Below are 72089 nucleotides of genomic sequence, written 5' to 3' on the forward strand. Positions count from 1 at the left end.
TTTTGCCACATTTCAGGCTTCAAACATAAAGATATAAAACTGTATTTTTTTGTGAAGAATCAACAACAAGTGGGACACAATCATGAAGTGGAACGACATTTATTGGATATTTCAAACTTTTTTAACAAATCAAAAACTGAAAAATTGGGCGTGCAAAATTATTCAGCCCCCTTAAGTTAATACTTTGTAGCGCCACCTTTTGCTGCGATTACAGCTGTAAGTCGCTTGGGGTATGTCTCTATCAGTTTTGCACATCGAGAGACTGACATTTTTTCCCATTCCTCCTTGCAAAACAGCTCGAGCTCAGTGAGGTTTGATGGAGAGCATTTTTTGAACAGCAGTTTTCAGTTCTTTCCACAGATTCTCGATTGGATTCAGGTCTGGACTTTGACTTGGCCATTCTAACACCTGGATATGTTTATTTTTGAACCATTCCATTGTAGATTTTGCTTTATGTTTTGGATCATTGTCTTGTTGGAAGACAAATCTCCGTCCCAGTCTCAGGTCTTTTGCAGACTCCATCAGGTTTTCTTCCAGAATGGTCCTGTATTTGGCTCCATCCATCTTCCCATCAATTTTAACCATCTTCCCTGTCCCTGCTGAAGAAAAGCAGGCCCAAACCATGATGCTGCCACCACCATGTTTGACAGTGGGGATGGTGTGTTCAGCTGTGTTGCTTTTACGCCAAACATAACGTTTTGCATTGTTGCCAAAAAGTTCAATTTTGGTTTCATCTGACCAGAGCACCTTCTTCCACATGTTTGGTGTGTCTCCCAGGTGGCTTGTGGCAAACTTTAAACAACACTTTTTATGGATATCTTTAAGAAATGGCTTTCTTCTTGCCACTCTTCCATAAAGGCCAGATTTGTGCAATATACGACTGATTGTTGTCCTATGGACAGAGTCTCCCACCTCAGCTGTAGATCTCTGCAGTTCATCCAGAGTGATCATGGGCCTCTTGGCTGCATCTCTGATCAGTCTTCTCCTTGTATGAGCTGAAAGTTTAGAGGGACGGCCAGGTCTTGGTAGATTTGCAGTGGTCTGATACTCCTTCCATTTCAATATTATCGCTTGCACAGTGCTCCTTGAGATGTTTAAAGCTTGGGAAATCTTTTTGTATCCAAATCCGGCTTTAAACTTCTTCACAACAGTATCTCGGACCTGCCTGGTGTGTTCCTTGTTCTTCATGATGCTCTCTGCGCTTTTAACGGACCTCTGAGACTATCACAGTGCAGGTGCATTTATACGGAGACTTGATTACACACAGGTGGATTGTATTTATCATCATTAGTCATTTAGGTCAACATTGGATCATTCAGAGATCCTCACTGAACTTCTGGAAAGAGTTTGCTGCACTGAAAGTAAAGGGGCTGAATAATTTTGCATGCCCAATTTTTCAGTTTTTGATTTGTTAAAAAAGTTTGAAATATCCAATAAATGTCATTCCACTTCATGATTGTGTCCCACTTGTTGTTGATTCTTCACAAAAAAATACAGTTTTATATCTTTATGTTTGAAGCCTGAAATGTGGCAAAAGGTCGCAAAGTTCAAGGGGGCCGAATACTTTCGCAAGGCACTGTATATACCACAGCTGTTAGCCAATCAGCATTCAGGGCCCGAACCACCCAGTTTATAATTATTTATTTGTGCTGCCAACCTGGACAGGAAACACACCTCCTAAACCTAGTAAATGTTCTATTAGATATATATATATATATATATACATTTTCGGTTTTATTGGTGACTCACTCTTTGATAGTATGCACATCTCTCTCATGGTGTGGCTTTAAAATATTTATTTTATTATTCTGGAGAAAAAAATCTAGCCAGAACATTACTGTTTTCAGCATCTGAATATATTTTACCAGGTTCAGTACTGGCAGCACTGTATTTTGTCATTCACCGGAGCCAAAATGATGTCTACTGCGTCATAATTAAGAACGATTAATTCATTTTTCCTTACGTTTCTTCAATGGTGTTGTTGCAGGGGAGGAACGAAAAGACGCATCCTTTCACTCCTATTTTGTTGAAAAAGGCGTAGACCACAAGTTTAATGACGTCTTACATACCCAATAAAATATCACAATGGGTGTGGCCAACATTGAACGATAGTCCCCTTCTGCAATCAAAACTGTACTTTCCAGATCACGTTGTGGTACCTAAAACATTTTTTTGCGGCGTATTCGCCCTTTGTGACAATGTCGGCAGATTATGAAGAGAGGTAAAGAGCCCAGCTATTTTTTTTTATTATAACCAGTAATACTTTGATATGATAACACTGTCAGTCCAGCAATTCCGTGATTCCCCCCCCCCCCCCCCCCCCCCCGTTATAAAATGCAGCATGCAATTTTATCTAGCTTTGCGTTAGCGATTTCCTTGTGCTGTCGTTTTAGTGCAACGTTAGCAACTGTAAACTAGCTTCTGGTAGTCTGGTTGGAGTTGCTAGCCATGTCTCTAACGCCAAGCCGTTTGCACATTTTATCACGTTATAACGTGTTAACTAGCTAGTTAGCGAATATTGTGCCATGAATTGTACACACTGATTTGCTGGTCAGCTCGCGAATTGACTGACTTTGAAGGCGAACTGCTAATCAGTTCACTAAAATAGTTAGCTAACGTTAGCTATAATTTGGCAGGCGAACACCAGACAGAGGTTGCGGGGAAATGGTGGCCTGTCTCACCACCAGCGAGCCCCGCAATCGTGCACAAATTATGTTCTGCCCCAGTGAGTGTCTTTAGTCATGTTTAGCTACATTAGCTAACGGACGTTGTCTAACAATCCCAGAACTCGAGATAATTTGCGAGATAATTTTGTGTCTAGCGTTAGCTGGCTAACGTTAACGTTACATTTCTTAGCTACCCCAAATGTTAACGTTATGTGTACGAGCTTGTACAAAATGGAAGGATTTGCTATCGGATAGGGCATTTGATTGACCGTTGCTAGTATTTTGTCTAATTCCAGCTAAATTAGTATGGTTATCCCTGCTGAATGTGTAGTAGTGCCGTTTTGCTAGCTAGCTACTAGTAGTAGGCTAGGCGTTTAATCACGGGGTTTTAATTTCCACTGACGTTAGCGCATAGCCAGCGAACCCCCACCAATTTTGTTATCCACAATGACCACTCGTGCTGTTCTCTTCAAAACCTCTTAACACAATAAACTGTATTTGTATTGGCGTGTTTAAATCGTCTGCATTGGGAAGACGTGATCAAATGTATCAGAAAACACGTTTCCATCCACCGTTTTTATGTGAGTAAAGTCATAAAAAGTGTGATGGAAACAGGAAGTGTTGGTACAATGTTATAAATGTCAACAGACGACCAATATTTTTGTGTCTACAAAATGTATCATGTGACGAATTGCGGTGGAAACGTTTCTTTTCACAATTGTTGTTAGAATAACCATGTGTAGGTACATTTCAGGGGTTATGGTTCTGTCACTGTGTACGGTTACATGCACACCGTGAGATTATTGTGGATAGTCAGATTAATATAATATTTCGATTAAAACGTTTACATGCTTTGCAAGAACGATTTCCCTAATAATCCTATTTACATGGACACGTCTTTTCAGATTTTCATGATGGATGCTGGTGCAAATAAACGTTCTACAACAGTGACCATGCTATTTTTGGGAAGCATATTTGATTGAGTTTAGACATAAAGTTTGTATGTGAAACTACTTCTAACATGCTGTCTAGATGGGGCGTGCGTGCGTGCGCATGTTGAGTTTGTCCACACCAGACGCGATCAGGACACACAGGTTGAAATATCAAAACGAACTCCGAACAAACTATATTAATTTGGAGACAGGTCGAAAAGCATTAAACATTCATGGCAATTTAGCTAGTTTGCTGTTGCTAGCTCATTTGTCCTGGGATATAAACATTGGCATGTTATTTTACCTGAAATGCACCAGGTCCTCTACTCCGACAAGTAATCCACAGATAAAAGGGTAAACCAAGTTAGTTTCTAGTAATCTCTCCTCCTTCAGTCTTCTTTGGACTTCATATGGCGGTTGGCAACGAACTTTAATGTGCATTACCACCCAACTGGACTTGAGTGTGGACCTCAGTAAATATTTCAATCACCCATGTGGTTACATGCTCCTAAAAACCAATAAGGAGATGAGAGGGGCAGGATTTGCAGCGCATGAAGCATCACAAATAGAACCAAGTTTCTATTGTAGTGCCTGGCAACGCGGATGCTCGTTGATGCGCGGAGCAATTTAGAAGCAATGATTGAATAACATGTATGTGTACATTTATTTTGCAACACTCGCGCACATAACGTGAGCTGTGTGGTCTTACATCATACATTGGGTGTTTCTCAAAATGCATGTTACTGTGCTACAAGCATGCAAATTGGAGCACTGGAGGGTTGGAGAATGAGTCCAAATCAAAATGGGTGAAACGGAGCATGGAGGGCAGTTCTCTAATGCATACTCCGTTTGTCCCTAATTTGAAGTTTGCATCGTTGCACGCTTCATCGGAAAGTATGCAAAGAATTATGACACAACCGCGTAAAAAACAAGGCAAAATTTCTTGATATCGGTGGTGCCATTATTTGAGCTGAAAGCGAGATAAAATATACTCTGACTAAGGAATGAAACGTTGCCTATTCACATCTCATATGATGCCGGTGGGGCTTACCCCAATTAGTCGAATGGTCATCGATTGGTAGTTTGGCTGTTGGTCGACTGAGATTGTTTTAGTTGAGCTGTAACAAATATATGTATCTATGTATATGTATGTACAGTGGGGAAAAAAGTATTTAGTCAGCCACCATTGTGCAAGTTCTCTCACTTAAAAAGATGAGATAGGCCTGTAATTTTCATCATAGGTACACTTCAACTATGATAGACAAAATGAGAAAAAAAATCCAGAAAATCACATTGTAGGATTTTTTATGAATTTATTTGCAAATTATGGTGGAAAATAAGTATTTGGTCAATAACAAAACTTTATCTCAATAATTTGTTATATACCCTTTGTTGGCAATGACAGAGGTCAAACGTATTGCAGATTCAGTCTTCCCAGCCTGGTACAGGCCTCTCTCATCTTTTTAAGTGGGAGAACTTGCACAATTGGTGGCTGACTAAATACTTTTTTGCCCCACTGTATATATACATATACATATATGTATGTGTGTGTGTATATATATATATATATATATATATATATATATATATATATATATATACAGTGCCTTGCGAAAGTATTCGGCCCCCTTGAACTTTGCGACCTTTTGCCACATTTCAGGCTTCAAACATAAAGATATAAAACTGTATTTTTTTGTGAAGAATCAACAACAAGTGGGACACAATCATGAAGTGGAACGACATTTATTGGATATTTCAAACTTTTTTAACAAATCAAAAACTGAAATATTGGGCGTGCAAAATTATTCAGCCCCTTTACTTTCAGTGCAGCAAACTCTCTCCAGAAGTTCAGTGATGATCTCTGAATGATCCAATGTTGACCTAAATGACTAATGATGATAATACAATCCAGCTGTGTGTAATCAAGTCTCCGTATAAATGCACCTGCACTGTGATAGTCTCAGAGGTCCGTTAAAAGCGCAGAGAGCATCATGAAGAACAAGGAACACACCAGGCAGGTCCGAGATACTGTTGTGAAGAAGTTTAAAGCCGGATTTGGATACAAAAATATTTCCCAAGCTTTAAACATCCCAAGGAGCACTGTGCAAGCGATAATATTGAAATGGAAGGAGTATCAGACCACTGCAAATCTACTAAGACCTGGCCGTCCCTCTAAACTTTCAGCTCATACAAGAAGAAGACTGATCAGAGATGCAGCCAAGAGGCCCATGATCACTCTGGATGAACTGCAGAGATCTACAGCTGAGGTGGGAGACTCTGTCCATAGGACAACAATCAGTCGTATATTGCACAAATCTGGCCTTTATGGAAGAGTGGCAAGAAGAAAGCCATTTCTTAAAGATATCCATAAAAAGTGTTGTTTAAAGTTTGCCACAAGCTACCTGGGAGACACACCAAACATGTGGAAGAAGGTGCTCTGGTCAGATGAAACCAAAATTGAACTTTTTGGCAACAATGCAAAACGTTATGTTTGGCGTAAAAGCAACACAGCTGAACACACCATCCCCACTGTCAAACATGGTGGTGGCAACATCATGGTTTGGGCCTGCTTTTCTTCAGCAGGGACAGGGAAGATGGTTAAAATTGATGGGAAGATGGATGGAGCCAAATACAGGACCATTCTGGAAGAAAACCTGATGGAGTCTGCAAAAGACCTGAGACTGGGACGGAGATTTGTCTTCCAACAAGACAATGATCCAAAACATAAAGCAAAATCTACAATGGAATGGTTCAAAAATAAACATATCCAGGTGTTAGAATGGCCAAGTCAAAGTCCAGACCTGAATCCAATCGAGAATCTGTGGAAAGAACTGAAAACTGCTGTTCACAAATGCTCTCCATCCAACCTCACTGAGCTCGAGCTGTTTTGCAAGGAGGAATGGGAAAAAATGTCAGTCTCTCGATGTGCAAAACTGATAGACATACCCCAAGCGACTTACAGCTGTAATCGCAGCAAAAGGTGGCGCTACAAAGTATTAACTTAAGGGGGCTGAATAATTTTGCACGCCCAATTTTTCAGTTTTTGATTTGTTAAAAAAGTTTGAAATATCCAATAAATGTCGTTCCACTTCACGATTGTGTCCCACTTGTTGTTGATTCTTCACAAAAAAATACAGTTTTATATCTTTATGTTTGAAGCCTGAAATGTGGCAAAAGGTCGCAAAGTTCAAGGGGGCCGAATACTTTCGCAAGGCACTGTATATGACTTTTTATATGAATTTTTCCCTCATCAATCTACACATACCCCATAATGACAAAATTAAAACAGGTTAAGAAATTGTAGCCAATTTATTTAAAAAAACTGATATCAAATTTTACATAAGTATTCAGAACCTTTACTCAGTACTTTGTTGAACCACCTTTGGCATCGATTACAGCCTCGAGTCTTCTTGGGCATGATGCTACAAGCTTGGCACACCTGTATTTGGGAAGTTTCTCCCATTCTTCTCTGCAGATCCTCTCAAGCTCTGTCAGGTTGAATGGGGAGGGTTGCTGCACAGCTATTTTCAGGTCTCTCCAGAGATGTTTGATCGTGTTGAAGTCCGGGCTGGGCCACTCAAGGATATTCAGAGACTTGTCCCGAAGCCATTCCCGCATTGCCTTGGCTGTGTGCTTAATGTTGTTGGTGAACCTTTGCTCCAGTCTGAGGTCCTGTCTCTGTACTTCGCTCTGTTCGTTGTTCCCTTGATCCTGACTAGTCTCCCAGTCCCTGCCGCTCAAAAACATCCCCACAGCATGATGCTGCCATCACCATAGTGATGGTGCCAGGTTTCCTCCAGATGTGACACTTGGCTTTCAGGCCAACGAGTACAATCTTGGTTTCTTCAGACCAGAGAATCCTTAACTTTTTTCATATTTTGTTACGTTACAGCCTTATTCAAAAATGAATTACATAATATTTCCTCATCAATTTATACACAATACCTCAAAATGACAAAGTGAAAACAGGTTTTTAGATTTTTTTGCACATTTTTAATTAAATAAAAATTAAATAAAAATTGAAATACTTTATTTAAGTACCTATGCTATGATACTCAAAATTGAGGCCGGTGCATCCTGTTTCCATTGATCATTCTCTTTTCTTTTTTTTTTTACCCCTTTTTCTCCCCAATTTCGTGGTATCCAATTGTTGTAGTAGCTACTATCTTGTCTCATCGCTACAACTCCCGTATGGGCTCGGGAGAGACGAAGGTTGAAAGTCATGCGTCCTCCGATACACAACCCAACCAGCCGCACTGCTTCTTAACACAGCGCGCATCCAACCCGGAAGCCAGCCGCACCAATGTGTCGGAGGCTACACCGTGCACCTGGCAACCTTGGCTAGCGTGCACTGCGCCCGGCCCGCCACAGGAGTCGCTGGTGCACGATGAGACATGGACATCCCTACCGACCAAGCCCTCCCTAACCCGGACGACGCTAGGCCAATTGTGCGTCACCCCACAGACCTCCCGGTCGCGGCCGTTTACGACAGAGCCTGGGCGCGAACCCAGGGACTCTGATGGCACAGTACAGTCACGGAGAGATCTGTATATTGGCCTTTCGGGCCAACGGAGCTCTTAAAGGGACATTGGTGTCTTAGAAGGACAGTGGCATACTTTGTATTGTGTTCACCCATAACATTTTAAATTCATTCAAGGTTTATAAAAAATATGCCCACTCAATATAACATTAGGTTAGAAAAACAATAATCCAAACCCCATGTCTCTACCATTTATGGTTAAAAAGTTAGAATATTTACAATGAGAATACTTTACAATTGTTTTGCGAATAATAATAATAATAATAATAAGGATGTTTCCAATGAGGTAAATGCAGATAGACAAGCCTCCTTTTCAAGCCTGCCGGTAGGCCTATGTATTTATAGCCCTTATTTTGCGTCATCACGCAACGCCTTGTATCTGATGGAAACACACTTCTGGTGGGGAAATACAAAAAAAAGGTAATGCACATTTTCTGAGGTTCTATCTGGACCTCGACACATTTCTCATAAATAATTGTTAAATTAAATACTGATGAAGCAACCCTTTTTTTCAATGTAGACATACAGCACAGCTTGGAAGGTCCCAGACAGTGCCCCATACTTGTCCAATCGCGTGCGTTACTTAAATCACTTCACGAAACTCAGCCAATCAAAGCAAATGTTTACAATGACTCTTCACAGTGGAGACTGATGTTAGGAGACTGATGTTGTCATAGAGAGAGACCGCAAGAGAAGCAAAGGCGGAAGCGAGAGGAGAAATTATAGAATGGCGTACGCAAAAGTCAGGAAAGTCGATACAGAAAATGGAGCTTTCAAAGAGGAGTGGACAGACAAATATGCCTTTATCCTTCCCGCAGCGAGTGTCCAACCACTCTGCCTGATATGTTCAGCGACTGTGATTCTAATAAAAAGTGCCAACGTGAAGCGCCACTATGAGACAAAGCACGATCTTTTGAGCAAAAATATCCACAGCAGTCTGAGTTGAGGGTACGCAAAATAAACAAACTCAAAGCCCAGTATGATCGGTCCACCAGAGTCCTCTCCCATGCATTCACTGCCCAACAACGTGCAAGTGAATGTTAACTAAAAATAGCTTGGATTTTGGGTCAACACCAAAATCCGTTTTAATGATGGGGGAGTGGCGACGGAGTGCACGAATGCTGTTGCTGAAACTTTACGAGCTGTGTGAAAAAATCAAGAAAATCCCAATGTCGTGTACAACAACAGCAAGAAAGAGTGAAATACAAGCAGAGGATGTATTAACACAGCATGATGAAGCTATTCGGAGTGCACCACGCAGAGCATTAGCTGTTGATGAATCTACTGATGTGAGTGATAAGGCCCAGCTTCTGGTGTATGTTAGATTTTACCACACAGAGAAGACAAAATTCTGCGAAGACCTGTTAGGTGTAACACCACTCGAGACACATACAAGAGGAAAGGACATATCCATGGCCATAAAGGACATGCAGAGAAAGAGGGGAATAGATCTAAAACAAGTATTCTCTATCACCTCAGATGGGGCCCCTACCATGATAGGAAGAGAGAGGGGAGCTGTGGCACGGCCGAAAGAGGAAAACCCTGACCTCGCAGCAATCTGTCGGAAGAGTATGCTGAAGTGATGAATACAATGATGAAATTAACATTAACTAACATTAACTTCCTCAGGGCATCCCCATCTCATCAGCATCGCCTGCTGAGAGAATTCATGAAAGAAGTTGAGGCAAATGCAAAGACCTACTGCTGCACAACAACGTAAGATGGCTCAGTAAAGGCAGGGTGTTGAAACGCTTTTGGTCCATTCGAAAGGAAATAACAGCTTTCCTAGTACAGCTCAAGAGTCAGAAGGCAACACAGTTTTCACTTTTTTTGCAAGACGAGCAAAATGGATATGGTTGCTTTTTTGGTAAACACCACGTCACACTTTAATGAGCTCAACAGGGCTAGAACAATTAAGTTTGTGATTTGATGACATCTGTCCTCTCCTTCCAGAAGGAACTGAAATTGTTCAATGAAGATCTTCAAGAAGACTGTGCACACTTCTCAAAAGTGCAGAAACAGATTCAGGGTGAGAGAGATGCTTCTCCTCATGTTGACTTCATAGATAAAGCTGATTGGAAACTTCAGCAATCGCTTTGACAGCTTCAGCCTTAGATAGCATTTCCTTCTAATTGAGAATCCATTCATCATCACAGATGTCAGGGGATTTTCAAAGGAGGTGACACAGACCTTCAAGTGGGCACATGTTGGATCTCTACAGATGGAACTGATTGATCTGCAAGCAAATGTTGCACTAAGAGAGCACTTTCAACTAACTGATCATGACGCTTTCTGGCTGCAGGCTGTGTCTGAGACTGTTCTCCCTGGTCTAACCAAAGTAGCACTACACACCTTGACCATGTTTGGCACCACATACAGTTGTGAGTCTTCTATCTCCACTATGAACATCATTAACAATAAGTACCGTTCTAGACTCACCAATGAGCACCTACATACAGTATGTGCATGACAATGGCAACTGACTCCATTCCAGCCAAGGTTCAAATGACTGGCAGGGCAAGCAAAAGCCTATTTCTCTCACTAAAGAAGAGAGGTGGGAGAGAGTTGTAAAGATACATATTAAACCTGTGGCTTCTTATTTGTTCAAAAATCAAAGCACTGTTTTCAGAAACAGGCACTTTAAAAAAAAAAATGTTGTGAAGATGCGGCCTTGTTTTGCTTGAAGTGAAAACATTTGTGATAGGCCTACTTTTATTTATGATTACGCTGCATATTTGTTTTACCTGTTTAAAGTGTCTACATTGAAAATGTGCAATAAATATTGTTGAATTGTTATTGAAATGTAGTACTTTGTTTATTAGCTATACATATACAAGAACTACATATGCCCCCAAAACATAGCGCACGTTAGACATTTTAATGGTTTGGACCTGTTGTGAATCACTGGACCTCTTTGAATTCTGATTGTGCACGCACCACTGCTTTATGTAATGACAAGATCCGTCTTATCTGTGCCCTAACAATGGGAGTCGTTGGGGGAAAGTCAGGCGGAAGGAGGTGAGATCAGGCATGAACATTCTAGCCAATGAGAGGGCAGATAACGCTTGTGCACAACAGACAACTACGATATAAAATATTTTTTCTCAAAGTTGCGGAGATGCCATGTGCGTCCACTTATATCAGTACGTTCATAACAAACTAAACATTACGAAACGTATATTAGATCAAATAAGCCTCACTTAGCAAATTAGTAATAAAAAATATTGTTGACCATATCTGACACTCATAGACCTCCATAAAAAATAAAATCCCCAATTGGTCTGCGTATCGCTGTATTTTCACATTGACAGATTGATGGGAGTGGAGCTTCTTGCTTCATCTCGTCCTCAGAATGTATCACGCAAGTTAGGTGTGTGCCCCAGCTTTTGCATTGCTGTTTGTCAGCAACGATATGCAAGTTTATTGAACATGGCTGCCTCAATGCAATCATTGTAATGAGCCAATCACATTCTGGCAGACCCCTTATAGATTTTTGGTCAGAAATGTTTTTTTTCCCCCAATATATCATTATATTTAGCAAATGTATGCAAAATGACATGTATCCTAAAGTATCAACATTTAACGTTTTCCTACAGAGACCTCTCCAACAGAGACAATGGCCCAGAGGGCATGGAGCCAGATGGCATCATTGAGGTAAGTGTTTGTGTGTGTGTGTGTGTGTCAAGCTACACTTTGTTAAATGTTGGATAAAGGACATGTTGCATTGTTAAATATCGAATGGCATGTTGTCTAATGGAATGGAAGAAAAGATGCATGAATCTCACACTTGTTTTTTTTTGTCTCCGCTGGCAAAAAAAACAGTACTGGGGTTTGTGTATAAGAAGTACAGTACTGGGGTGCTATTTATACTGACCGTGCTCTACAATCATTTTTTTCTCTCCACAGAGTAACTGGAATGAGATCGTGGACAGCTTCGATGAGATGGCCCTGCGTGAGACTCTCCTGAGAGGAATCTATGCCTATGGTTTTGAGAAACCGTCTGCCATTCAGCAGAGGGCCATCCTCCCTTGTATCAAGGGTAAGTACAAGCTTCCTAAAGTATAAACTCACACACACAGGATATAACCTCTGCATGTTGTTTATTTTGTTCACGTTTCAGTCAGACCTTTTTCAAGATGGGTATAAGCTAAGGTTCCAAAATGCCTATTAATGTGTTGATTCTTGAACATTGCTTCTTGCTTCAAGATGATCTAGCCTAAATTGTCGCTGACTGAAGTTGCATGAGCATCTATACTTACTTACTTAAAAATTGTATTTAAAAAAACATTTAACCTTTATTTAATTACTTAATCGTCTTAATTCCTGTGTCGAACATAAGGTTTTCTTGAGAGATCATACTATACTGGCTTTTATTTATTCCAGAGTATCCTACTGGTGAGGTTTGGAGACCTTCTCAATCTTGCCTTTCATTTTTTATTATTTTCATGCAAGTTAATGATTAAGCGGACACATTTCCTAAGCTTCAAAACAGAGTGACCCAAATGCCTTTAAAGCGTATCCTTGGTCTTAGCAACTAGGAACCAAATGGGATGAAACGGGTAGGGACCTACCTGAATTTGTCCAATAAGAAACACTTGTTTTTGTTTTCTGTTACAAAATGTTTTGCTACAGTGTGAACAAATTAATTTTAATTTCCCACCAGGTTATGATGTCATTGCGCAGGCCCAGTCAGGCACAGGGAAGACTGCCACGTTCGCCATCTCCATCCTCCAGCAGATTGATATCGAGCTGAAGGGCACCCAGGCCTTGGTCCTCGCTCCCACCCGAGAGCTGGCTCAGCAGGCAGGTTGCACAAACATTAAATTGGCCTAAAAACAGTTAACTGTGAATGCAACTCCTGCACCCTTTACACAGTCGCACCGATGCTGTACCATGGTGCCTCTGGTATTTTAATATGACATGGTCCTTTCCAGTACGGTTCTAGCAACTATGGTGGACCAGACCAGCACGGTAAAGCGTGGCTCGGCTCTGCTCCATAGTGTGACTCAAACCATGTACTATATTGTACCATCTCTGTCTCTGGGAATGAAAGTGTCTTTGAGTGGCACTGAGTGTTATATCTGACAAGGGGAAACGGACAATGCCATATTCATCCCAGCCGACTCGGTGCTGGTTCATGCTAAGAGCACAAACTCATAACTGAGTTGCAAAAATCTGATTCCTTATGAAGATTGTTGCTTGCCAAATTAATACAAATTTGTATGAAAAAGCTAAAAGTATCTTGACCATGGAATTACCTCGACTAAGAACATATGGAATAGAATTGTAATGTGGGTCTTCGTGAGTATTGTGTGCATGTAAATGTAGTAAAATGTGTGCCAGAGGGGGAGCTTTCTCTTGCCACTGTGCTTCTGCTTGCTCTCTGGGGTCTTGGCTGTGTTACTCTAAAAGCACTTTGTGACAACTGCGGATTTGAAAAAGGGTTTTAATAAATTGTATTGACTCCCTCTCCTCTTCAATAGATCCAGAAGGTGATCCTGGCCCTCGGTGACTACATGGGAGCCTCCTGCCATGCCTGTATTGGCGGCACAAACGTCCGTAACGAGGTGACAAAGCTCCAGGCTGAGGCTCCGAACATAGTGGTTGGAACGCCAGGACGCGTGTTTGACATGTTGAACCGCAAGTTCCTCTGTGAGTAATGTCCTCAGGGTCTTTGTTTACTTTTGTGTTATTCTGCATTAATTATCTTTTTTTTGTAACCAGATTTGTATAGATATCTTCTTGCGACTAGGGGGCGATATTTACATTTTTGGATGAAAAACGTTCCCGTTTTAAACAAGATATTTTGTCACGAAAAGATGCTCGACTATGCATATAATTGACAGCTTTGGATAGAAAACACTCTGACGTTTCCAAAACTGCAAAGATATTGTCTGTGAGTGCAACAGAACTGATGTTACAGGCAAAACCCAGATAAAAATCCAATCAGGAAGTGCCGCATTTTTTGAAACCGCCTCATGCCAATGACTCCTTATATGGCTGTGAATGAGCTACGAATTAGCTTACGTTTTCTGCGTATTCCCCAGGTGTCTACAGCATTGTGACGTCTTTTTACGCATTTCCGTTGAAGAATAGCCGTAAGGGACCATATTTTCATGAATAGGAAAAGTTTCTAGGGGTATTTATGTCCGCTGCGTTATGCTAATTCGTTTGAGGCTATGATTACACTCCCGGATCCGGGATTGCTAGTCGCAAAAGGATAACAATAGATTGGAATTGGATTTGTTTCCCAAAGAACAGAATCAGAACAGCAAACGAAAGTGATTTATACTGTTCCGGAACAGAACGGTTATTTTAAAAGCATGGGTACTGGTTAACCCTGTAGGTCTAAGCCCTTAGATCGCAATATCTACTATGCTAACATATGAAATTGTTTTAAGATAATCATAAAATTTATAATTTAGCCATTTGATTTGGAATTTTAGGACCTCTGTACGTATAGAAAATATATATTTCATGAAACATTGAATTTAGACTTTACTGCTATAACCCATAGAAACACTTTGAATAACACCATTCATAAATGGCAAAACACAAAGTAAAAAAATAAATAATAAAAACACGGTTTTGAAGTGTTTTTTTAACCTTTTGGCACATTTTACCCCCTAATGCACTTTTTGCAATTTTTACAGCCCGGTACTGGCGTAGAGCAGAACAACCGACACCTTCTTGTTTGTGAGAGTCCCCTTTTGATATTGGTGGCATATTAGTTTGTAGCTCCAACGGTTCAGTCTGGACAGTCAGTTTTTTGAGAAGACCTCTTCGAAATGAGGACATCCGCGACAGAGTTCAGACAACTGCCGTAAAGCTTGTGGATATCATTGACCCAAACAACAGAGACTGTCGTGTTCGTGGGAATCTCCACTTTCGTTATTGGGGACATATTAGGTTTTACAGTTGTGAAGCACGGGTGCATCAATTGACTCCAGTTTTTTTTAAATAATGTTATTTTACGTTCTCAAGCATTTTTTTCAGTCCCCCAAAAAAACGCAACAAAGTGCCTATGCAAAGCCCACACTTTGCCACTCAGAAATGTATTCCCGTGTCTGCCTGCCTGCCCGCCAGCTGAAAATCTTTTCCAGCTTCTGTGCGTGTAGACAACCTGCCCCTACCCCTCCAAAGCATAGTCTCGTAGCCTATTAACGTTTCAAGCGTGATTCAGAAACGAGGTGAGAGATTTTTAATTTGAGAATAGATTAACCTATTCAATGCTAGTTAAGGATACTATCGTTTTCATGTTTCACATTGGATTTATAAACTACAAAAAGGTAAGACTTGTTTTAAATTAAAATTCTGGTGCTACTCTGCACACACATGCTTGCTTGCTAGCTAGCTGGTCCAACGTTAAGCCAACTCTGAAGTTCAAAGACATTCAAAATTCCTTCATAGAAGCTGCTCCTGCGTTAGTATAATTGTATAAATGCTTGTCACAACAACAACATCCACAGCACTTCAAGCCTCTTCCTCCACCCTCTCTCGCTCTCTCCCCACCCACAACATTTCTGGCACATCTCGCACCCTACACTCATCTGTCCAATGCATGTAAATAGCTTGCCTGCTCCATAGCAATTAAGCTGCTCTATCCCCACTGATTGGTAAGGTAATGTAATGGCAAACTAAATGTTTAAAAAAATTGATATTTCACAAGTTTAAAAAGGAACTGAAAGGAACGATATAAACATACTTTTTTTGCGTTCGAACCGGTTCAGATCTTTATTTTACTGGTTGGAACAGTGGAACGGAACGAACAAAATAATTGTTCTGTCCAGAACGAAACGATTGGAAAATAATCTTAATTCTAACCCCTGGAGATAACATAACTGTTTGTCATACTTTTCTCAAGTTGTTGTTTACATCAGTATGTTTTATTAAATTATTTGTTTACTGAATGGAGTATTGGGATTGGACTATTTTGTGTTCAAGTTGTCTGAACTAAGTGCTCATCTTCCCCCTACAGCTGCTAAGTACATCAAGATGTTTGTCCTGGACGAGGCTGATGAGATGTTGAGCCGGGGTTTCAAGGACCAGATCTATGAGATTTTCCAGAAGCTCGGCACCAGCACACAGGTAAGAGGACCACACGCACAAGTAAGGGCACAGACTGTCAAACAGTCCGTTAGAAAGCTATGATCATGACAAAATTGCGCCGACAGACACGGTCACCCTGTTATTTCTTATATTTCTTATATTATTTGCACAGAATGTTTGTAGTATTATTTCCTACAGCCGAAAATAACTTTTGGACATTCGATCGGTGGCCACTTCTCTGACCTGGATCCTTCCCGAGGCAGCCCCATTCATCCTTGGTGTTACACCAAACCGTTGACATTGGAGGAGAGGGAGAAGTGGGGTTCTAATCAGGCTCAGTCGGCGAGAAAATCATCCATTGCTTCAGAGTATATTACTTGCTAACGAGCTCAGGGCGAGGATCTTCTTTCAGTGAGACATAAGGGACTGTAACATACTCAGTTTTACAGAATCATGGCTGTATGGATTTATTGTCTCCATACAGCCAGCGGGGTTCTCTGTTCATTGCGAGGACAGGAAGAAATAACCATTTGGTAAAAACAAAGGTGGAGGGGTATGTCTCATGATTTAACAACTCATGGTGTGATTGTGGTAACGTACACCAACTCAAGGCCTTTTGTTCTCCCGATCTGGTATACCTGACCATTAAATGCCAACCGCATTACCTTCAGAGAGAAATTTATTGGTTTATTTGGTTATTTGGTTCACTGTCATGCATATTCCCCCAAGCAATGGCTCTCAAGGAACTACACCGGACTTTGTGCAAACTAGAAACCGCATATCCCGAGGCCACATTTATCGTAGCTGTTGACTTTAATAAAGGAAATCTGAGGTAAATGTTTCCAAAATTCTACCAGTACATCTCCTGTGCTACACGTGGAGAGAACAAGGCCTTCCTCCGCCCTCCCTTTGGCAAATCAGATCACACCTCCATCCTGCACTTCCCCACCTATAGACAGGAACTTATGCATGAAGCACCTGTGGTAAGGGCTGTTCAATGTTGGTCTGACCAATCGGAATCTATGCTTCAAGACTGTTTTGATTACTCGGACTGGGAAATGTTTCCGGTTCCCCTCTGGGAATAGTATTGACGTATACACTGACTTGGTGACTGGATTCATCAGGAAGTGCATAGAGTATGTTGTTCCTACTTTGACGATTAGCAATTATCCAAACCAAAAACCTTGGATAGATGGCAGCAATCGCAAAACTGAAAGCGTGAACCACCACATTTAACCACGACACGGTGACTGGGAACATCTATGACCTCCGTAAGGCAAAATTATAATACAGGGACAAAGTGGAGTTGTAATCTAACGGCTCAGACACTAGATGCATGTGTCAGGGACTCCAGACAGATAATCACAGATTATAATGGGAAAGCCAACCACATCGCGAACACCGATGCCTCACTCCTGGGCAAGCTAAACACCTTTTCTTTGCCCATTTTGAGGAAAACAAGCAAATTGGGCTAACAAGGACTGTGTGCTCCCTATATCTGTGGCCAATGTGAGTAAGGCCTTCAAGTGTGTTAAATGATAAGAAAAAGTCATACAATTCCAGGTGAACTTACAATGCAGTATAATGGTCCTGTTACGTTTGTTTGACCGCTAGGGCCAGGCAATGAAGTTATATACTGAACAAAAATATAAATGCAACACGTAAAGTGTTGGTCCCATGAGCTGAAATAAAAGATCCCTGAAACGTTCCATATGCACAAAAAGCTTATTTCGCTCAAATTTTGTGCACAAATGTGTTTAGATCCCTGTTCGTGAGCATTTCTCCTGTGTGAAGATAATCCATCCACTTGATGGGTGTGGCATATCAAGAAGCTGATTAAACAGCATGATCATTACACAGGTCAATATCCAGCAACTTCGCACAGCTATTGAAGATGAGTGGGACAGCATTCCATAGGCCACAATCAACAGCTTGATTAACTCTGTGACGGAGATGTGGTACAGTACCAGTCAAAAGCTTGGACACACCTACTCATTCCAGGGTTTTTCTTTATTTGTACTATTTTCTACATTGTAGAGTAATAATGAAGACATCAAAACTATGAAGTAACACATGGCATAGTGTACAGTAGTAACCAAAAAAGTGTTAAACAAATCCAAATATATTTTCTATTTGAGATTCTTCAAAGTAGCCACCCTCTGCCTTGATGACAGCTTTGCACACTCTTGGCATTCTCTCAACCAGCTTCACCTGGAATGCTTTTCCAAAAATCTTGAAGGAGTTCCCACATGTGCTGAGCACCTGTTGGCTGCTTTTCCTTCACTCTGCGGTCCAACTCATCCCAAACCACCTCAATTGGGTTGAGGTCGGGTGATTGTGGAGGCCAGGTCATCTGATGCAGCACTCCATCACTCTCCTTCTTGGTGAAATAGCCCTTACACAGTCTGGAGGTGTGTTTTGGATCATTGTCCTGTTGAAAAACAAATCATAGTCCCACTAAGCTCAATCCAGATGGGATTGCGTATTATTTCATAGTTTTGATGTCTTCACTATCATTCTACAATGTAGAAAATAAAAACCATGGAATATGTAGGTGTGTCCAAACTTTTGACTGGTACTGTATATGTGACCAACAGAGGCATATCTTTATTTCCAGTCATGTGAAATCCTTTGATTAGGGCCTAATGAATTAATTTCAATTGACTGAGTTCCTTATATGAACTGTAACTTAGTAAACTCCTTGAAATTGTTGCATGTTGGTTTATATTTTTGTTCACTATAAATATAAATGTCTTTGTGTTTAATAAACAAAGTTATTTTTTAGCAGAGTGTTTGATTATTTGATTGACAGTTCTGGTTGCCTATTGATGGACTTTAGTCCCTCTTCAGTGGGCATTCCTTTACAGGCAAGTAAAATGTCCATTCATATCACCAAAGAAGGTTCCATGTCGGCATTTAAAAACTGTAGTGTAGCCTACCCTAACAGACAGATAAACAAACAACACGTTTCAGCCGAGGCTGAAACGTGTAATCAATACAGGCTACAGGTAGCCTACTGTAATTTAATATTAGGCAAAACCGAAGACTGGCCTGAAGACATCGGTTCCATGAATAGACTAGGACAGTGGTCACCAACTTTTTCTGAGTCAAGATCACTTTCGCAGTCAAAAAGCAAGCTGATATCTACTGCTCAGATTTTTTTTTTTTTACATTAACCTCACACAAACAGGTTAGTAGGAATAAGGTTTGGGCAGTAGGTCTAATACATTATCACAGCATATTGGCTATATGATTGGCCTGCCAATATTGTTAATCAGACCATATTACATTTCAAAACTCGAGCTTTGATAACAAAATAGATCAGTTGGTTTAGCACTTGTGAGGCACTGTGGAGCATGAATTGAAATAATTAGCTTTTTATTTTATTTTACTGGACTGATGGTACCTGCATCTGATGGTCAACGAGGTCAAATCACAACGTCAGTGGTCTTCAGGTCGAAAAGTCAAGAGTTTCCGACTTGGAATTCCGACTTGGATGACCGTTCAAAACTATTTTTCCCAACTGCCTCTCACAGTCCCTGCTCTCTCATTCCTTTCCTCTGGTGAGACTGACCAGAGAGAGGGGACACCGTCTTCCACCTGATGGCAAAACTTGAGTCACACCGCATCTGCCTCATGCAGAAATTCATGTTGTTCCTATGACCAAAGAAAGTTAAATATTCCTTAATATTAAAATTTGACACGACGAGCTGCTAATAATAATAAAACGCAGGGCTATCGATACTTGGCTAGTCATTCATTGCAGCCCGAGCGAGTACGGAGAAGCGTGTTTTGTAATAGTGTTGAATAAAAACAGTGACCATGCTGATTATAAACTTAAACATGAACTCACTCAGCTCTTTGCTGTATTCGTTGACAGTCTCTCTGTGGTCATGATTTTAAAAGATATTAAATCTTACGTAGGCTAGTAGCCTATTAAACTTGGCTGTGGCCAGGGTCATGGAAGCTCTGTAGCCACGGTGATTTGAGCAATCGGATTGGGCAGCGCAGTAGGTGCACTCGATTTAGTCACAGAATTGCCGGTCCGCCAGGTATTTTGTCTCATGGGAACGCTTTGCTTTGCAGGACTTTTGAATCAAGTGCACCTACTGGCAACAGCTCAACATGATTTAAATAAAGGAGTGCAAGCCTTTATTGTTCGTTGGCTTTTCTACAGAAATATTTGGTGATCGACTAGGAATGCCTTGAAGATCGACGATCGACCGGTTGGCGACCACTGGATTAGGATATTCTAAATGCAACAGACTGAAGACTGAACACACACTTGCATCCTTAGCAATGAGACAGAGCAAGTAGAGCAGGCAGGCCAGCTTGAGGAAGAGAGAGGCAGAAGCTTGCTCTTATGTTTTGGTAATCTGCATCTCGCAATGTCTTGTCTTGCATGACTTCCAAATTCACCAAGTAGCCTAAAGTTCGCCTCTTCCTCTTTAGTTTTATTTGAGTTGCACAACTTCCCCAGGCCTTCACAACCTATTGGCTGTATCTCGGAAAATGTTTCGTGATAAATGAACAGTGATTTTAATTAAGTGGGGGGGGGGGGGGACAAAGAAATGTGTTTAAACATTCCCACCCTTAGTTTCGGTACTAGTTCATTTTTGTTTATTTAAGAAAATACAAAGTGTTGGTATTCCTGATTCCATACAGTATATGATCATGTAATATAATGCCTCATGAGAGCACAATAAGGAATACCAGCACTTTGTATTTTCTTAAATAAAACACACGATTACGCAAACAACAACACTAAAATAAAGCGCTATATCCATGTGAAATCAATATGTAAACATGTTTCAGACATTGTATAGGTTTATGCTATGTTTTGTTACAAAGAGAAAAAGATGCATACTTGTGTGACTCAAAGGGCATGTCTGTAGTACGCTATTTCTCATTTCCCACTCCAGGCTAATGTGATGGGCTTGTCACTGTTAAGTAGCCTTCTGTAGCCTTGCGGGTCTATCCATCTGTAGTAAGCTTGTAGTGGCCAACTCATTGACAACTTCGGCTTTAGCTTGCTCATTGCTTATGCCTTCAGAAAGTATTCACACCTCTTGACTTTTCCACATTTTGTTACAGCCTGAATTTAAAATGTTTAGATTAGATTAGACGTTTAGATTTTGTGTGACTGATCTACACACAATACCCCACAATGTCAGTGGAATAATGCTTTTAGAATGAGTTACAAATGAATAAAAAATGAAAAACTGAGTCAAGTATTCAACCTGTTTTTATGGCGAGCATAAATAATTTAGTAGTACAAATGTGCTTAACAAGTCAGATAGTTGCATGGACTAACTCTGTGTGCAATAATGGTGTATAACATAATTTTGTAATGACTACCCATCTCTGTACCCCACACATACAATCATCTGTAAGGTTCCTTTGTCAGGCGTGTGCGTACTTGTGCTGAAGTCAGGTGCAGGAGAGCAGAGAATTGTGAACAGGCGCACACTTTATTTCGGCAGGAGAGAATATACCGACGGACGCAGCTGCGTACAAAAACCTCCAGCCGACAAGGCAAAGTGTAAAACGTGCAAAAACAGTCACAACCGTCAAATGTATACAAACAGGCTTCGTGAAATAACACGAGGGAAAACGCACGCAAGCCTAGTGCGTAAAAAAACACGTATCACAAAAACAATCTTACGCAAAGACACGAGGGGGAACAGCGGAATAAATACATGTAGATTGATTGGGGACTGAAAACCAGGTGTGCAGGGAACAAGACAAAACAAATGGATACATGAAAAATGGAGCGGCGATGGCTAGAAAGCCGGTGACGTCGACCGCCGAACGCCGCCCGAACAAGGGGAGGAGCCGACATCAGCGGAAGTCGTGACACCCTCTGTCGAGCATAGAATTTTAAGCGCAGATTCAACGACAAAGACCAGGCTGGTTTTCCAATACCTCGCAAAGAAGGGCACCTATTGGTAGACGGGTAGACATTGAATATCCCTTTGAGCATGGTGAAGTTATTAATTATACTTAGGATGGTTTATTAATATGCCCTGTTGCTACAAAGATCTACAGGGATCCTGTTGATGGAGTGTAAGGAAACTGCCCAGGGATTTTACCATGAGGCCAATGGGGAGTTAAATGTCTGTGATAGAAAACTGAGGATGGATCAACATTTATAGTTACTCCACAATACTAACATAAATTAGAGTGAGAAGGAGGAAGCCTGTACAGAAGAAAAATATTCCAAAACATGCATCATGTTTGCAACAAGGCACTAAAGTAATGCTGCAAAGGAATTGGCAAAGAAATTAACTTTTTGTGCATAATGTTTGGGGCAAATCCAATACATCACTGAGTTACCACTCTTTATATTTTTAAGCATGGGGGTGGCTGCATCGTGTTATGGGTATGCTTGTAATCGGCAAGGACTAGAGTTTATTTTGGGTGGGGGGTGGGGGTAAAGAGAAAAGGAATGGAGCTAAGCACAGGCATATTCTTAGAGGTAAACCTGGTTCAGTCTGCTTTTCAAATAAACAAATAATGAAAGAATAGCATTGCCAGTTTGAATTTTGTAAAGTTAGTGTGGGAGAGGTGGAAAAAGTATTATCGATCAATAATGGCAAACCTCCTGGCATTGACAACTTAGATGGAAAGCTACTGAGGATTGTAGCTGACTCAATAGCCACTCCTATCTGTCATATTTTTAATCTGAACCTAGAGGAAAGTCTTTGTCCTCAGGCCTGGAGGGAAGCCAAAGTCATTCCAATACCCAAGAGTGGTAAAGCGGCCTTTACTGGTTCTAACAGCAGACCTATAAGCTTGCTGCCAGCTCTTAGCAAACTGTTGGAGAAAATAGTGTTTGACCAAATACAATGCTATTTCTCTGTAAACAAATTAACAACAGACTTTCGGTATGCTTATAGAGAAGGGCACTCAACATGTACTGTACTGACACAAATGATGGATGATTGGTTGAAAGAAATTTATAATAAGAAGATTGTGGGAGCTGTACTGTTAGATTTCAGTGCAGCCTTTGATATTATTGACCATAACCTGTTGTTGAAAAAACATATGTGTTATGGCTTTTCAACCTCAGCTCTGAATCCATGATATGGCAATCTATCTAATAGAACTCAAAGGGTTTTCTTTAATGGAAGCTTCTGTAATGTCAAACATGTAAAGTGTGGTGTACCGCAGTGCAGCTCTCTAGGCCCTCTACTCTTTTCTATTTTTACGAATGACCTGGCACTGGCATTAAACAAAGCATGTGTGTCCATGTATGCTGATGATTCAACCATATACGCATCAGCAACCACAACTAATGAAGTCACTGAAGCCCTTAATAACCTCTTGTTAAATATCGCGCAACATTTCAACGTCCTGCTACTCATGCCAGGAATATAGTATATGCATATTAGTATGTGTTGGATAGAAAACACTCTGAATTTTCTAAAACTGGTTAAATCATGTCTGTGACTATAACAGAACGTGAACAGCAAGCAAAATCCCAAGAAAAACCTGGTCACACAAAAAAAAAAGTATTCATCCGCCAGTCTCTGAATTGTCTATGGCAAGAGAAAATAGATAGCGACCACACAATGTCGCCAGTACTGGCAATTCTGTTGGAATTAATCCTTGGTGGAATGAGAAATAGGCACTTCCTGTCGTCCAGTACACAGGAAGAGGCTTATGGGAGAGAGGCAATGGACCATGATTTCAAGAGTAGCTGCTATTGAATACAGATCGCCCCGTGATCAATTTGATCGATTATTAACGTTTACAAATACCTAAAGTTGGGTTACAAAAGTAGTTTGAAGTGTTTTGTCAAAGTTTATAGGCAACTTTTTTAATTTAAAAAAATTACGTTGCGTTTTGGAAAGCTGTTTTTTCCTGGATCAGACGGGCTATATAAATTGACATTTTGGGTATACATGGACGGATTTAATCGGAAAAAGACCCAATTGTGATGTTTATGGGACATATAGGAGTGCCAACAAAGAAGCTCGTCAAAGGTAATGAATGTTTTATATTTTATTTCTGCGTTTTGTGTAGCGCCGGCTACGCTAATTATTTTGTTTTACGTCCCCTTCAGGTATTTCGGGGGGTTGCATGCTATCAGATAATAGCTTCTCATGCTTTCTAACATGTATTGACTCAGGCGGTTGAATACTTATCTAATCAAAATATTGTTTTACTTTACAATTTTTCTTCCACTTTGACAGTATTTTGTGTAGATCATTGACAAAAAAATTGCAATCAAATCCATTTGAATCCCACTTTAACACAACAAAAGTGGAAAAAGTCTAAGGGTGTGAATACTTTCTGAAGGCACTGTAGAGCTTGTATTACCTATTTGCTGAAATGGGTGTGAGAGGGCGAAGTTCGTAACGTGGCTCGAAACACAATGTTGTTCTCAATGAACAAGAATGTGAACATATCTGCGGATATAAACATACTTATCGCTCTCGAATGTCTTTGGCCCGGTCAGAATTTGCTGTGAAGGGCTGCTTGAATGCAGACGGGAGCATTGAATACTGGGGTGGTGTTGGCGTAAATGTGTCAACATGTTTGAGGTGTTGGCAGCTGCATAGGCTATTCTCGTTGAGCAGTGGCGACATACTCTATCTATCCATCGCCGTTGTAATCTACTGGGAAGCCAAAATGTTTTTCAAACTGGAGATTTAAACGATGAGGGAAAATCCTCCTGGTTTATCGACCCCCAACACTAGTCATTGCACAGAACTAGTTCCCGGCTGCGCCTCTCTAAAGTACAGTTTGGAATTCGCCAATTAAAATTTGAATTCTCATTACATCGTGTGCAATAGGCTTTAGTTGTTTTAACGGAATAGACCATGTTTACTTCAGCTCAGATTTACTCAAGGCATACACCGCAGTGTAGTCATAGCCTATTCCTAGAGTTTTTTTTATTTTGTACATACACATTTTTTAAATGTAATCATTCAGGTTCAGTGCAGACCGACCCGAGGTGTCCGTACCGAACGGTTCGATACGAATACGTGTACGGTTACATCCCAACAAGAAAGCAAAGGCTACTGAACTGAACAGTGTAGCACTCACTTCTGTCATCAGGAAGTGCATTTAAGGATCATATCACCTCCACTTTACCCGACACCCTAGATCCACTACAATTTGCATATTGCACCAACAGATCCACGGATGACACAATTGCCATTGCACTGCACACTGCCCTATCCCACCTGGACAAGAGGAATACATATGTAAGAATGCTTTTCATCAACTACAGCTTAGTGTTCAACACCATAATGCCCTCATAGCTCATCACTAATCTCAGGGCCCTGGGTCTGAACCCCTCCCTGTGCAACTGGGTCCTAGACTTCCTGACGGGCCGACCCCAAGTGGTGAAGGTAGGCAACAACACCTTTGTCAGGCTGATCCTCAACACACGGGCCCCACAGGGGTGTGAGCCCAGCACCCTCCTGTACTACCTCAGGAGGCTGAAGAAATTTGGCTTGGCCCCTAAGACCATCACAAACTTTTAAAGATGCACCATCGAGAGCGTTCTGCTGGGCTGTATCACCACCTGGTACGGCAACTACACTGCCTGCACTCAATGACATCTACCGTGTGTCACAGGAAGACCAAGAATCTCATCAAAGATCTCAGCCACCCGAGCCACGGCCTGTTCACCCCACTACCATCAAGAAGTTATTATTTATTTGGACATCACACATTATAGTCTTATTCTTATACAGACATTGTACACACTCTCACTAAATCACATCCAATATCATACACATCAACATACTCAGATTTACTACACACATAAGATCTTGTCTCAATTTTCTAACATCTGTGGCATTGGCTCACAGGCAAACACGCAAGGGAATAAAACAAATATTGCTAGAACCTATTTCTTGAAATCAGACATTTGAAAGCTCTAGTTTTGACCGTCGTAATACCTCTGATGGCAGTAACTTTACAAGCACTAATTATTGTCAATTTAGACTGAGAATAGTATCTAGTTATGGTAAGGGGTGAAATAAGTATAGCCAGTAATAATTGTAATGGTTTAGCAGATTATTAAAAAAAGATCCGTCTTTACATTTCTAAAAGAAAAGGAATGTAACAATTACTGTTTACAGGAAACTCACTCTACATCCTTAGATGAAGTTGCGTGGAAAAAGGAATGGGGTGGTGAAATCATTTTCTGTCATGGACAAAGGAACTCAAAAGGTGTGATGATATTAATAAACAAATATTACGATCTGAATGTGTAAATAGTCAGGAATGTTTCGCAAGGAAGGTGGATCCTTTTGAATATGAAAGTGGACGAAAACGAGATTTGGCTCATTAATCTATATTGTCCAAATCAGGATTATCCTTACTTTTATATCCGTACATTTATACCAATTTATGGTTGAGTGTCCGCAGGGTACCGTGGTATTGGGATTCTCTTGGCTCCAGCGACACAATCCCTCATTGACTGGGCTACTGGTGCCATTGTGGGCTGGAGCCTGTCCTGCCACACTCATTGCCTGAAGTCAGCTCTGCCTGCCGCAGGAAGTGTTCCTGGGGGCTTGGAAATTGCCCCGACCTCTCCGCCAGCTTCGCAGAGTACCAGACCCTCCTGGAGGGGTTCAGTAAGGCCCGGGCCACTTCGATTCCGCAGCACCGACCGGTATCCAAGAAGGTCAAGCCTGAGGCGCTGGCATGCCGCTATAGTGCCGCGACTACACCCCCGGAAGCCGAGGCCTTTCCCCCCCGCTCCAAGATCATTGGCCCCTCTGCTGTTCATCCTCTGTTGCCCCTTACTCTCCGTATTTTTCCTACCCTTTCTGTGTCTAGAGTCAAAAACCATGTCTGACTGCCCCTTGTCTTCTGTTTCTAGGCCCATCCCTTCCCCCTGTGTCATTGGTGGCCAGCCAGCGTACACGGTGAGACGCCTCCTGAGGGTTCGGGGCAGGGATTTCCAGTACCTGGTTGACTGGGAGGGTTATGGCCCGGAGGAGAGGTGCTCGGTTCCCGCTAAAGACATCCTGGACCCGGGCCCTCATTGCCAACTTTCACCGCCGGCACCCCCAGTCAACCAGGTATCCGCCCAGGTGGAACGCCAGGTGGCGTCCCTAGGGGGGTGGGGGGGGGTACTGTCACGTCCTGATCTGTTTCACCTGTCCTTGTGCTTGTCTCCATCCCCTCCAGGTGTTGCTCATCTTCCCCACTTAGCCTCTTGGTATTTATACCTATATTTTCTGTCTGTATGTGCCAGTTCGTCTTGTTTGTTCAAGTCAACTAGCGTTTATCTCTGCTCCTGTTTTTCCCCAGTCTCTCCTTTTCTCATCCTCCTGGTTTTTGACCCTTGCCATTCTTGACCCTGTACCCGCCCGCCTAACCACTCTGCCTGTCCCTGACCCTGACCCTGCCTGCCGTACTGTTCCTTTGCTCCGCCTCTGGATTACCGACCTCTGTCTGACCTGAGCCTGCCTGCCGTCCTGTACCTTGGCCTCTACTCTGGATTATCGACCCCTGCCTTCCTTGACCTGTCGTTTGCCTACCCCTGTTGTTACAATAAACATTGTTACTTCACACAGACTGCACTTGGGTCTTACCTTGATTCCTGATATATAGATTACTGCAGTGTTGGAGCTAGAAACATAAGCATTATGCTGTACTTGTGATAACATCTGCAAATCTGTGAATGCGACCAATATATTTGATTTGATTTCATGCTCTTCCTGCTGCCTCTCTGGAAATTCAGGACTTTTAATTAAGATTGTTTTGCTGACAAATTGTTTTGCAACAGAATTAAGCATAATCTTGGCGAATATAGAATATTTATTTCTGAGAGAGAGAGAGAGAGACTTTCCTCTGTCAGGAATTTTGTTCTATAGAGCCTAGCTAATACCTTTTCTCAACCCTATTTTCCAGGTGGTGCTCCTGTCTGCCACCATGCCTCAGGATGTGCTGGAAGTCACCAAGAAGTTCATGCGTGACCCAATCCGTATCCTTGTGAAGAAGGAGGAGCTCACCCTGGAGGGTATTCGCCAGTTCTACATTAACGTGGAGAAAGAGGTATTGCTGTTCTAGTTGCTTGTTCTAGAAAAGTATATATAGATAAAATATAAGGCTCTTTATATATGCTTGTGATACAAGAGTTTCGTGAGGCTCTTTGCTCTACTAGTAATAAATAATAATAAATCAACTCATGGAGCATCCTATATGTAAGTAAAACAGTTGATTTTAACATTTTAAAAAAAATGTATCTAAAAGAAGAACAAAGGTCATGAAGTAGACACATTTTGTCAATACAACACAGTAACTCTTTGGGCTTGGAATTGCCTGGGATCTCAAGATACGATATGCAATTTATTGCCCATCGAGGTTTCAAACATATTGCTCACCATACGTCTGCTTCAGAGGGACAAGAGAGAGCCGTGAGAAAACGAGTTTTGATCAGTTATGGAAATAAGTGCTCAAATCAAATTGGCTCCCTATTTAACACCAGACTGCAACATAACATAATTAATAAATGTATTATATGCTATCTCAAAAATATTCCTTTTTTTGATTGTGTTAACGAAGGCCTTGGATAGCATTGGAATACGATTTGTATTTCATTTAAAATAACACAATAGTGTTTTCATTAGTTTGTTACTGTAGGCTATATGTAAAAACAAAACAAACAAACAAATTCATTAAAGTGTTTCGCTAAGAAGCAGTGCGGCTTGGTTGGGCTGTGTATCGGAGGACGCATGACTTTCAACCTTCGTCTCTCCCGAGCCCGTACGGGAGTTGTAGCGATGAGACAAGATAGTAGCTACTAAACAATTGGATACCACGAAATTGGGGAGAAGAAGGGGTAAAATTAAAAAACAAACAAAGAAAAGTGTTCAATCTATTTTATTGGTTGAGTGCCTGTGTTACAACTACAGTATGAAACAGAAAGCATATGTGTTGGAACACGGTAACAGTTTTTTATAATGACAACATTTAAAAAAAAATACCCCAACCACGAGCCGTCTAATGATGAAAACATCTGTAACCTAAACATCATTATAAGTGTCAAGTGGCCTTGTTAAAGTCAGAACAAAAGCAATAAAGGCATTATAATGGGCTCCAAAGGTATTGAGACAGTAAACAAAACTTATTTTGTTTCGGGGTGATTATCAGCTGGGAAATGCACTTTCACTTTACGGGAGAAGGAGCAGAGCAGGCCCTACTGTCGGGAGAAGGAGGGGCAACGGGGGGAACCATACAAATATGACACGCCCTCCTAAAACTGGTTAGAACTCCAGTTCTGATACTGTATGTAACTATCGATATTTGCAACCCCCCCCCCCCCCCCCCTCAATAGTAACTGTTCTGACCACATACAGTTGTAGTCGGAAGTTTATATACACAATAGCCAAATACATTTAAACTCAGTTTTTCACAATTCCTGACATTTAATCCTAGTAAGAATTCCCTGTTTTAGGTCAGTTAGGATCACCACTTTATTTTAAGAATGTGAAATGTCAGAATAATAGCAGAGAGAATTATTTATTTCAGCTTTTTATTTCTTTCATCACATTCCCAGTGGGTCAGAAGTTTACATACACTCAATTCGTTTTTGGTAGCATTGCCTTTAAATTGTTTAACTTGGGTCAAACGTTTTGGGTAGCCTTCCACAAGCTTCCCACAATAAGTTGGGTGAATTTTGTCCCATTCCTCCTGACAGAGCTGGTGCACCTGAGTCAGGTTTGTAGGCCCCCTTTCTCGCACACACTTTTTCAGTTCTGCCCACAAATTTTCCATAGGATTGAGGTCAGGGCTTTGTGATGGCCACTCCAATACCTTGACTTTTCTGTCCTTAAACCATTTTGCCACAACTTTGGAAGTATGCTTGGGGTCATTGTCCATTTGGAAGACCCAGCTTTAACTTCCTGACTGATGTCTTGAGATGTTGCTTCAATATATCCACATAATTTTCCTGCCTCCTGATGCCATCTATTTTGTGAAGTGCACCAGTCCCTCCTGCAGCAAAGCACCCCCACAACATGATGCTGCCACCCCCGTGCTTCACGGTTGGGATGGTGTTCTTCGGCTTGCAAGCCTCCCCTTTTTTCCTCCAAACATTACGATGGTCATTATGGCCAAACATTTCTATTTTTGTTTCATCAGACCAGAGGACATTACTCCAAAAAGTACAATCTTTGTCCCATGTGCAGTTGCAAAGTGTCGTCTGGCTTTTTTATGGCAGTTTTGGAGAAGTGGCTTCTTCCTTGCTGAGTGGCCTTTCAGGTTATGTCGATATAGGACTCGTTTTTACTGTGGATATAGATACTTTTGTACCTGTTTCCTCTATCATCTTCACACGGTCCTTTGCTGTTAATTGATTTGCACTTTTAGCACCAAAGTACATTCATCTCTAGGAAACAGAATGAGTCTCCTTCCTGAGCGGTATGACGGCTGCGTGGTCCCATGGTGTTTATACTTGCGTACTATTATTTGTACAGATGAACGTGGTACCTTCAGGCGTTTTGGAAATTGCTCTCAAGGATGAACCTGACTTGTGGAGGTCTACAATTGTTTTCTGAGGTCGTTCAACAGGGGTAGATTGTTCTTTTGTCGAACCTTTGTTGTGACAAATGATGCTGGAAACAGTTTTTGGTGAATCATTTTGAATTTGTGGGGCACGTGGTGTCATCACGTAACTATAAAGCTCAACATTTAGTTCTAAATTATACCGCTTGCAAAATCATTTTTTCGAACTATAAAAAAGTTTTTTTCAGAACATTGACTTTAAAGAATGCCGGAATTGCTTCGCTTTTCTTTTCTGGTTGGCTGGCAAGTTTCACCGCTACAGGAGTGCAAGTTTCACCGCTACAGGAGTGCAAGTTTCACCATTCCACGAACCGTGGCTATATGTCAACACATGAGAATTATTAGAATATGGCAAATATTAGTCAATTATTGCATTCTATGTATGCTGGTGTGAGGGCATACAGGCTGTCGGCAATGCATTAATGCGTAATTTAATGGTAACACTTTAATCTCTTCATTTTGTTTTGACACTGTAGGGTTTCTGCGAAAGTGTGACGTCATTACATCCAGCTGAGTTTATCGATACAAGATATTTCAATGGAAACGCACCGTAGCAGGCAATTGTCGCATGTATTTTCTGTGCAAGCATTCTAAATGTTGACCATCACTGGAAAGGTTCATGAAAACATAGCTAGTGATGAGTTTAGAGATCGCCTCTCCTTCGTTAAACTTGTAGTACTTGATTATTTGATTATCAAAATGGTTGATTTTGTATGAAAAAATCTTTCTACAGTGATACTAATAATGTGTAGCTATATCCTTTTAAGCACTCTTTTAAATGTTTTTGGGGTCCCGAGTTCCCTCCGTCTCCCATGCTGTTAGAGGAACGGTGTTCTTTGGCAAAGAAAGCAGACTGCTCTCCACCGTGGCTGGGATCTCTCCCTCTCCACTACTTAGCTATAAAGTAACGTTACTCCCATGTCTTCAGTCTCAATTCAACCCCCTTTCCATTGTTAGGAGTGGAAGCTGGACACCCTGTGTGATCTGTACGAGACCCTGACCATCACCCAGGCTGTGATCTTCATCAACACCCGCAGGAAGGTGGACTGGCTGACTGAGAAGATGCATGCCAGGGACTTTACTGTCTCTGCCCTGGTAAGAGCTCCTGCACCTCCAGCTCTGTGTCCATGTCCCACAGTGTTGTCATACCTAACACCCAGGTATGTGTTTGGTGATGGACATACAGTGGGGCAAAAAAGTATTTAGTCAGCCACGAATTGTGCAAGTTCTCCCACTTAAAAAGATGAGTGAGGCCTATAATTTTCATCATAGGTACACTTCAATTATGACAGACAGAATTAGAAAAAAACAACAGAAAATCACATTGTAGGATTTTTAATGAATTTATTTGCAAATAAGTATTTGGTCACCTACAAACAAGCAAGATATCTGGCTCTCACAGACCTGTAACTTCTTCTTTAAGAGGCTCCTCTGTCCTCCACTCGTTACCTGTATTAATGGCACCTGTTTGAACTTGTTATCAGTATAAAAGACACCTGTCCACAACCTCAAACAGTCACACTCCAAACTCCACTATGGCCAAGACCAAAGAGCTGTCAAAGGACACCAGAAACAAAATTGTAGACCTGCACCAGGCTGGGAAGACTGAATCTGCAATAGGTAAGCAGCTTGGTTTGAAGAAATCAACTGTGGGAGCAATTATTAGGAAATGGAAGACATACAAGACCACTGATAATCTCCCTCAATCTAGGGCTCCACGCAAGATCTCACCCCGTGGGGTCAAAATGATCACAAGAACGGTGAGCAAAAATCCCAGAACCACACGGGGGTGATCTAGTGAATGACCTGCAGAAAGCTGGGACCAAAGTAACAAAGCCTACCATCAGCAACACACTACGCCAGGGACTCAAATCCTGCAGTGCCAGACGTGTCCCCCTGCTTAAGCCAGTACATGTCCAGGCCTGTCTGAAGTTTGCTAGAGAGCATTTGGATGATCCAGAAGAAGATTGGGAGAATGTCATATGGTCAGATGAAACCAAAATAGAACTTTTTGGTAAAAACTCAACTCGTTGTGTTTGGAGGACAAAGAATGCTGAGTTGCATCCAAAGAACACCATACCTACTGTGAAGCATGGGGGTGGAAACATCATGCTTTGGCGCTGTTTTTCTGCAAAGGGACCAGGACGACTGATCCATGTAAAGAAAATAATGAATGGGGCCATGTATCGTGAGATTTTGAGTGAAAACCTCCTTCCATCAGCAAGGGCATTGAAGATGAAACGTGGCTGGGTCTTTCAGCATGACAATGATCCCAAACACACCGCCCGCGCAACAAAGGAGTGGCTTCGTAAGAAGCATTTCAAGGTCCTGCAGTAGCATAGCCAGTCTCCAGATCTCAACCCCATAGAAAATCTTTGGAGGGAGTTGAAAGTCCGTGTTGGCCAGCAACAGCCCCAAAACATCACTGCTCTAGAGGAGATCTGCATGGAGGAATGGGCCAAAATACCAGCAACAGTGTGTGAAAACCTTGTGAAGACTTACAGAAAACGTTTGACCTCTATCATTGCCAACAAAGGGTTTATAACAAAGTATTGAGATAAACTTTTGTTATTGACCAAATACTTATTTTCCACCATAATTTGCAAATAAATTCATAAAAAATCCTACAATGTGATTTTCTGGATTTTTTTTCTTCTCATTTTGTCTGTCATAGTTGAAGTGTACCTATGATGAAAATTACAGGCCTCTCATATTTTTAAGTGGGAGAACTGCACAATTGGTGGCTGACTAAATACTTTTTTGCCCCACTGTATGGGTTGATAATGGTTAGTGTTATGTGCGTTGATGTTTTAGTAATAATATGTTGTCATATACCACTCAGGTATGTGGAGGATGATGATGAACAAAGGCATACAGGGCCTTCAGAAAGTATTCACACCCCTTGACTTTTTCCACATTTTGTTGTGTTACAAAGTGGGATTAAAATTGATTGAATTGTTTTTTTTTTTGTCAACAATCTACATAAAATACTCAAAGTGGAAGAACATTTGTATATAAAAAAAGACGAGCTAAATAAAACCCTAATATATCTTGATTAGATAAGTGTTCAATCCCCTGTGTCAGTACATGTTAGAATCTCCTTTGTCAGCAATTACAGCTGTGAGTCTTTCTGGGTAAGTCTCCCATTTTTATTTTTATTTTTTTTAACTCTTCAAGCTATGTCAAATTGCTTGTTGATCATTGCTTGACAATCATTTTCAGGCTGTAGCACAACAAAATGTAGAACAAGTGAAGGGGTATGAATACTTTCTGAAGGCTCTGTATTATGTAACTTGTTAAGCAAATATTCAAACCTTTGCATTGCTGGCTCTCTGCGGTTTTAGGCTGGGTTTCTGCATCAGCACTTTGTGACATGCGGTTGTGAAAATGGCCTTATAAATCCATTTGATTTGATACTCCTGGACTTATTTAGGCCTGCCATAACAAAGGGGTTAAATGCTTTTTGACTCAAGACATTTCAGCTTTTCATTTTGAATTTATTTGTAAAAAAGAAAATTGGAAAAACTTAATTAAGTGTTGTGTGTAGGCCAGTGACAAAGAAATCTAAATGTTATACATTTTAAATTTAGGCAGTAACACAATAAAATGTGGAAAAAGTAAATTGGTGTGAATACTTTCTGAAAACTGATAACAGTTTATGAGCTGGGTTTCCAGGTGCCGATTTATGCCTAGTCCTGGATTAAAAGCATGATCTCTCGGACTAGCTCAATCTGTGTCTGGGAGAGTGCCGTTGATTTTTTAAAAGTGGTTAGTTCCACCCCCTGTCTTTTGAGTGGCACTGAGTCTTATCTGCCAGGGGGAGAGAGACAAAGCCATATTCATCCCAAACCGACTCTGCCGTGAGCAACGGGTTGGTACATGCTATCGGCACAAACTCGTCATTGAGTTGAACACTTAATACGGGCACAGGGTTGAAGTGTCTGTAATTTATCCTATTGAGATGTCATCGTTTACATTAAACACATTAGTTTGCAATATCTACAGAAGCCACAGCCTTCGATCTCCACAGTATAGTTCCTATCTTTGTCACAAAGTTCCTCCTGTACTTCTTAGTGCCTCTATTTGTGCAGAAATTATCCCGTTGATCTGGTTAGATCAGCATTTGTATGATTCCCATAGATCATTATTTGTATGATTCCCATAGATCAGCATTTGTATATTTTCCATAGATCAGCATTTGTATGATTCCTATAGATCAGCATTTGTATGATTCCCATAGAACAGCAGTTGTATATTTTCCATAGATCAGCATTTGTATTATTCCCATAGATCAGCAGTTGTATGATTCCCATAGATCAGCATTTGTATGATTCCCATAGATCAGCATTTGTATGATTCCCATAGATCAGCATTTGTTGTGTATTTTTTATGATTTTTGTAACTGTTTGATCTTGGTACGGTATCGAGATTCATGAAATGCTTGTGGTGTTCATTCACTAAGGTGATGTCAGATCCAGGCCAACTATCTTGTCTGACTATAAGGGGCTCGGTATAAGAGTGTCTGCTAAATGTAGAGTCGTCCTTCCTCCCCAGCACGGTGACATGGACCAGAAGGAGAGGGACCTGATCATGAGGGAGTTCCGCTCTGGCTCCAGCCGTGTTCTCATCACCACAGATCTGCTGGTGAGTTGAGTTCAGGACTACCTTGGTAGAGCACGCTGTGCCCTGAATCTTTTCATATGTTGGATGTAAAATTATGTTAATATCTTAATTGAATGTGTAAGTGGGCTCTATATGATTTATTTAATTAGCCTACTCTTAATGAACAGTGATGACAAAGTTTGAATCAAGTGGCAACATGTATACATTTTTAGTATGTGATCACTGTTGGATCTGAACCCATAACCTTTGGCATTGCTATCACCACACTTTCTTACCAACTGATCCACACAGGACTATGCTAGCCTGCACCAGTGTTCAGGGTAATAAAGCAATGGCAGCTAGAGGTCAGGCATTGCAGGAGTGCTGATCATGTTTCTCCTTTCAGGCCCGAGGAATTGATGTTCAGCAGGTGTCTCTGGTTATCAACTATGACCTGCCGACCAACCGTGAGAACTACATTCACAGGTAGGAGGGACCCTTAGGGATGAGTGGTATAGCGTATTTTACTATATACTGGTAATGATGCAGAGGCCTGAATGTTTGGTTTGTTAAATGTGATATGCTACTCCGCTAAATATGATATGCTACGACCACTTGCGCTCAGTCTGCATAGTTAATACAGCACTTGCGACAAGATGTTGATGACAACGATGCTCATTTCCACTTTGCTTCTTAATATAAATCCACGAGCGTTGTGTGTCTTGCAGTGTGCAAACAGCTAGTGTCTTTTTTTAGCAAGTTGTTACTAAAATTGTATAGTTTTAGCTGCTAATGCTAATCACCAGTTAGCTAATACAGCCTGATACCAACCAGTGCTGGTGAAGGCCTAAGTCATCATTGTTTTTGTGCAACAGTATCTTCTAAATCAAAGAGGAATAGGCGAAGCATGTAAATGTTAGCTATATGATGTAGCTAAGAGAAAACATTTAATGTAGCTAGATTATAGGGTCCCCTAGGTAACACTGACCAACACTTTGGTTCCTATCCTGTCACAATAATTCCTCCCTGGGCTTTTTCATTCGTTGTCATGTCAAACAACAGTGTATTCAAAGTGCTCACTATTATATTGTTACTATAGAATTTGAATAATCATTCTATTGCCTTGATTCCAACAGTTCACCCAAGTGTTTTGATCTAAATCGCAATTACAATGTTTTGGTAAATATGAGATTTTTAGGGCACATATCGTGCAGCCCTATGTAGCAGTGTGGAAATGATCTCAAAGGAGTGCAGAAATTGATTAAAATGCTGAGTATTTAGTTTGATTTAACAATATTAAGCAATCAGAATGGAGAACGCCCCATTGAAATCCCTTAGTGGGGAATTCCGACCCGAGTTTAAGCGTGTGTAAATTTAACGGAATTCCCTTTTTATGCACTTTTCTATCTATGTGTATTCTGACCTTAAACTTAAGCATGAGAATAGCATGATATTCACCCGCTTTTCGTTTGGGCTGAATATCAAAGAAATGGTTTGGCGGATCTGCGTCTACAGGATACTGTATTCTCACCATGACTTAATTCCAACATAATTCCACCACCTTTACGGACGATGAAACCTGTCAGTTCCATGGGGAATTTTTTTTTTATATAGAGAACACCATTCTCCCTGCATTGTAATTGATAAAGGAAAATTGATAAGAGCTATTGATAAGAACTAGGTAAATGAGTAAGACGTTTAAATAAGGCATTTGTAAATATAAATTAGTATTGTTTTAGATCTATTTTACCTTAACGATGGAGACAAATGTGAAACCAGTCATATGGCAGCAATGTCCACAAGGAAGTTTATATGAAATGCTGGCCTTGGGATAGCATTTGGAGACCCAAGCTATAGGCCTCTGCAGCCGTGCGCAAATTACAGTGTAGCAACAAACCAACGGAGTTGATTCATGATTTCTAGAATGTTTTAATTATACCCAGACTTTTCACTGTATTTTTTACCATTTGTATTGTGTTAAATATTAGCCCACTATCAGTAGCCACTGTCAGGTATACCCGCATTACATTTACATTGCCTTCGGAACGTAAGCCAGTCACACCCCTTTTTTCACACACCCGTTTTTCAATGCATCGCAAAGAAGGGCACCTTGAGGAAAACCTGGTTCAGGCTGCTTTCCAACACACTGGGATACTAATTCAACTTTTAGCAGGACATTAACCTAAAACACAAGGCCAAATCTACACTGGAGTTGCTTAGCAAGATGACATTGAATGTTCCGGAGTGGCCTAGTTACAGTTTTGACTTAAAAATCGTCTTGAAAATCTATGGCAAGATTTGAAAATGGCTGTCTAGCAAAAACCAACTTGAGAGAGCTTGAAGAATTTAAGAATAATGTGCAAATATTGTACAATCCAGGTGTGCAAAGCTCTTGCAATGTTTTTGATTCATCTGCAGTTTTCTCCTTTCACAGCCATTAAACTCTGTAACGGTTTTAACATCACCATTGTCCTCCTGGTGAAATCCCTGAGTGATTTCCTTCCTCCTCTGACAAGTGAGTCAGGAAGGACGCCTGTTTCTTTGTAGTGACTGGGTGTATGGATTAGGGTTGTCCCCGACCCCCAAAAATATTGCTTGGCCAAAAGTAGTCTCTTCTTTCGACCAATCGATTGGTTGACATTTTTAAATGTGTACTTTTCCATATATAGACACACACTTTGTGCTTTAATAAAATCAACTATATCTACTGAACTTGTCTGATGCTTTAAGCATGCTGTTTGATTAAATAATTAAGGCCCACAAATGTCTCGAGGAAGCTAGATATCACGATGGCCTAACCAGAAGAAAAGAACTTGTCTACCCCCTTGCGCATGCTGAATAAATGCTGTATAAATTTAATTCAACCGCTGAAACGATTGTCAATAAAGTTGTCAGTACATTTATCTAAATCCATCCTTTTAAATTTGCTGTACCTTTTTTTTTTTTCTTTTTTTTTCTTCTCGACACTCACTAACGCTTCAGAATATTAGGGATCAATGAAAGAAAGCCATGTAAATACACAAATTCGTCTCCTTTTCAGCACCAATTGGTAGATTTAAAAAATACTTTGATCTTGATACTCTGATTGTTCAATCCATGAAATATTGGAAGGTGAGAAAGTTGTACAATACGTTAGAACAAAAATAAGTTGATGTTGGCTAGTGAACAATGTCAGAAATGCAAAACAAACTTTGTGCAAAACGAACTTCCAGAAGTAATCAAGGCACAAGTGAATTTTTCCCAATACTTTTGGTCCCTTAAAATAGAGGGACTATGTACAGTGCCTTGCGAAAGTATTCGGCCCCCTTGAACTTTGCGACCTTTTGCCACATTTCAGGCTTCAAACATAAAGATATAAAACTGTATTTTTTTTGTGAATAATCAACAACAAGTGGGACACAATCATGAAGTGGAACGACATTTATTGGATATTTCAAACTTTTTTAACAAATCAAAAACTGAAAAATTGGGCGTGCAAAATTATTCAGCCCCTTTACTTTCAGTGCAGCAAACTCTCTCCAGAAGTTCAGTGAGGATCTCTGAATGATCCAATGTTGACCTAAATGACTAATGAGGATAAATACAATCCACCTGTGTGTAATCAAGTCTCCGTATAAATGCACCTGCACTGTGATAGTCTCAGAGGTCCGTTAAAAGCGCAGAGAGCATCATGAAGAACAAGGAACACACCAGGCAGGTCCGAGATACTGTTGTGAAGAAGTTTAAAGCCGGATTTGGATACAAAAAGATTTCCCAAGCTTTAAACATCCCAAGGAGCACTGTGCAAGCGATAATATTGAAATGGAAGGAGTATCAGACCACTGCAAATCTACCAAGACCTGGCCGTCCCTCTAGACTTTCAGCTCATACAAGGAGAAGACTGATCAGAGAGGCAGCCAAGAGGCCCATGATCACTCTGGATGAACTGCAGAAATCTACAGCTGAGGTGGGAGACTCTGTCCATAGGACAACAATCAGTCGTATATTGCACAAATCTGGCCTTTATGGAAGAGTGTAAGAAGAAAGCCATTTCTTAAAGATATCCATAAAAAGTGTCGTTTAAAGTTTGCCACAAGCCACCTGGGAGACACACCAAACATGTGGAAGAAGGTGCTCTGGTCAGATGAAACCAAAATTGAACTTTTTGGCAACAATGCAAAACGTTATGTTTGGCGTAAAAGCAACACAGCTGAACACACCATCCCCACTGTCAAACATGGTGGTGGCAGCATCATGGTTTGGGCCTGCTTTTCTTCAGCAGGGACAGGGAAGATGGTTAAAATTGATGGGAAGATGGATGGAGCCAAATACAGGACCATTCTGGAAGAAAACCTGATGGAGTCTGCAAAAGACCTGAGACTGGGACGGAGATTTGTCTTCCAACAAGACAATGATCCAAAACATAAAGCAAAATCTACAATGGAATGGTTCAAAAATAAACATATCCAGGTGTTAGAATGGCCAAGTCAAAGTCCAGACCTGAATCCAATCGAGAATCTGTGGAAAGAACTGAAAACTGCTGTTCACAAATGCTCTCCATCCAACCTCACTGAGCTCGAGTTGTTTTGCAAGGAGGAATGGGAAAAAATTTCAGTCTCTCGATGTGCAAAACTGATAGAGACATACCCCAAGCGACTTACAGCTGTAATCGCAGCAAAAGGTGGCGCTATAAAGTATTAACTTAAGGGGGCTGAATAATTTTGCACGCCCAATTTTTCAGTTTTTGATTTGTTAAAAAAGTTTGAAATATCCAATAAATGTCGTTCCACTTCATGATTGTGTCCCACTTGTTGTTGATTCTTCACAAAAAATACAGTTTTATATCTTTATGTTTGAAGCCTGAAATGTGGCAAACGGTCGCAAAGTTCAAGGGGGCCGAATACTTTCGCAAGGCACTGTACATGAATTGCTGTAATTTCTAAACGATTCACCCGATATGGATGAAAATTCCCTCAAAGTAAGGCTGATAGTCTGCACTTTAACTTCCTTGTATCATTTCAATTCCAAAGTGCTGAAGTACAGAGGCAAAACAACAATGTGTCACTGTCCCAATACTTTTGGAGCTCACTCTAATTAAAACATTCTAGAAATCATAAATAAACTCTGTAGGTTTGGCGTTATACTGCCATTTGTGCATGGCTACAGTAGCCTATACCTCGGGTCTCCAAATTTCACCCCAAGTTATAAGGCCAGCATTTCATGAACTTCACTGTGGGAAAGGTGATATGTTGATATGCTTCAGTTTGCTACCCTTTGACTGGTTTCACATTTATTTAGATTTATTTACAATCCCCTTATCCAAACGGCTTACTAATTTACCTAGCTCTAATCAATAGTGCATGGAGAATTGTGTTATTTCTGTTGGATAAAAGAAAGATGTTCTACTTGGAACCGACAAGTTGCTCGACGTTATTCATCGTGCGTAAAGGTAGTGGAATTATGAGGGAATGAGGTAGATGTCAGAATACGGCGTATAAAGACGCCTTTGCCACAACTTAAGTTTTTGGGTCTCCACCCCAGAATGAATAGCGTGTGAATAGCATGCTATTCTCATGCTTAAATTAAAGGTCAGAATATGCATAGAGAGAAGTGCATTAAAAGGGAATCATGTATAATTTTTGTGTGCTTAACTCTGGTTTGAATTCCACCTGTAGAATTTGTTGCCACCCTAGTTATAAAGCGAATGAATCAGGAATTCTTGTTTATTTTTTTACATTTCCAGAGTTATCTATATTGATCTGCTCACATTCCTCCTGGTTTGTTTCATTTCATGTTTATTTCACTACTGTTTTAATTCTAAATGCAGATCGGCAGCGTTCATATTAACCTTGTCTTTAAATGTTGTGTGCCAGGATCGGGAGGGGAGGCCGTTTTGGCAGAAAGGGTGTTGCCATCAACATGGTGACAGAGGAGGACAAGCGCACTCTCCGGGACATTGAGACGTTCTACAACACCACAGTAGAAGAGATGCCCATGAATGTGGCTGACCTGATCTAGAGTAGAGCCCCCTGCCCCTGGCGCCCTGCCTGCTGGTGGTCTACATACCACTATCATCATCTCACTGTTCTCTAAAATCTCCCATTTCCTACCTATCACCCACCTATATTCCCACCTATCCAAGCCTCTCCCGTGTATCCCAATTTTGCGCTCTTAAATGGGGTAGGGGAACCCCCGGTTTCCCCTCCTTTTCCATGCCCTCTGCGGTCCCTCAGCTCAGCCCCACTCATTTGGTTCTCTATGGCTTAAAGGAAAGAGACCACCTCTCCTGCTAGCCTTGCATTATAAAAACCTAGAATTGTATGTTTACTTGGCCACAGATGAGGATCAGTATGTTTGCATTAGCAGCAGACTTCATGTCCTTATGTTGTATACAAGGACCCCTTGGGACTCCATTTCAATAGGAAATGGTAACTTCTTTTGGGAATGGGGATTGCACTATGCAGTTGCAGTCTTTGTTATTTGCATTGAAGTTGTTATATTCTATCACTCTCCATTGCTGATATGCAGTAGATTTTCTGCAGGAGAGTTTTTAAACAAACAAAGGATGACATTGTTTATAAAAATGTTTTAAAAAATCCTCCATGTGCCTCCTTGAAAGTAGAGCTATTCATTTTAACACCGTTAATGAGTGGTAAGACACAAGCTGTTGGTAGATATTTTGATTGAATATATAAAACTACCCATATTTAATTCTAAAGTGTATAATTTACATTTCACAAAGGTTGGCATTTTGGGGGAGAAACTGAAGGTGTACAGAGGGGGCTATTGGGGGTTTTGCTTTGAGTGCAAAGACATTTGATGGACTACATGGAATAAAATTCCAGTATAAACATTTTATTTATTTTCCACACCTTTTTTTATTCATTAGTTTGGTTTCATTTTACAAATTGGGGAAGGGGGGTGACTTCAATAAAGTTACCAAATAAATAATGTGTTTGTTTTGCCAGTTATTTATCATGTTAATATAATCAATAGCTATGTTTCCATTAACTTGTCCAGTGATTTTTTATTTTTTTTGTCGACACTAACCAGGTTTTCATCCAACCTTATTATGCGAGTAAAGTACATGTTGCAGAAAAAATGTCATGACAGGCCTGATGGAAACAGAACATTCTCCGGTTAACTTTCCAAATGCAGACAACAAAATACGCTAGACAAGGTGGGATCTTTTAGTGTCTACCAAATAACCATCATATTGAAGTAAACTTGGGTGCCACGCGATGACGTGTTGTCCTCCCACAACGACTCATTGGGAAAGTGTGCAGTTTATTAGGCTACATATGAAATAAATGACGATGAACTTCACAGGGTGGTGAAAGTGCAATGTGATGAGCTTGATGCTCCTCTCTCTTGGGTCTTTTTTAAAATTCTGGTTACATGATCATCGATGCTTGGCTGCCGTTTGACAAATAAAAAGAATATTGGTCTGCCAAATTCCATCGATCCAGGCAGGATCCACTGGCTGTGGCACTCTTCTGATGAGTGCACCCGGAGGATAACTGGCAGCACGGTTGAGGAATCTGTATTCAAGGGAACATGGCTGAGAGCCGGTGGGAGTGACACAGGGAGGCCCTCCCTCGAAGACAACTTAACCGGCTTAGTGACGCCGCGGTGCCCAATACCGTACGATTGGAGGCGAGAGGAAATGCGGAAATGGATCAGCCTGGTAACTCAACGTATAGGGACGCAGGCCTTTGGTAATGGCAAGACCAGCAATACTTGGCTGGCTCATTCTCAGTGGGATTCAAGCAAGGCCAGTACATCGAAGGGCTTAAGTTGACGGCCAACATTTATCCCACCCCGGAGATGCTTGCAAGAGGAAGGCCAGAGAGGGATTCCTCATTGCAGGCGCTGTCCAGACCCCTACGAATCTTGTTCACACATCCTGGGTCGATGCCCGTCGATCCAAGGAGCCTGCATAAATAGGCACAACAAGGTATGTGACCTATTAGTAGAAGCCGAAAGCAACGGATGGAACGTTATCAAGGAGATAAGTTTATTTTCACAGAATGGGAAACTGAGGAAACCAGACTCATGAAAAAAGCTGCAGCTTTGGTGGTCAATATTACAGTGCCATACGAATTCGCCTTTGACACTCTTGAGTTGGCTAGATCTAAAAAGATAACGCACCATCTCCATACTGCCCCAGAAATCCTAGAAAAGTTTCCGGGAGTCCCGGTAGGGACCAGGGCCATGTGGCCCACTCGTAACAACCAAGTGCTGCGACACATGGAAGTATAGCAGTCCCAAAGGGCAGCCTTCGCAAAGCTGGTAAGCCAGAGAGTCCTGCTGTACTCCATAGATCTGCTCGAGGAAAAGGCTTTGAGTGACGAGGGTGCTTAAACCACCCGAGGCTACATCAGGTCAAGTGTGTTTGACATTCCTTGGTACTCCTGACAACGAAAACCCCTACCACGATTGGGAGACCACTTTGGCGGTCGTCAGAGCAAGGGGGCACTCTGACAATTGTGCAGGCCGAATGAGGTAAACAAGGGATGGCCTGGTAATGAAAGTGCCTTCTCTTCCGCTCACAACACACAGCCACCCAAACAGAGACGAACACAAGGTAAGGTGTGACGGGATGGAGCGGTAACAAGTATCCTACACACACTCATATCGGCAAAGCTCAAACCTTTTCTTATATAGTACCAGTCAAAAAATGTGGACATCTACTCATTCAAGGGTTTTTCTTTATTTTTACTATTTTCTACATTGTAGAATAATAGTGAAGACATCAAAACTATGAAATAATACATGTGGAATCATGTAGTAACCACTCTTTGACTTGATAGCAGCATTGCACACTTGGAATTCTCTCAACCAGCTTTACCTGGAATGCTTTTCCAAAAATCTTGAAGGAATTCCCACATATGCTGACCACTTGTTGGCTGCTTTTCCTTCACTCTGCGGTCCAACTCATCCCAAACCATCTCAATTGGGTTGAGGTCAGGTGATTGTGGAAGCCAGGTCATCTGATGCAGCACTCCATCACTCTCCTTCTTGGTCAAATATCCCTTAAACAGCCTGGAGGTGTTTTGGGTCATTGTCCTGTTGAAAAACAAATGATAGTCCCACTAAGTGCAAACCAGATGGGATGGCGTATTGCTGCAGAATGTTGTGGCAGCCATGTTGGTTAATTGTGCCTTGAATTCTAAATAAATCAGACAGTGTCCCCAGCAAAGCACCACCACACAATCACACCACCTCCATGCTTCACGGTGGGAACCACACATGCGGAGATCATCCGTTCACCTATTCTGCGTCTCACAAAGACACGGTGGTTGGATCTAAAAATCTCATATTTGAACTCGTCTCACCAAAGTACAGATTTCCACCGGTCTAATGCCCATTGCTCGTGTTTCTTGGCCCAAGCAAGTCTCTTCTTATTGGTGGCCTTTAGTAGTGATTTCTTTGCAGCAATTTGACTATGAAGGCCTGGTTCCCGCAGGCTCCTCTGAACAGTTGATGTTGAGATGTGTCTGTTACTTGAACTCTGTGAAGCATTTATTTGAGGCTGGTAACTCTAATGAACTTATCCTCTGCAGCAGAGGTAACTCTGGGTCTTCCTTTCCTGTGGCGGTTCTCATGAGAGCCAGTTTCATCATAGCACTTGATTGTTTTTGTGACTGCACTTGAAGAAACTTTCAAAGTTCTTAAAATGTTCCGCATTGACTGACTTTCATGTCTTAAAGTTATGATGGACTTTTGTTTCTCTTTGCTTATTTGAGCTGTTCTTGCCATAATATGGATTGGGTCTTTTACCAAATAGGCCTATCTTCTGTATACCCGCCTGACTGATTGTCTCAAACGTATTTAAAAGGAAAGGAATTCCACAAATGTAAGTTTTAACACGGCACACCTGTTAATTGAAATGCATTCCAGGTGACTACCTCATGAAACTGGTTGAGAGAATGCCAAGAGTGTGCAAAGATGTCATCACCCCAAACGGTGGCTACTTTGAATAATCTCAAATATAAAATATATTTAGATTTGTTTTTTGGTTACTACATGATTCCATATGTGTTGTTTCATAGTTCTGATGATGGCCTTCCTGTGACATCGGGTGCTGTAGGTGTCCTGGAGGGCAGGTAGTTTGCCCCCGGTGATGCGTTGTGCAGACCATACCACCCTCTGGAGAGCCTTGCGGTTGAGGGCGGTGCAGTTGTCGTACTAGGCTGTGATACAGCTCGACAGAATTCTCCTGAATGCCCTTACCTCCTCCCTAGAAGGTTGACTGACAGTCAGTCTGCAAGTAGTCCAAAAAATGAATAATAGTCTACCCGGCCATGTGGCGCAACCGAATGACAAATTGATGATATTGAAAGGAGACGAGCCCCGTTTCGCTGGCGCTCCTCATGTCAAGTAAAAAAATCTAATGAAGTGGTGTAAACGGCAGGTAATATGACCCTCTTGAGGTAGCCAAATGGTGACACACTGCTATAAAATGGCCAGTGGAGCGGAAGCTGGTCTCGTGTGTTATTTTTTTCATTCATAGAAGTCATACAGTGGGGCAAAAAAGTATTTAGTCAGCCACCAATTGTGCAAGTTCTCCCACTTAAAAATATGAGAGGGCTATAATTTTCATCATAGGTACACTTCAACTATGACAGACAAAATGAGGGAAAAAAATCCAGAAAATCACAATGTAGGATTTTTAATGAATTTATTTGCAAACAAGCAAGATTTCTGGCTCTCACAAACCTGTAACTTCTTCTTTAAGAGGCTCCTCTTTCCTCCACTTGTTACCTGTATTTATGGCACCCGTTTGAACTTGTTATCAGTATAAAAGACACCTGTCCACAACCTCAAACAGTCACACTCCAAACTCCACTATGGCCAAGACCAAAGAGCTGTCAAAGGACACCAGAAACAAAATTGTAGACTGAATCTGCAATAGGTAAGCAGCTTGGTTTGAAGAATTCAACTGTGGGAGCAATTATTAGGACATGGAAGACATACAAGACCACTGATAATCTCCCTCGATCTGGGGCTCCATGCAAGATCTCACCCCGTGGGGTCAAAATGATCACAAGAGGGGCCTCCCGGATGGCGCAGTGGTTAAGGGCGCTGTACTGCAGCGCCAGCTGCGCCATCAGAGTCCCTGGGTTCGCGCCCAGGCTCTGTCGTAACCGGCCGCGACCGGGAGGTCCGTGGGGCGACGCACAATTGGCCTAGCGTCGCCCGGGTTAGGGAGGGCTTGGTCGGTAGGGGTGTTCTTGTCTCATCGCGCACCAGCGACTCCTGTGGCGGGCTGGGCGCAGTGTACGCTAACCAAGGTGGCCAGGTGCACGGTGTTTCCTCCGGTGCATTGGTGCGGCTGGCTTCCGGGTTGGATGTGCGCTGTGTTAAGAAGCAGTGCGGCTTGGTTGGGTTGTGTATCGGAGGACGCATGAATTTCAACCTTCGTCTCTCCCGAGCCCGTACGGGAGTTGTAGCGATGAGACAAGATAGTAGCTACTACAACAATTGGATACCACAAAATTGGGGAGAAAAAGGGGTAAAATTCAAAAAAAAAAAAAAAAAAAAGGATCACAAGAACGGTGAGCAAAAATCCCAGAACCACACGGGGGGACCTAGTGAAAGACCTGCAGAGAGCTGGGACCAAAGTAACAAAGCCTACCATCAGTAACACACTACGCCGCCAGGGACTCAAATCCTGCAGTGCCAGACAGAAGTTTTCTAGAGAGCATTTGGATGATCCAGAAGAAGATTGGGAGAATGTCATATGGTCAGATGAAACCAAAATATAACTTTTTGGTAAAAACTCAACTCGTCGTGTTTGGAGGACAAAGAATGCGGAGTTGCATCCAAAGAACACCATACCTACTGTGAAGCATGGGGGTGAAAACATCATGCTTTGGGGCTGTTTTTCTGCAAAGGGACCAGGACGACTGATCCGTGTAAAGGAAAGAATGAATGGGGCCATGTATCGTGAGATTTTCAGTGAAAACCTCCTTCCATCAGCAAGGGCATTGAATTTGAAACGTGGCTGGGTCTTTCAGCATGACCATGATCCCAAACACACCACCCGGGCAACGAAGGAGTGGCTTCGTAAGAAGCATTTCAAGGTCCTGGAGTGGCCTAGCCGGTCTCCAGATCTCAACCCCATAGAAAATCTTTGGAGGGAGTTGAAAGTCTGTGTTGCCCAGCAACAGCCCCAAAACATCACTGCTCTAGAGGAGATCTGCATGGAGGAATTGGCCAAAATACCAGCAACAGTGTGTGAAAACCTTGTGAAGACTTACAGAAAACATTTGACCTCTGTCATTGCCAACAAAGGGTATATAACAAAGAATTGAGATAAACTTTTGTTATTGACCAAATACTTATTTTCCACCATAATTTGTAAATAAATTCATAAAAAATACTACTAATGTGATTTTCTGGATTTTTTTTCTTCTCATTTTGTCTGTCATAGTTGAAGTGTACCTATGATGAAAATTACAGGCCTCTCTCATCTTTTTAAGTGGGAGAACTTGCACAATTGGTGGCTGACTAAATACTTTTTTGCCCCACTGTATGTGATGAAAGTAATTGAGTTTTTTTAGGAAGTATTTGTAATGTAAAACCGATTAACATTGATAAAAATAGACTAAGTCAAAAAGGCAAAAATGCAGGGGCACAACTTTCACTGGGGATGGGGGAACATGTCCTTCCCCACATTCTGAAATATGCATTTTTGTCCCCCCCCCCCCAGTTTCATCATTGGGTTAACGGTGTGCTTTAGGACCATGCAGATGCCTCCGAGCGGTCAGGTACGTTGTTTGGAGTGTTTATCCATTTTTAGTTTTTTTATGTCACCCCAATTCTAATACCCTGCAAAAATGTATTTCTGTGGATTGGATGGAAGAGGTCCCTGGACCAATAACAGTTGGTTGTATTCATGCAAGTCATATTGGGTTATATCTATTGAAGTATATGTAACGGATGTGAAACGGCTAGCTTAGTTAGCGGTGCGCGCTAAATAGCGTTTCAATTGGTAACGTCACTTGCTCTGAGACCTTGAAGTAGTGGTTCCCCTTGCTCTGACTGTTTAATTAAATCAAAGCATTGTGAAGGCCCGAGGTGGGTGTTGACGCGATGTGATTTCTGCCCAGTGCTCTGAATGTCAAGTGAAGAAATTCAATTAAGCGCGGGTAAATGGGGGTAGTAACTATGACCCTCTTAAGGAGACCTTAGCCCAGGATGATAGTAAAAGGGGCAATAATATACATTATAAGAAGGGGAACACATATATGAATGTAAAAGACAGTTGCAGGTCGGAGGGCCATCTTACAAAAGAGGTCCACTAGATAGGGCCTTACCCTCTAGAGTTTACAAGGAGAGGGGCTTTAAGCTATGAGAAACTAACCGTGAGAGGCACACAGGCACATAGAATGCATCATTCTGGTGATAATAATACCCCTCATGGTGACTAGATTCGAAAAGAGTGCAGGCCGAAGGGAGTAGACAAGTGGTCTATTAGATGAAGGCGGCTCGAACAAATCCCTGGCTCTGGCCAGGAGGAACATAGGTGGTTGTCAGCACATGGGGGCACTCTGACGCCGGTGCAGGTCGAAGGGAGTAAACAAGGGATGGCATGGTAATGAAAGGGACTTCTGCTCGCAACACACATACATCCATACTCACACATACAGTTGAAGTCGAAAGTTTACATTCACCTTAGCCAAATACATTTTAAATATTTTTTTCACAATTCCTGACATTTAATCCTAGTACGAATTCCCTGTTTTAGGTCAGTTAGGATTACCACTTTATTTTAAGAATGTGAAATGTCAGAATAATAGTAGAGAGAATTATTTATTTCAGCTTTTATTTCTTTCATCACATTCCCAGTGGGTCAGAAGTGTACATACACTCGATTAGTTTTTGGTAGCATTGCCTTTAAATTGTTTAACTTGGGTCAAACATTCCGAGTAGCCTTCCACAAGCTTCCCACAATAAGTTGGGTGAATTTTGGCCCATTCCTCCTGACAGAGCTGGTGTAACTGAGTCAGGTTTGTAAGGCCTCCTTGCTCGCACACCCTTTTTCAGTTCTGCCCACAAATTTTCTATAGGATTGAGGTCAGGGCTTTGTGATGGCCACTCCAATACCTTGACTTTGTTGTCCTTAAGCTATTTTGCCACAACTTTGGAAGTATGCTTGGGGTCATTGTCCATTTGGAAGACCCATTTGCGACCAAGCTTTAACTTCCTGACTGATGTCTTGAGATGTTGCTTCAATATACCCACATCATTTTCCTACCTCATGATGCCATCTACTTTGTGAAGTGCACCAGTCCCTCCTGCAGCAAAGCACCCCCACAACATGATGCTGCCACCCCCGTACTTCATGGTTTGGATGGTGTTCTTCGGCATGCAAGCCTCCCCCTTTTTCTTCCAAACATAACGATGGTCATTATGTCCAAACAGTTCTATTTTTGTTTCATCAGGCCAGAGGACATTTCTCCAAAAAGTACGATTTTTGTCCCCATGTGCAGTTAGTCTGGCAAACCGTAGTCTGGCTTTTTTATGGCGGTTTTGGAGCAGTGGCTTCTTCCTTGTTGATCGGCCTTTCAGGTTATGTCGATATAGGACTCATTTTAATGTGGATATAGATACTATAGATATAGAACAGTAACAAGTATCACGAACACACACTCAAGCCAGCAAAGCTCATGCTTTCATACATTGGCTGAGGGTGCTACCATCCGATTCCCAGCCAAGTAATCCCTCTTGTGTTGCTCTCAGGTGTCTCAGAGTGCTGGACAGAGACCAGCAGTAGGAAAAGGATGCCCACCCCAGCTGAAGGATGCCGGATAGTAGCGCTATTCCTTGGCTCTCTCTTCTCCTGGTAAGTATTGCGTAGCACATTGATGACTAGATAGGTCGACTGATGGCCAGTCTGTAAGTCGGAAAATGATATTCAAAGGAGACAACCGCTTGTCTCCTTTGAATATAATCAATTTGCTCCTCATGTCAAAGTGAAGAAATTCAATGAAGCGGGGGAAAACGGCAGTTAATATGACTCTTAGTGTAGCCAAATGGTGACACACTGCTCTATAATGGCCAGCGGAGCGAAAGCTGGCCTCTTTTTTTAATTCATAGAAGTCATATGGGATGGAAGTCATTTCAAGTTTTAGGAAAGTGTTTGTCATGTAAAAACAGTTAACATTTGTAAAAACAATAGACAATAGTCACAAAGCCAAAGTCACAAAGCCAAAAAGTCATTGCTGTAGATTGGAGGGAAGAGGTCCCTGGACCAATAGTTCATGCAAGTCAGTATTGGGTGAAAGCTATTGAAGTATAGGAAGTATTTTAGACATACAATTATAGAAAATGTATAGACAAAATGGTATATTCATGAAGGTATTATGGGTTCGAAGCTATTAAAGTTTTAAGGAAGTACACTTTAATTGATTGAAAATCACTATCGTAAATCACTATCGTAAATCACTATCGTAAATCACTATCGTAAATCACTATATTACAGTTGACTTGAGAGTTCTATGTCATGTGATTGTTTTTCTAGGTTCCAATTGCAATTTTAAGATGGTCCCTGCCATAGAAATGACTGTAATAGACTGAAAACAGAACGGAACCGAGAAAAGGGGTGTAGCTTGTTCACTATCGTCAGGTGATTCAGAATATTACATTTATTTCATCCTGTCATATTCTGTTAAAGAGGTATTGATGAGCAAAGTCTGCATCTTTAATATAAAGCTGACTTTACCGCAGTCTCATGAAGGAAGTTGGGTTGCCTGCTTCCACACCAGTTTCATGTCCTGTGACCCGCACATTGAATTTAAGGAAATCATTTTCGTTTTATTCTGTTTTCTCTTTTAAGGAGTATGATTATCCCTTCCAATTTAGGTTGCGCTGTTTCCAGGTCACGGAGTAGCACCTCTGTTGCATTGGCTGCCATGTCCAGACTTTCTGCTTTAGTTAAAAAGTTATCCACTTCAGCAGTGAGCACTGCCAATGATTCATTTAACATTTTTAGTGGTAGGTCAAGGGCAGAGGTAATCTCCTCATGAACAATCTCTGGTATAGTAGCGGACAGCTCTTTCTGTTGTCTGGTGTTGAGAGCCTCCATGTTCCCACAGTTGAATTGTGGACAGACAAATTCTAGCTGCTGGAGCATAATAGACCTGATAGTTATTTCTTGTCACACAATGAATGTCCAACACCTTAATATTTTGTTTAGTATTAGGAAATAATACATTTTAGGAAATAAGTCCATTAATTCATGGTAATTTGCAAAAGGAAGCCATATAAGACCCTATATGACCAAAAGTTTGTGGACACCTTCTCGTCGAACATCTCATTCCAAAGTTATGGCATTAATAGGGAGTTGGCCCCCCCTTTGCTGCTATAACAACCACTCTTCTGGGAAGGCTGTCCACTAGGTGTTGGAACATTGCTGTGTGGACTTGCTTCCATTCAGCCACAAGAGCATTAGTGAGGTCAGGTACTGATGTTGGGCGATTAGGCCTGGCTTGCAGTTGGCGTTCCAAAGGTGTTCGATGGGGTTGAGGTCAGGGCTCTCCAGTCAAGTTCTTCCACACCGATCTCGAAAAAACATTTCTGTGTGGACCTCGTTTTGGGCAAAGGGCATTGTCATGCTGAAACAGGAAAGGAAAGGGCCTTTCCCAAACTGTTGCCACAAAGTTGGAAGCACAGAATAATCTAGAATGTCCTTGTATGCTGTAGCGTTAAGATTTCCCTTCACTGGAACTAAGGGGCTTAACCCGAACCATGAAAAACAGCCTCAGACCATTATTCCTCCTCCACCAAACTACACAGTTGGCACTATGCATTGGGGTAGGTAGCGTTGTCTTGGCATCCACCAAACCCAGATTTGTCCGTCGGGCTACCTGATGGAGTGATTCATCACTCCAGAAAATGCGTCTCTACTGCTCGAAGAGTCCAATGGCGGTGAGATTTACACCACTCCAGCCGACGCTTGGCATTGCGTATGGTGATCTTAGGCTTGTGTGCGGCTGCTAGGCTATTCTACCGTCAATATTTGTCTATGGACATTGCATGCCGATTTTATACACCTGTCAGTAACGGGTGTAGCTGAAATAACTAAATCCACTCATTTGAAGGGGTGTCCACATACTTTTGTATATATAGTGTGTTTTGTGGAAAAGAGATGTTGTATGTTTCTAAACGATGCATCATGCTGCCTTGTTGACAACATGACCGAGCGGTGCAGATTACTCTTAAATTTGAAAAGGGTGCTCCTCCCTCACTGCTTTTACCCATTTACGTCACTGGCTATAGACCTGTGCACTGCAGTTCAGCTTAATCGATCTCCCTCAATATGACCCATATTAAGAGATGTAATGATCCTGTTTTTTGGAACATCCGAATGGTCATGCAGGGGGGATTTATTGCATAAATAGTGGGGCCATGAAATAATTGCATTCTTGTCTTGTATAAACCCATATATTTTCTATTCAGATGCATTCTCGGATTGTCTCTAGGACTAGGCAAATGTTGGCTGCATTTACACAGGCAGCCAAATTCGGATCTTTTCCCACCAAATTGGTATTTTGACCAATCAGATCAGCTCTTTTGACAATAATTTGGCAAAATTTCAGAATTAGTCTGCCTGCAAGCATTTTAAGATTTCTGCTCAAACATAGTTAACAATATTGATGTTGTAGACTAGCTGAAACATAATGAAACAACAGCAATTATCATACAAATGTAGTCTAGCTGAAATCATTTTTACAGAAACAATGTAAAAAAAAAATGTCTACATTGTATTCTGCTCTATGTAAGTGGGGATGTCTTTGATTTAATAAAAATGTTCAGCTTCTTTGGATATTTGCAGTTGGAACTGATTTGATCACCACAGAGTGCACTTAATCACATTTGGTTCATTGAAATGCGCAAGCAGTATGCTTGACCAGTACCATTTTAGGGATAGAATGTAGAATGTTACTGCTTGTTTGACATTACACAGAGGAAAAACAAATGTATTATGACAATGGAGTTTTCAATGGGAGGCAGGTAGCCTAGTGGTTAGAGCGTTGGACTTGTAACTGAAAGGTTGCAAGATCAAATCCCTGACCTGACAAAGTACAAATCTGTTGTTCTGCCCCCTGAACAAGGCAGTTAGGCCGTCATTGAAAATAAGAATGTTTTCTTAAGACTTGCCTAGTTAAACTAAGAATAAATAAATACCTGTGTCTGCCACCAGATGGATTCCAAATACTGTCCAATTTTGGGTGCCTTCCATCCAGTGTTGCTGCTTCACTCAGCAGTGCCTATCCTTCAGGCATTTAGATTTTAAAACATTATAAATCACGTTTTATGTTTAAATGCACCCACAAAAAAAAGAGAGATGGACCCAAGGTGGTAGATAGGTCAGAAAGACTTTGAACAACAGCTTTGTCTCAAGAGTCCTTTGCCTCAAATCTGTCATTGCCAATCTCTGTTTTTTTCTTATGTATATAATGCTAGAGGCTTTCAAATCTCACCCCCTCTGTCTTGTCGGTATTTTATTTGCCCACTTTAATGTTGAATTGATTGTCACCACCACAACACAAGGAAGGTATTCGTGAGTTAGAATTTTTACAAATTTACATTGTTTTACTGGACTAGTTACTAATGGAGTTACTGACAGTCATAAAGTGGATCTGGTGAATAAGTCCATGTTTTTCTGAAATTATTTTCTAGTATATTTCTACAATTTGTATTATCTCTGCTGTGTGTCTTTATGTTTGTCCGGAATAGGCCTAAGTGCTCTTTAGAAATGTTGTAGGTCTATAGGCTACAGCCCCCTTTAAAGATCTCTCAGCGTGTCAATTGAACAAATCTACATGAATCAGAGTTATTAGAAGGTAACAGCATGTCAGCATCCTATTTCTTATTAAGAAAAAAATCCTTGCCCTTTAAACTTTTACAGTTGAGAATTGGCATGAACAGCCTCTTGTCATTCTCACACACGGTTCCTGTTATCATTTCATCACTTTTCCTTATGTTATTAAATGCAACCAACCTAAACCAATGTATACTTCTCTGGCTCAGTGTAGGTGGTCATTCCTCCAATTCCACCCCCCCCCCCCCCCCTCTCTCCGGTATCCATCCTTCACTATTTCTCTCACCAAGATTGGCCTCCCAACCGTGACCCCCCAACCCCCCATTGGCACCCCAATTGTTGGTAGAGCAATTGTGTGTGCGGGAGGCTCGTAAAGGGCCCTGCCTGGGTTCCCCTGCCCTGTGACGGATAGCTGGGAGACCGCAGGGCCCATTTACATGAGAAGAGCCGGAGGAGAGAGCGATGAATAGAACGACTTTCAATCTGCTTGTCTCTGAGGACTTTCTCTTCTAACCACCAACCCCCCATCACCAACCTTTTGTTTGTGCTACTCTCTGTTTCTTGGCCTCCCTCTCTTTCTATCCTCTTTCTTCTCCTCAACCTCTCCACTTCATTTTCCTTTGCCTCAAATCTGTCATTGCCAATCTCTGTTTTTTTCCTATGTATATAATGCCAGAGGCTTTCAAATCTCACCCCCTCTGTCTTGTCGGTCTTTTATTTGCCCACTTTAATGTTGAATTGATTGTCACCACCACAACACCAGGAAACATACATGTATTTCCTCTATTTCCCTTATCTTCTACTCACAAAAAGAATGACCCTGGCACAATGGGAGAGGCATACTCCAAGTACAAATAGTCAAATAAGTTGCATAATGGCTATATTATCTTGGTCATTGGAACCTGTCCAAATAAATTGGTTAGTGGCTTTGTTATTGTGGCCATTGGAACTAGCTAATCCAAATAGATTGGATAATGTATATATTATTGTGGACTTTCAGTCCAAATTAACAGATCGATCTCTCAACCAACCAAATCTCCCTGATGCTAAGGGGGACTGGTATTATTGTGCACATTGCGGTCTATTTAAGCAATAAGGCACCTCAGGGGTTTGTGGTATATGGCCAATATACCACGGCTAGGCTGTTCCTAGGCACGACACAAAGTGGAGTTGTGGTATATTGGCCATATACCACAAACCCCTGAGGTGGCTTATTGCTATTATAAACTGGATACCAAGGTAATTCACCAGTTTATAGTTTTTGTTATATTTGTCATTATCCCATTTGATTATATCACTCGAACATTCAACTTGTATCACACTACTCAGTGCTTGAAGTGGACTGAAATAGTAGGTGCCAGCTAGTACTCATTTTGGGTGCCGGCCCAGTAGTCTTTATAAGTAGGTGTCAGTAGTCATCATATTTTATTGCCTGTATTCTATAAGAGGTGCCGGTACACCTGTGGGCACCAGCTCAATTCAAGCACTGACTCTTAATCCTGCAAAGCATAATGAATGAGCTATTTACTGATTGATGGCTATGGGCAAACACCTAGCCCCCAGTGGAGGTGTAAAGTGGTGACCATAGAAACTAGAAAAAGGTGTAATGGGTAGCTACTAGTAATATCACACCTAGTCTCATTTTAGAACCGCAGGGAGCTGCTACTGGATAGAGGAGGCATGGACCATGCATGGGGTATATACTGTGAAATGGGTCTTGTTTTGTTGACATACTTTCTCTCTGAAAACATAAGCCTACCAGGCTTTTGACAATGGGATCCAATGGATTGTACATTGTAATATGTTATTAGGTCATTCAAATATGCTACAGATGTCATTCTGACATTACATTGATATGAAAAGCCTACACTTATTTTGATTACTGTCAACAAGTGTCATTAATGTGGTGGCCAATATTATAGAGAAAGATCTGAAATAAAATAATGATATACCTTAAGTAAATAAGAATGATGAATCTGAAAATGTAAACTCGTTTTTTAAGTTTCTATTGGAGAGAGAATTGGGTGAGGGGTTCCCTGCCTTCTCCCTCCCTTGTCTTAAACATGTCTGTTGGCCAATGTTATGGAGAAGCCTGAAACAAAAGTATTCTTTATCTTAAATTAACAAGAACTATATAATAAATTTAACAAAGTAAAGTTTGAAGTTTGCGTTGCAGAGAGAGAAGAGGGGCGGGGGGGGGGGCTGCCTCCCTCCCTCCCACAGCGATTCCGCTTCTCTTCATATTCACTCAAGTGCATTCCAAATTCACCGCACCCCTTCTATAGTGATGTAAATGAGTGGGCTGGAGGGAGGGAAGTTAGGAGCAGATTTGCTTGTGAAGAAGTTTTATAATCACCAGCTAGCTACCAGTGGGATAGGGAGTTATTTCAAGAAGGAACTCTACAGCAGTATCTCTCTTCTCATTGTAGTTTAAAGGCCAGCATCTGAAGTCGTGAGTTGGTAGCAGGATGTTTTTTCGCCGATTTTGTTTCCATCTCTGACAATTTGTTTTATCATTATTGTTTTCAACTTCTGCTTGGGATGCTTGGTTGACATTTACACAGCCGGTGTAATTTTAAAGCTCTGTTCAAACTTTGTATATTTCGTTTACGGTAAATATGTATAACATTATAGAGCACCAACTCAAGTCCTCTGTTCCTTCACATCATCCTGGAACAGGAATGCCACCTGCGAACGGAGTAGGGGGGCACGAGGGCGGCCACACAGGTTCCAAATTACCGACAATCCAACCTGACCCAATGGACAAAGTCAAGCGGCCCATGAATGCCTTCATGGTCTGGTCTCGCGGTGAGCGACGAAAAATGGCTCAGGAAAATCCCAAAATGCACAATTCTGAGATATCCAAACGGCTGGGTGTCGCGTGGAAATCTCTAACAGACGCCGAGAAAAGGCCCTTCATTGACGAGGCTAAGCGCCTCCGCGCGGTGCACATGAAGGATTATCCGGACTACAAATACAAACCCCGTCGTAAAACCAAACCGATGCCGAAGAACAATACTCTAGCCGCCCAGTATCAGATGTCGGCCGGTAACCACCTGCTGAGTGCGTCCGCGGCTCAGGGACAAGTTGGAAACCCCAGAATGGACGCATATGGCTGGGGCCACACAGGGGGCTACACTGCGGCGATGCAGAGCGAGGCGCTCGGCTACAGCCAGCAGCTTCACCGCTATGACCTGTCAGCACTTCAGTATCAGTCCAGCATGGCCCAGGCCCAAGCCTACATGAATGGTGCCAACGCATACAGGTGAGTCTAGATTGTTACTTTTTCTATGATTTTAATGGCTGTCTACAGTTTATTCAGATATATTTTCTTTCCAATGTACCTGGCAGTTATAGGCCTAAACTGTTTTTGGATATACAAAACCCATGGCGAGGTGGTTTTATTGGTGCTAATAGTCTATTTCCATCTTGTCCATTTATTTTTGGTCAGTGACCTTTTTGTGACTTTTTGAAGTCAAATAGTTACTCTCATTAGTTTGTCTCAATTGATCAGTAACCCAATCTCTAATCTCTCTCCCTCAGCCCCATGTCCTACAACAGCAGCCCCCAGCAGGTCAGCCCAGTGATGTCCATGATGAAGCAGCAGTCTGATGGCCACAGCATGTCCCCATCCCCCACCGGGCCCCACAGCCCCCTCCAGCAGCACCACCACCAGGCCCACCAGCAGCACCAGACCCAGCGTGGTATCCAGGTCCAGGGAGACCATCTCAGGGACATGATCAGCATGTACATGCCTGGGGGAGATGCCTCAGAGGCCCAGAGAGGGTACTCCGTCTCTGCAGCAAACATCCAGCAGCATTACCTGGGAGGGTCAGCTCCACTCACCCACCTTTGAATTCCCTCTCACACATCTCTAAGCTGAACTCACTCACCAACTCGCACACCTCTGAACTGAGACATTATACTGATTCAATCAACCGTGTATCATGTTGGTTGAAGTGCTGTCGACTCCCTTCCTAACTCTTGTTGGTCCCTTATCCACATCTGACCTACAGGGTCTGACACTGTTATTGTGGAAGTCCAGTAAGATGGATGTTGGGAAACAACGTGATCTGACTTGATATGCTGGCATTGACTGGTGGCAGCCCAATGGGGTCAGTAAATGTGCAGGGACTGAAGAAAGAAAATAATATTCATTTTAATACAAAGATGAGATCCCTCACTGACACAGACAATATTTTGTGACAAGATGACGACGTCGTCATCATTGGTCGTTGATTGGTTGAGTGGTTTCAGTGTACATTCCAGTTGGAATGCCTTGATGGTTATGAGTGATTCCAAACCCCAGATATTGTCCCATTCTGCTATTTCTCTAAACCCACCATCTAAAAGAGTATTAATGACTGCAATGGGAACTCGAAAAGTTGAAGTGGAAGTATGACATTTTGTTTTTGTGAATTCTGAACAAAATGGCTTCGACATTGACAATCTCAAATGTTTCTCTCAGACAACTGCCATTTCTGTATCCGTTCAGAAAATGAATTTACCTCTAAATGGGTCTACACGCCCTGTAATTTATATAAAAGTTAAATAGCAGTTGGTTTTTATTTCACAACTTTTTGAAACACAAAACTGAACCGATATTTGAGGATTTTTGTTATTGTTTAGTTTAAATCGATGCTGCTTTTCTGAGGTTTAGGCCTTATTTACCATTGTGAAATGTATTGAATTCATGTTTTATTAATACCCTTATAGTAAGGGTAATGTTATTTCAAGTCACTTGACAAGAACGATGTAAAAAAAAAAAAAAAAAGGTAATAAAGTGTTATTATTTTTCTATTTTCTACTGTCACATAATGTGCCTATGATAAATTCCTAAAACTAACACCATTTACATAAAACATAACTGAAGTCTTCCAATGCAACCGTAGAATAAACTCAAGGCCTATATGATTTAACATGGAGATAGTCTAAACTTTCACCAGGCCTTTGCCCGCTTCTCTTTCCCAACAGAAAAGGAGAGTGGAAAGCCATCCAACTCCCGAGCATAATTACCCGTTTCGGTAAATCTCATTGTTCCCTCACTGCTTTAGAGCATGCAGGTGCACACAGTAAACCGTGGTTCTCAGCGTGTCTTATGGCTGGCTTTGTCCTCCTTTCTCTGGGTGCCCCATGGGGCAGAAAATTAGCGTTGCATTGAGTGCCCCTTCTTCCTTATCCCACAGTCCAGGCTTAACCCTTTCCCTGCCCCTCACCATTCTCATGGAAATAAGGTCTGCCATCACATCACTGACTGACTAGTCGAACTAGGCTAGGGAATGTCGTAGGGTAGGACATGGATTCATATTAACGGACATCAACACACTTTTGTGACAAAACCATTTCCTTAACTGAAGACAAAGTTAGTTTATTTGAAAAAGATTGTCTTAATTGGGGCAACTAGGAACATGTCAACTAACGGAGTGTGATTCTGCATGTAATCTATACTCTTGGAGGAAGGGGGGTCCACTTTTCTGAAGAAGTCTCTTAGCAACCAGCAGTCTTCCACAGGTTGTTGTTACCAAGGGATACCCCTGTCACCAAACTACCCCCTCCAGTTAAATGACTATGCCATTCCATAGACACTCTTGTCCTCTTCCATCATAGCAAAAGACCTCTAAATCTACCAACCCAACATTCGTTTGTAGATGTAAAATTATTTAGGCCTAGACAGCACAATACAAACATTTTATGATATGCAATTGATAGTTAAACATTGATCTGTGAGTCTCGCAAACAGATGATGTTAAAACACAATGTGTGTGTAAGGGGGTATACGGTTAAGATCTAGACAGAAGGCATTCATATCTGCTCTCAATTTTTTTCTTCATATTTGGTCTGTTCTTTCAAATTAGTGCAAAGTAGAAATTGTGCAAAAAATATTGAATTTTAAAAGCCTGTTATTTACCTTGGCAAGTCAGTTAAGAACAAATTCTTATTTTCAATGACAGCCTAGGAACAGTGGGTTAACTGCCTGTTCAGGGGCAGAATGACAGATTTGTACCTTGTCAGCTTTGGGCTTTGAACTTGCAACCTTCCGGTTACTAGTCCAATTCTCTAACCACTAGGCTACCTTGCCTTTTAATATAAACCACATGGAAAAATTCAATATGTGATTTTTTTAATATGAATAAAGACTTGCTAAAGTGCCAAAATTCTGCATTTAGACATGTCCCTCTGTGCATCCTCTGATTTCTAGGAGGATTTTAACCCACCTTAACACCAACATTTCTCCAACTTTTCACCATCAATGTAAAGCCCTAGTTATCCTGTGGCTTTGACCTAGTCATTTCTGATGATTATTTTTTTAATGTGATCAGTGATTCATTTTAAAGGTCAACCCTGTTACATGAACTGAACATCTAATTTTAATAATGTTAAATATTCCTTTTAATTTATTTTACAAATGGAGCTAATAAGTGTTAAGCAGGTGAGCTGGTTCTACTCTTTTTTGTTCTTTTTTTTTTGTGGTGGAAAACTGAGTGGGTCGAGCGTAACACGTCAACCCTGTTACCCATAGACAGGCTAGAAATGTTTTAACAATGTGTTTTTTTTTGGTGAAGCTTGCATTCAATTGCCCCTCCCTGTTGCATTACGACAAGCTTCCATTCCCCCTGTCACAAGGGGATTCATGGCTGATTTAAGATGAAGTTATCAACCCTGTTAATATATTTGGTTCTTAATTTGACACTTATTATAGTACTTTTTTAATTTCACTTCTTGAGATGGGAAAACTTTTTTTAAATTAAGTTTAACATGTGCAATTTATGATAGTATATCCAAATTAGGTGAAATAAAAGTGCTTTTTCCCCCGCCAAGTTACATTACTCAAAAGGCACCTACTTGGTGGAACGACCCATTTAGTTTCAAATACTTGTTCAATTGTTTTTTTTTTACATTTTCTTTGGGTTAGAGTGAGGGAATGAATAAAACTTGCAAAAGCAAGAGCCACTTCCATGTGCATTGGGCAGACAAGGTAGTTTTACCCAAGTAATGAACAATGTTTTGGTGGCAGGCAGGCAGAGAGCAGGTGAATGCTTTGAGTGGGCGTCTTCTTGCGTTAGTAGAATGGCTGCCACGCTTCAGTGCTATGTCACAAGAGGGGGCTGGATCTGCAGCATATTTTACCACAACTGTGAACAGTCACCAAAGATCAGGGCTGTGCTCTGTCACGGGTGACAAGCTGGCATGGGCAGCCGTTTGTGTGTGTGTGTGTGTGTGTGGCCAGGGCCATGCGTGATGGTGGAGATAGGGAAAGATGTTGTGTCTGGCTCCCACATAGTAATCCTTTGCCTCAGAAGTCATTAGCTGGTCAAAGCAAACAGTCATCTCCATTTTCTACAGAACAAGGTGAAAACACTCAAGCACTCCACAAAATAGCTAAATTACACGTCATTTGGCAATCAACTGACAACTGATGAGATGTGTCGAAGCAGTAGTAAATCAATTCCTGTTACGTAAATGGTTGCAGAGAAAGCTGGTGACTGTCGTGTTGACTAAATTTATGATGGTTAAGATTTTGGTTTGGAATAACCAGCTGGAACGATGTAATGTTGACAATCTCTTACCCCCAAAACTGGGCTGATTTTGTTCAAATGAATCACTCTGACAATTATCTTCTACCCCCATTCTATAAGCATTGTAAGGTGTGTTTCCAGTGTAAAGTCATTGCTCCCCTCCCACCACCACCACACTTTAGTTCTCACAGAGAGAGGGACCACCCTAAGGTTGGGCTGGACTGGTCTATCCAGTTCTCAGTCTCCCCATGACGTGCCACACCACACAAAGCCAACACATCGAGGTCAACAACTCACAATTCCCGCCCAAGAAACATGGCGGGGAGTTAGCACAGGTGTTCCTCAAATGAATGCACCGGTAAACCCACGTTTTGTTCAGGCACGCAAACAGATCCTTTTTTTGTTTTGTTGAGTTGATCCCTCCAAAAACTTTCACAGCACTCAACTGATTCCTTAGAAAGGCTGGCTGTGCTTAGATGTTCTTTTGTATACACATTTTCATGGAATTGTCTCTTAATTGAATTCTAACGCGTTACAGTCCTGAAAATAAAATCTTATTTTGGAAACCCTAACTGAACAAAAACGTGGACAAGTATTGGCCGCAGGGACATGGACACAAAGATCCTTAGATCAGAGCTGTGAAGGGTGAGTCTGTACACAGCACATCAAAAAGCAGCGCAAAGGGCATAGAAACTCACTGACGCATTCATGCGTCAGAGAGATTGGAGACACATGAGCTTGTACAGGTAGATAAGGACAGGACAACACATTGGGCCTCAAGAGTTCCAGCAGATATGAGCCAGTCTAGATATGAAGCTTAACTTCAAATGAAGACCTCCCAAGATGACCTCCCCAGGTGGAAAAAAAACAACAATTGCCACAGCCTTCCACACAAACAAATAAGATCATTACATGTTTACACCCACACAGTGACACTACCTTTCTCATTAAAGGCCTAGTGCAGTCAAAAACATGATTTATATACAGTGCCTTGCGAAAGTATTCGGCCCCCTTGAACTTTGCGACCTTTTGCCACATTTCAGGCTTCAAACATAAAGATATAAAACTGTATTTTTTTGTGAAGAATCAACAACAAGTGGGACACAATCATGAAGTGGAACGACATTTATTGGATATTTCAAACTTTTTTAACAAATCAAAAACTGAAAAATTGGGCGTGCAAAATTATTCAGCCCCCTTAAGTTAATACTTTGTAGCGCCACCTTTTGCTGCGATTACAGCTGTAAGTCACTTGGGGTATGTCTCTATCAGTTTTGCACATCGAGAGACTGACATTTTTTCCCATTCCTCCTTGCAAAACAGCTCGAGCTCAGTGAGGTTGGATGGAGAGCATTTGTGAACAGCAGTTTTCAGTTCTTTCCACAGATTCTCGATTGGATTCAGGTCTGGACTTTGACTTGGCCATTCTAACACCTGGATATGTTTATTTTTGAACCATTCCATTGTAGATTTTGCTTTATGTTTTGGATCATTGTCTTGTTGGAAGACAAATCTCCGTCCCAGTCTCAGGTCTTTTGCAGACTCCATCAGGTTTTCTTCCAGAATGGTCCTGTATTTGGCTCCATCCATCTTCCCATCAATTTTAACCATCTTCCCTGTCCCTGCTGAAGAAAAGCAGGCCGAAACCATGATGCTGCCACCACCATGTTTGACAGTGGGGATGGTGTGTTCAGCTGTGTTGCTTTTACGCCAAACATAACGTTTTGCATTGTTGCCAAAAAGTTACATTTTGGTTTCATCTGACCAGAGTACCTTCTTCCACATGTTTGGTGTGTCTCCCAGGTGGCTTGTGGCAAACTTTAAACGACACTTTTTATGGATATCTTTAAGAAATGGCTTTCTTCTTGCCACTCTTCCATAAAGGCCAGATTTGTGCAATATACGACTGATTGTTGTCCTATGGACAGAGTCTCCCACCTCAGCTGTAGATCTCTGCAGTTCATCCAGAGTGATCATGGGCCTCTTGGCTGCATCTTTGATCAGTCTTCTCCTTGTATGAGCTGAAAGTTTAGAGGGACGGCCAGGTCTTGGTAGATTTGCAGTGGTCTGATACTCCTTCCATTTCAATATTATCGCTTGTACAGTGCTCCTTGGGATGTTTAAAGCTTGGGAAATCTTTTTGTATCCAAATCCGGCTTTAAACTTCTTCACAACAGTATCTCGGACCTGCCTGGTGTGTTCCTTGTTCTTCATGATGCTCTCTGCGCTTTTAACGGACCTCTGAGACTATCACAGTGCAGGTGCATTTATACGGAGACTTGATTACACACAGGTGGATTGTATTTATCATCATTAGTCATTTAGGTCAACATTGGATCATTCAGAGATCCTCACTGAACTTCTGGAGAGAGTTTGCTGCACTGAAAGTAAAGGGGCTGAATAATTTTGCACGCCCAATTTTTCAGTTTTTGATTTGTTAAAAAAGTTTGAAATATCCAATAAATGTCGTTCCACTTCATGATTGTGTCCCACTTGTTGTTGATTCTTCACAAAAAAATATAGTTTTATATTTATAGCTGCCAGAGTCGCCCGTCTGTCCTGAGCTGCCAGAGTCGCCCGTCTGTCCTGAGCTGCCAGAGTCGCCCGTCTGTCCTGAGCTGCCAGAGTCGCCCGTCTGTCCGGAGCTGCCAGAGTCGCCCGTCTGTCCGGAGCTGCCAGAGTCGCCCGTCTGTCCGGAGCTGCCAGAGTCGCCCGTCTGTCCGGAGCTGCCAGAGTCGCCCGTCTGTCCGGAGCTGCCAGAGTCGCCCGTCTGTCCTGAGCTGCCAGAGTCGCCCGTCTGTCCTGAGCTGCCAGAGTCGCCCGTCTGTCCTGAGCTGCCAGAGTCGCCCGTCTGTCCTGAGCTGCCAGAGTCGCCCGTCTGTCCTGAGCTGCCAGAGTCGCCCGTCAGTCAGGAGCTGCCAGAGTCGCCCGTCTGTCCGGAGCTGCCAGAGTCGCCCGTCTGTCCGGAGCTGCCAGAGTCGCTCGTCTGTCCGGAGCTGCCAGAGTCGCCCGTCTGTCCGGAGCTGCCAGAGTCGTCCGTCTGTCCTGAGCTGCCAGAGTCGCCCGTCTGTCCTGAGCTGCCAGAGTCGCCCGTCTGTCCGGAGCTGCCAGAGTCGCCCGTCTGTCCGGAGCTGCCAGAGTCGCCCGTCTGTCCGGAGCTGCCAGAGTCGCCCGTCTGTCCGGAGCTGCCAGAGTCGCCCGTCTGTCCTGAGCTGCCAGAGTCGCCCGTCTGTCCTGAGCTGCCAGAGTCGCCCGTCTGTCCGGAGCTGCCAGAGTCGCCCGTCTGTCCGGAGCTGCCAGAGTCGCCCGTCTGTCCGGAGCTGCCAGAGTCGCCCGTCTGTCCGGAGCTGCCAGAGTCGCCCGTCTGTCCGGAGCTGCCAGAGTCGCCCGTCTGTCCGGAGCTGCCAGAGTCGCCCGTCTGTCCGGAGCTGCCAGAGTCGCCCGTCTGTCCGGAGCTGCCAGAGTCGCCCGTCTGTCCGGAGCTGCCAGAGTCGCCCGTCTGTCCGGAGCTGCCAGAGTCGCCCGTCTGTCCGGAGCTGCCAGAGTCGCCCGTCTGTCCGGAGCTGCCAGAGTCGCCCGTCTGTCCGGAGCTGCCAGAGTCGCCCGTCTGTCCGGAGCTGCCAGAGTCGCCCGTCTGTCCGGAGCTGCCAGAGTCGCCCGTCTGTCCGGAGCTGCCAGAGTCGCCCGTCTGTCCGGAGCTGCCAGAGTCGCCCGTCTGTCCGGAGCTGCCAGAGTCGCCCGTCTGTCCGGAGCTGCCAGAGTCGCCCGTCTGTCCGGAGCTGCCAGAGTCGCCCGTCTGTCCGGAGCTGCCAGAGTCGCCCGTCTGTCCTGAGCTGCCAGAGCCGCCCGTCAGTCAGGAGCTGCCAGAGCCGTCCGTCAGCCAGGAGCTGCCAGAGCCGTCCGTCAGCCAGGAGCTGCCGGAATCGCCCGTCACTCCGGTGCTGCCGGAGTCGTCCTTCACTCCGGCGCTGCCGAGAGACCACGGAGGCGGTTGAGGACGCGGACAAAGACTATAGTGGAGTGGGGTCCAGGTCCCGCGCCAGAGCCGCCACCGCGGACAAACACCCACCCAGACCCTCCCCTCTAGGTTCAGGTTTTGCGGCCGGAGTCCGCACCTTTGGGGGGGGGGGGGGGGGGGGGGGGGGGGATACTGTCACGTTCTGACCTTCGTTCCTTTGTTATGTCTCTGTCTAAGTATGGTCAAGGCGTGAGTTGGGGGGGTTTGTCTATGTTCCGTTTTCTATGTTGTGTTTGCTTTTGCCTGGTATGGTTCTCAATCAGATCCAGGTGTCGTTAGTTGTCTCTGATTGAGAATCATACTTAGGTAGCCTTTTCCCACTTGTGTTTTGTGGGTGTTTATTTTCTGTGTCTGTGTGTTCCACACGGAACTGTTTCGGTTAGTTATTTCAAATGTCGTTTATTGTTTTGTTTCAGTGTTTGCTTGGTTTAATAAAGAGCATGAACACGTACCACGCTGCGCATTGGTCCTCCGATCCTTACTACTCCTCCTCGTCACTGGACCTAGGATGTTAGCGCATTCAACTGTAAAGCTGGCCATGATGCCAAATACCTGATTGCTGTAGGGTCAGTCCAGTAAAAGAGTACAGTTTGGTTAGAGTAACTTGGTCAAAATAAACTTTTAATTTGACCTAATTTTAACATTGTCATAAAGAGCACATGTTCCACTTCATAAAAACATGGTTTCCCATCTCAAGGGCTTAAATAAACAAAATTACTATAGTAAGTGCCAATAAAGTAACATGATTGAGGTTCTCATCTTAAAAACAGCCATAAAAATATATATTTATTAATGACCTTGTGACAGAGGAAATGGAAACTTGTGTTCAACAGGGAGGGGCAATTGAATACTTGCTTCAATGTTTTTAAAATTGTTAAAAACCTATCTATGGGTAACAGGGTTGATGTGTTATGCTCAACGAGCTCAGTTTTCCACCAGAAAACAGAAATTGGCCAAAAAATAATAAAACCAGCTCAACTGCTTTTACACTGATTTGACCATTACGTTCAGATTATTTTATTTTTTAAAGGAATAGTTTCACCATATTAAAATGAGAGTTTCGTTCACGTAATAGGTTTGACCTTAAAAATGGAGGGACAGACATGAATTAATCACATTAAATTATAATCTTCAGAAATGAATTGTCAAAGCTAGAAAATAACTAGGGCTTTACAATGATGGTATAAACTTGGAGAAGTGTTAGGGTTGAGTGGGTTAAAATCTTCATAGAAGTTGGAAAAACATGACAAGTACGATAATCAATTCAACAGTTTTAATAACAAGAAAAGTCAACAACCCAATCCCCATATATGAGCCAATGGAAAGCAAAAATGGCAATATTTGTGTTATTTTTATTGGAAGATTATACTTCTGCTGAAGCTTTCTTCAAGATGACATGAACATTGTGCTTTGTCTCTCTCTAGAGGCATGAATGAGAATCGCAGTACATTTGTCTCGTAGCAACAATGCATTCACTGACAGAACAAATACGGTTCATATAGAGTATTATATTTTGTGACCTGAAATGTTATGGACTAAACTTTGCCATAAAAGCACCTCAAAACAAGCATGCGCACACGAAGGAATGATTGAAGTAACATTGAATATTTGGTACCATTTACTATAACAGTAGGTCCTTGGATTGAGTTGTGGTTGACTATTACTCAGTTTTGTCTTTAGTGCTGCCAGTCTTGCAACACCAGGAACAGGCAGCTGTGCGGACCCAGCTCCACAAGGGGGGGCTTAGCACCCTCAGTTTTAATTGTATGTATCTATATGAAAATAGCAAATAAGTTCAAATGATTGAATGACAGGTTGGCGCAAAACCTGTATCTCCGATGTGCTGTGTCAGCACAATGGACAGAGCGCGTCACAGTGTGCGTAAAGGGGCTATGGGAAGTCACTTGGGTAGGCTAAGGGAATAACATGATACGCCTCCGCCTATAATATTTGATTAATAAAATCGGGGGTCACGTTTACCATTGAAGTTGCTTCACTCAATTCTGCCTCACGCCCTACCACTACAGAGTTTAGGTAGCTTCTTAGCTAGCTGTAAAAAGCGTTATTGTCATTAGGCTAGCAAGAGAGTGGCTGGAATTACTGCAGAATTCCAACGCAAGAACCCAAATGACGCACCTGGGTATAGCGGTATGTTTCAGCATATGGATAGCCACATTCTATTGTAGTTCTTGGTAGCCTATTGGTTTTCGTAGTTGTAAATTGAACTGCACGTATTGGAAACATGTTTATGTTTGGTTGGCATTGCTTAATTGATGGGTTGAATTTACGTGGGTTGAATTTGAGCCACAGGAGTGTATTGTGCCATATCACAACGTGTTGCTGTACTGAGCGGCATGGTTTTCCATGTTCGAAGTGGGCCTATTTGTTTGGCAAGGCTGCAAGGCTGTAGTTTACTTATCTGTATCTCCATTCACCCTTTGTTTACTGCATGTATTTACTGTTCATGTAACTAGCCTAAATATAGATTGATAAATGCATGACATAATCTGCTATTTTGTTTGCTAGGCCTACTTGGTACCACCGTTTTGTTCGCATTCATTCATTCGCAGTTGTGTCTGTATTCTAAGCCAAATAAGGCTATTCAGTATTTTTGTTTGCATGTGCATGCATGAATAACTAGGCTACGACTTTCAGCACCTTGTTTGCATTATTTTGGTAAAGCACGGCTGCATTCACATAGGTTGTTTGTAATAGGTGAATTACCCTATCCGATTACCCTATCCGTCCATTTTATTCATTACCAAAACGGCCTCGCTTTAGTGTGTAGGTAGGTCACTGACCGTTGTGCTGATACAGCGCAGTGGAGATTGCAGCGAAATCTGTAGTTTACCTGTCACCTCAAAAGTACTCAATCAATGTTCTCGTAGTCTCAGCATTTGAACTTTGTTTATTGGGGTGTAGCGTGATAAGCGGAATTCAAAGTCATTCCAATGCAAGAATCCCCCCAAATTGTGCCCGATTTCAACTGCCCCCTCACCGATTTAACTTTATTCTGGCGCCAGGTCTGCAGCAGTGACAGGCACATGGGTCAGAGTGGAGACAGAGATCTAGTCTCCAGTCTCCTTCAGAGAGGGATAGGACCAGGGGAGGAGAGAGAGATGAGGGGGATAAGGGAGGAAAATGATGAGGAAGAGAGTGAGAAGGGAACAGAGACGCATGAGTAAAATGAGAGAACAGGGTCAAATACAAAGAGGATTTGAAAGGGATGTGATGATATTATTTTAATAAGAGTAATACAAACAGAGAAACACTGCTTTCACCTTTTTCTAAGTGTGTGTGTGTGTGTGTGTGTGTGTTACCCGTAGAGAGGTGAAGATTACAGCCAGTGAACCAGTGAAGACCAGGAACACAGACAGAGGTGACAGCTGGCCCTTGTTGCCATGGCAGTAGTTCCTGTCTTGATCACCTGGCCAAACACACCCAACATAACAAACACTCAGCAGCCAGTCTGTACAAGTCAATATAGGCAACTTATTATAGCCCAACACATGCAGTTAGCTTCCTCTTAGCAGTCAGTGTGTAAACATCTACAGACACATGTTTATTATGACCTAACATAAGCAGTTACCTTGCTTGTTTTCTCACCATTGACAAAGACCAAAAAGCCTTGCATTCCTTTGCAGCAAACTAATCAAATGTTGTACTTCTTCTCCTGCTAAACTTTGCACAGGCATTCTTATCCCATAGGCCAGCTCCTACAGTACACCCTCTGCTGACTGTACCACAACTGCCAGAAGCCTTCCAGCTGATTATATTTCCATGAAAATGGACAATAAAAGCGTTGTATGGTATCATACCCGGCTAGCAACAACAGCCAGCGTGCTGGAGGCCTGCGTTGCAGAGATTAAATGTTTATGGACCAGAGAAAAGGTCAGCGCAGAGGTCAGGAGCAACATCACACCACTGTAGGCCAAGATTAACAACATACCTGCAGGAAACAAGGACAGTTAGGACACAGCCACTGTACAGAACATAAACACATTATTTCTGTGAAATGTAGCCTAAAATAAACTGTTAGGCATGAACTATTTATGTTGTACTCCCATGGCTGACATATTGTTCCTTTTACAAATGGGGTGGTGAATTACCAAACTTTATCTGATCGAATGCTTGTGTCAAAAAATGTTATCTGTAGGCAGGGACTCATGCACATTAGAAGCACACATGTATACAGAGGGGAGTGGTCATACGTTTGAGGGTGTTACTACTGTAGTGTTGGATGAGGAAGCTCATGGCCAAACTCTGGATCGACATGAGTAGTCTCTGCCCAGGCTCTGTGCAACAAACAGACAGACGTGGAGCAAATAAAGATTCAATGGTTTGTCAATTGATTGTTCATACTCGAGGGGGAAGTTGTTGGTGATGCAAAAGAGTACAGGACCTGTGATGGCATAGACCTGCAGTAGGACAGACCACCAGTTGATCCCTGATTCACTCCTGGCCTAAAGTACATTCCACAACTGAAGGGAGCTGTGCTCTAGGGAAGAGGGATGAAGGAGCATAACCCGAGATCCTCTTTATGTTTTTAATGGTAATTCGTACCTTTATGCAATACTTCCCTTGCTCCGGATAATAGTAAAAAAACACCTCACCTTCACTATACTCCATCTTCTTCCATACTGGGTATGTGGATTTATATAGCCCTCTCTCTCTCTCTGTGTGAGCTATGACCTGTTTCCATGAACTACACGGGGACCTGCACAGATATCTTCCATAAACGCTCATAGTTCTAGACTGCCAAGGGGTCAGAGACCCCATTTGGTCTACATAGAACTCAACTGAGACATCCTTCCCTAGCTCTACTCTCACTTCCTGTTTACCCAGATTAAGTGACCTTTTGTATTTTGTTATTACAACATCCTCATCTTCTACACTATGGGTCAAGTTACCCCCTGCTTTCTCAGGTGGGTTGTGGTGTATTAAGAATATGGCTCCCACAACCAGACAGCTCAGACCGACGAGTACTCCTGTAAAGCCCCACCCCTTCCCGGAAAATACATCACCAGATAGAGACCAACCCACACTTTCACTTCTAACGAATCTTCGTTAGAGAGGTAACCTCCGAACCTTATTGGTATTCGGTTCTTCTCCTAACTCTGTGATTTTTCGACAGTGTCAGTGTGTCTTACCCTCCCGCAATGTGTTATATGAACCCAGGTAGCACTTTCAGCTATTCTCACCGCAAAGGCTGTCACCAGGAGCATGGTATGGCCCCTCCCACTGTGACTGCTTCCAGTTCTATTTCTTTAGTGATTGGACCCAGACCCAGTCTCCTGGCAGAATCTTGTGTGTAATCTCCTTCTGTAGTTCTCCTGTTGGGCATAAAATCTCAGACATACGGGTGTGGTTACTGAACAGTTTCCTCATGTGTTCTGCTAGTATTTTCTGTCTCTACAAAACAGTGTTCCGGCCTTCCTAATTCTGGCATTCTATATGGTCTTCCAAATACTTTCTCAAATGGGGATAACCCATCTTTATCGGGGGTTATTCTTATAGTCATTAACACAATAGGTAAACACTGTATCCAATTTTTTACCTGTACTCATGTGCGTTTTTCTAAGCCTGCTTTCTGTCTACTATTATTCTGTGCACAAATAACACAATGTGAACATTAAAACATTTAAAAAAAGTTAGTTATTCCGTATGCTACAAAGTGTTATCTAATTATCTCTACCATACCATCCCTCCGGTTGATACGTGGCTCTGCCATTGTATCAAAACAGCAGCGTATCTAAACAATAATTTCGGCAGTATGGGTAACTTATTAAAAGGTCTGAATAAAAATTCAGCATAATGCCACAGCATTTCCTAAACTTTACTGCTGTCACGTCTACTCCCGCTTACCTGGCAACCCTCATTACGCATGCCTGCGCCCCATCATGAGGCAAACCTGGACTCCATCACTACCCTCATTACTTCCCTTTAATCTAGGAACTCCCTAACATCACTCCACTGGCAGTATTGGTTCAGTTTTCAAGTCCAGACATTTCTCTTGATTTGTAACTCTCCATGTTCATTATTATTAAACTCACCATCTGCACCTGCATCCTGACTCCTTGCGTCTGGTTACATAATACTGCATCAGAAATTATGGAAGAATACACCATCTTCCAGACGTTCGAGAAACAGGGTCATCTACTACACCAACACTGCAACCAGCTGAGTCTACTGGATATAACCATGAAGGAGGTCCTCCACGTTCTCCACCGCCTCGACTCCACCAGCGAGGTTCTCCATACCTCTGACGGAGGGCCTCTTACCTTCGGTCGTCAAAGTGAGCCAGTCCCCCAGCCGTCCGACCAGGTCAGCGATGCCCGACTTATGACGGTACTCCTTCGAAATGCAGTGGCTTCCTACTCCAGTGCTCCCTCTATTTCTCCTACCAGACGGCA

General features: G+C 42.1%; 2 protein-coding genes across 2 annotated transcripts; both read left to right on the plus strand.

Annotated features, from left to right (window-relative positions):
* Positions 1-2083: 2083 nt before the first annotated feature.
* On the plus strand, positions 2084-42257 carry LOC110534222 (eukaryotic initiation factor 4A-I). Its single transcript, XM_021618946.2, has 11 exons — positions 2084-2221; positions 11735-11792; positions 12045-12177; positions 12802-12941; positions 13622-13790; positions 16117-16226; positions 28071-28214; positions 31683-31820; positions 35280-35369; positions 35734-35813; positions 41180-42257. The coding sequence occupies exons 1-11, from the start codon at positions 2199-2201 to the stop codon at positions 41322-41324; spliced, it is 1230 nt and encodes a 409-aa protein (XP_021474621.1). The 5' UTR covers positions 2084-2198; the 3' UTR covers positions 41325-42257.
* Positions 42258-56443: 14186 nt separating this feature from the next.
* On the plus strand, positions 56444-58939 carry LOC110534223 (transcription factor Sox-19a). The gene is made up of 2 exons (XM_021618947.2): positions 56444-57406; positions 57685-58939. Exons 1-2 carry the CDS (start codon positions 56760-56762, stop codon positions 57995-57997), a joined length of 960 nt encoding a protein of 319 aa, XP_021474622.1. The 5' UTR covers positions 56444-56759; the 3' UTR covers positions 57998-58939.
* Positions 58940-72089: the final 13150 nt, after the last annotated feature.

Source organism: Oncorhynchus mykiss, chromosome 10, assembly GCF_013265735.2.
Source record: "Oncorhynchus mykiss isolate Arlee chromosome 10, USDA_OmykA_1.1, whole genome shotgun sequence".
Taxonomy (NCBI): Eukaryota; Metazoa; Chordata; class Actinopteri; order Salmoniformes; family Salmonidae; genus Oncorhynchus; species Oncorhynchus mykiss.

What these genes read in the sequence shown, in the direction of transcription:
- LOC110534223 (XM_021618947.2), top strand. Translation starts at nt 56,760, where the DNA reads ATGTATAACATTATAGAGCACCAACTCAAGTCCTCTGTTCCTTCACAT. An exon ending in AATGGTGCCAACGCATACAG is followed by an intron (nt 57,407 to 57,684) that starts GTGAGTCTAGAT and finishes TCTCTCCCTCAG; the next exon opens with CCCCATGTCCTACAACAGCA.
- LOC110534222 (XM_021618946.2), top strand. Translation starts at nt 2,199, where the DNA reads ATGTCGGCAGATTATGAAGAGAG. An exon ending in ACATTAACGTGGAGAAAGAG is followed by an intron (nt 28,215 to 31,682) that starts GTATTGCTGTTC and finishes TTCCATTGTTAG; the next exon opens with GAGTGGAAGCTGGACACCCT. An exon ending in CGTGAGAACTACATTCACAG is followed by an intron (nt 35,814 to 41,179) that starts GTAGGAGGGACC and finishes GTTGTGTGCCAG; the next exon opens with GATCGGGAGGGGAGGCCGTT.